Source organism: Centroberyx affinis, unplaced genomic scaffold (assembly GCF_046629955.1).
Source record: "Centroberyx affinis isolate AG114_WGS23_722 - 3 ecotype Tasmania unplaced genomic scaffold, CSIRO-AGI_Caff_v1 ptg001347l_1, whole genome shotgun sequence".
NCBI lineage: Eukaryota > Metazoa > Chordata > Actinopteri > Beryciformes > Berycidae > Centroberyx > Centroberyx affinis.
In genome coordinates this window covers 1-72089 of record NW_027279840.1, presented here as the reverse complement: position 1 = coordinate 72089, position 72089 = coordinate 1, and the positions used below count along the sequence as shown (strand labels likewise).

The following is a 72089-nucleotide window of genomic DNA, read 5'->3' as shown; positions in this document are numbered from 1 at the left end:
CTCTTGCACTTCACAACATGTTGTTCACACCCATCTTTAAACTGGCAGATCTGTGAAAGGGGAGGGAACAGGAAATATCTGGACAGAATGGAACTGGCTGTTTGAGACCAGGAAGAAGAGGGAGGGGTTATCAGGTTTGCTTCATTCCAGGAAGAGGAGCGGTTTGAAAGAGGCAGTGTGTGTTTAGCCCTTTTTACAATGTGAAGTGAAGATTGTGACAAATAAAAATTGGATAGTTAAACATGGGCTCAGTGACCTCACTGGGATAATAAAAAAAACACTGTTTGCTCTCTCTCTCTCTCTCTCTCTCTCTCTCTCTCTCTCTCTCTCTCTCTCTCTCTCTCTCTCTGTGTGAATCACACAGACTGATCGTGGAACAGAAACAAAGTCCGCCTCCTCTTCTGAGTTCAATGAAAGAAACCAGTCCAGTTATATTTAGTTAGTGTGTTTTCTCTGCAATTATTTTTGCCTACTATGAATAATCAGGTGAAGTCGGGTAGATATGGACAGTTTAACTGTGCAGCGTTAATTTTCTGGTCTGAGATGTGAAAATGAAAACTTGTCCCTGAGTCCAAGCAATGCCACCACATGATTAAATTTGCATGACTTCATTGTTAAAGGTTCAAGGTAAACTTTACTATACCCAAAGGTAAATTGGTCTTGCAGTTAGGTAAACTCAGCCAGCTTTAGAGTTAAAGATGAAATACATAATACGCAACACACAATACACAATACGTGACACTCCACACACATTTCAATAACCTATGGACAGGTGTTTACAAAAATTAAAATAACCCTAAAAGTGCAATTACATATCTAAAAACATCTCAATCAGTTATTCAGTTCTTCACATACTGTATAGTTCAACTTTGTTCAATAAATAATTTATTCACAATGTTTTCTTGAATTCTTGTATCAAATGATGACCTATGTTAACTATATTAACGACGTTATGGGCATAGATTGTGCTGGATATAGACCCATAATTAAGGCCTTTGTATCCGTCAACCATTGACATCCTCATTGGCAGCAGGCACTATCTGATGCCCACTTCAGCCTCCACTAGGACTGTTTCTTCCACTGGGAGAGGCACTCTCTTCTCAAAGCAAATGTTGTGCAGCACAGTTGCAGAGCCTTTCAGGATCCATCCTCATTCCCCCGTGCAAACAGTGAGACCTTGAAGAACAGAGAGAGCAGAGCACAACTCAGAATTTAACCTAAACATTAAGGTCTGTGTTAATTTCAATAGTCTGTCAGATTAGCAGATTCTATAGGAACACAGCCTATGAAACGAGTAACCTCTATACTAGCCAATACAAGGTTTGTGAGCCACACACCTGCGCTTGAGGACTCCAATGCAGTGTTCAATAATGCATCTAGTTCAGTGGTAACTCATACAGTGGTAAACCATACAGGTTTAATCAGTGCAACATAGTGAAACGTTTGTATCAAAGCAACATGGTAGTTTGATAGAACTTTTGACTGAATATGACTTTGGTGTCAATATAAATCCATATACAAGCACTCACACTCACCTGTGGCTCCTGGGCAACTGTGGAGAGCATCAGGTTTGACAATTCCTCCCCCCTCTCCATTAGTTTCCATTGCTTGGTGCTTCGTTTCAAAAACATACTTTGGAAAAAAATATCAAGTAGTTGAAACCCTGTCATTGATTGGTGTTAGAAAGGGAATCGTCTATCATACTTTTTTGTAGGTATGCTAATGGTAACATTATCAATAAGGGTACTATTTTTTTTCTTCCCCCATATAGCTAGTATATATATTATATGCTCATGAGATACTGATTTGCGATGACGCATATCTCAAAAGTACGACAGACGATTCCTGTTCTAACATAATTGAATGACGGAGTTTCAACTACTTGATTTTTTTTTTCTTAAGTATAAAAAGGAGAAGCTAAATGACTAAGCAAATCGAATAGCTAATAGGAAAAGGAAAAGCAGCAGGGAAATGCAAATGGGAAAGGAAATTGCCCTTTTAAATGCCTGATTAAAATCTGTATTCTTAATTCAATTTGTGGATCCAGTTATTTATTTCTCTTTTTAAACTGCATTTTCAAATAGATTTTTAAATTCCATTATTTATTTATGAATTCATGTATTTTTAAAGTGGATACAGACAACTTTTCAACTTTACCCCGTTGTCCCCCCTAGCGTTTCCAAGTGGTATTGTTGTTTGCGCCGCTGTCGCAAAGACAACCAGATCACTTTCTGTTAGAGCCTAGCTCTGTGCAACAGAACAAACCATCTGTCTGCTTATCAACTCCTTGATCATAACACAATATAGTAACTTTCACCACTGCTCATTTTAGAAAGGCCACTGCAAGAAAACGTGTTCTTCGTTTAGATTATCAAACGGACAATGGATCATTTGTTTGTTTCTGGCTGCTAGCGGTAGCGTTAGCTAGTGTTAGCAACATGGCTAACGTTGCTAACGCTAGCTACGATAGCTAACACTAGCAGCCAGAAACAAACATAGTTAGATGTTTTTTTCTTTTGTTCCACAAACAAACATAGATGTTTGTTTTTGGCTGGTCCTGGTTTCCTTGTAGCTCCTGGTTCGTTTTCTGGCTGCTAGCGGTAGCGTTAGCAACATGGCTAACGCTACTGCTAGCAGCCAGAAATGTTAGCAACATGGCTAACGCTACCACCAGCCTGGCTACTGTCCAAGCTACTGCTGTCCAAAGCAAGAAACAATCCCAATTTGAACTAGAAACCCCGATCTCAGTGCTATGATAGAGGGTAGTGTTTCCACTGTCACTGCAGTTGTTCCACCGTCCGCCATTTCTGCTACTGGGGATAGCTACCTTTTTTTTTTTTTTAACTGGGGATAGCTACCGGACCTCTTTTGGTTGCGCAATGGATGACGCACTTCCTTTGTGCCGTAAATCGAGCCTTCATTCTCCCGGGAGATCGTACCTGGTGACAGGCAGAATTGCATAGTGAAAGCGAGGCTTATAGGGAACCAAGAAGGAGGTTCTATATTAAAGTCGAGATTAAATTAAAAATGCATTTTTAACCCTTTTAGATCACATCCCCGGTCATATTGTGCACCTATTTAACAATATATGCCAAATAAAATACAAAAAATCAATTTCTTTGTATTCTTACTGTATGTCAAAATCCAATCATGTTTTCTTCCTGTAAAACAAAATATGCCGTGTGCTTACGTAAGCATGAACCAACCAATTTCAACCAATAATATCATGACATCCACCCATCAATCATTCTTCAACCTCTAGCTAGCCACACTGGTCATATAAAACCGCACTTCACCTGGGTGGTAGTAGCTGACAGAGCAATATGGAGAGAGATAGGAAGAGATGTGTGTTTGGATATCAGTGGGCAAAAACTTTGTTTTCATTCCCAAAACAATGTGGCTGAGGTCTAATTCATTCATCTCTCCCTTGTCCTCCTCCTGATCTAACAGGTGAGGGAGGTGTGTGTGGAGCCAGCAGTCCTCTGTAGCTCCGTTTCTCTCTGTATCGCGCTAAACTCTAAGCCCCGCCCACTGTTTAGCGGTCCAATCAAATGCGAAGGATTTGATTTAAATCCCTCTTGTAACTGTACACCGCTCAAATATTCTGTTTCACTGGGAAATACGTCACAGTACAGAAGCTTTTTTTTATTTTTATTTTTTATTGAACAAATCCATGTACAAACCTCATGGCTTTGAAACCATCACAATAAATCAATAGGATCAGGTGCTTACCAAAGACAGAAAAAAGACAAATCAAAACAGAAAAGAGATTACAATAATAGTACATATAACAAAAAGAAAAAAAAAAAATAATAATAATAATAACAATAATAACTTAAAGGGCTAGGGCTTTTTTTTTTAAATCATATTCTTCTATTAAACTAAAAAGTTCCAATGCATTTTTACTTTTCATGACTTTAAGGGCTTTCATGTAAGAAAGAAACTCATTGTGGAAGACAGTAAACTTAGGTCTCACTTTCATATACTTGGATTTGTGTATATAAAATTTTCCAAGAATAAGAATGTTATTAACCAGAAAGTCATCTTTTCTATTGTCCATGACAAGTCCATAAACAATGTCCTTTTGAGAAAAGTTTTCAAGTTGAAAAACCTTTGGGCAAAGCCAGTCGTGTACATCAAGCCATAAAGCTTCAGAATACATACACTGGAAAAATAAATGATCAGTAGTTTCAATATCATCACAAAATACACAATTATTGGTTTCAATTCCAAAACGCTGTCGTATCAAAAAACTGGATGGATACACTCCATTTAAAATTTTAAAATGGATTTCTTTGGCTTTGGGAGTTATGGGGAATTTTAAATATTTCGTTCGTAACGTGTTAACAGTACTTTTCGAATAGATTTGTAAAATCGAGTTTCTATAAGATACTATAGGGTATGAGATGTTATCAAACATATTTCTAATTGTTTTGTTTGGGATTTTGACTTTAAAGTCACAGCCTCCAACTAAAAGCTGTGGGAGACAAGTGATGATAGGAGTAGAATTGGTTAAAATTCCTTTAATTAAACATAGGATAGAGTGAGGGAGGGCTTTAGTTATGGATTTAAATATGTTACGATTGCCAATTAAATCATATCTAAGGCAGAAATTCTCATATGACATGATACAGCCACTACTATCAACTAAGTGAATCACTGACCAAATACCTTTGTCCATCCAGCCCTTGTTGAACAACGATTTGTTTTTAACCGTAATATATCTGTTATTCCATATCGGTGTATTGTGTGGGGTAAAATTATGATTGTATAAGAGTTTCCAATATAAAAGGACCTGCTGGTGAAAAAGGGATAATTTAATTGGGAGTCTTTGAATAGTGAAATCACATTTAAGTAAAAATTCTATACCCCCTAATTTCTTGAATATTTCTCTGGGGATATGGTACCAAAAGTTATTATTGTTCAGAAAAGATTTTAACCAATTAATTTTCAAGGTTCCATTCATAAAATCAAAATCAATAGCTTGTAGGCCTCCATCTTTGAATTCTTTGGTCATCTCTGCTCTCTTAACATAGTGGATTTTCCTTTTCCAAATATAATCAAAATTAACCTGATTGATTTTTTTAATAGCTCTATTAGGAATAGCAATTGAGTATGCCGGGTAGATACACCTTGAGATGCTTTCCATTTTAGTCAAAAAGATTCGACCCAATAAACTAATGTCTCTCAATAACCATGAGTTAAGTCTAGTTTGGCATTCATCTATTACCTTCCACACATTCATATTTTCACTTTCAGTTGAATCTTTAGATATATGTATGCCCAAGTACTTAACAGTGGATTTTATGGGAATGTTGTATGCCTCTGTTAAATGACTTTGATGAATTGGCATTAACTCACACTTGTTCAAATTTAGCTTTAGACCAGAGGCTTTTGAGAAAGTGTGAATCAATTGTAGTATCTTTGGGACTTCAGTTAGCTGCTTCATAAAGATGGTTGTATCATCTGCTAACTGGCTAATGATTACTGGTTTCCCAAGCACCTCTAACGGAGCGATGGTAGAATTTTTTATAAAGATAGAGAGCATTTCTGTAGCTATTATAAAGAGAAATGGAGAAATAGGACAGCCTTGTTTAACCCCGCGTTTGATTGTAAATCGGGGTGATGTACCTCCTGGCAAAGAAATAGAACTATTTGTGTTATCATAAATAGATTCTATAATGTTTCGAAATTTATCCCCAAAACCCAATAACCTTAAACAGTGGAAAATAAACGGGTGCTCAATTGAATCAAATGCTTTATAAAAGTCAAGAAACAAAATAAAACCGTCATCTTCTATTAAATGACTGTAATCTAAAAGGTCAAGCACTAAGCGAATATTGTTGTGAATGGATCTACCCTTCATAAAGCCAGATTGGGAATCACTTATAATTTTATGTAGATTCTTTTTTAATCTATTAGCATAAATAAGAGTTACAATTTTGTAGTCGTTGTTCAATAATGTGATTGGTCTAAGATTATCTAATATTTTGGGGTCCTTACCAGGCTTGGGAATTAAAGTTATTATACCTTGTTTCATAGTAGAAGGAAATGTCATACTCTCAGTTGCTTCTTTTAACATATGAAAGAATGGATCCTTTAATAAGTCCCAAAAATGTCTATAGAAATTTGCTGTGAGACCATCACTACCTGGAGATTTGTCTAAGGACAAACTCTCTACTGCTTTATCCAGCTCATCAGAAGTAATATCAGCATCACACAACTCTGCGAACTCATCGTCTATGCGGGGAATAAGATTTTTGATATGGTTGAAGAAAGAGTTAGCATCATCAATAGAAAAGGCTGAGGAATATAATTTACTATAGAAAGGAACTACTTCCTTAGCAATCAAGGCTGGATCTGTATTTACTTGATCATGAATCAATAAAGCTTTGATTGAGTTTCTCTCCTGCCTTCTCTTTTCTAATCGACAGAAATATGATGTGCTTCTTTCACCTTCCTCTATCCATTTTGCCCTGGATCCTATGTAGGCCCCTTCAGCTTTTCTAAGATAGATTTCATCAAGTTTAGTTTGCAGAGTTTGTAATTTATGTTTATCGTCATCAGTAGGTGACGTCTTATTGCTGCAGGTGTTTATTTCTTTAATGATGTCAACTTCTGACAATTTGTTACTCCTGTTGAGCAATTTTCCAAAATTTATAGAATATTCCAGAATTTTAAATTTTAAGAATTCCCATTTAGAAATATAGGATGTCACAGATTCATCAGTCATCACATTAGAGATTATGGTTTTAATGCCATCATAAAATGATTGGCATTTTAGTAAACTGGAGTTGAATTTCCAGTACCCTTTGTTTCTGCAGCAAACACCAGGGGGTTTAAAAATCAACAGAGTGATCTGTGAGAGGAGCTGCTGACATACAGCAGTCAGAGACAAAGTCCATCACAGAGAAAGAAATTAACCAGAAGTCTATTCTTGACTTTGCTGCATTATTTGGTTTGAACCAGGAATATTGCTTGGTGTCCGGATATTTAAGGCGCCAAGGATCTAACAAGTTGTGAGTGCTGCAAAAATCAGATAGGATAGGGTTATAAGAACTGTATTGACATTTGGGAGGATATCTATCAAGCCATTCGTCAGTAACCATGTTGAAATCACCCCCCATAATTACATGTGCAGTTGGATATGTGAGCTGAAGGTTTTCAATGGCGATAGAAACATCCGAAATTAACTGTCTATTTTGAGTTAGGTTATTAAATCCATAAACATTGACCAGAATACAGTATTGCTCATCAATGTTCAGGACGCAGATTAGCCAATGACCATTATTACTAATTTTAGATGTCATTAATTTACCCGGTGAGTTACAGAACAGAATAGCCAAGCCTGCTGATTTAGTGGAACCGTGATCAAAAATAATTTTATCTCCCCATTGGTTTACCCAGAATTTTTCATCCTCCGGTTTTGAGTGTGTTTCTTGCAAAAAAATAAAATTTGCTTTTTCGCCCTTACAAAATAAAAATATTGATTTTCTCTTTGTGTTATCTCTTAAGCCCCTAGCATTAAGCGAAATACAGGAAAAAAAAACATTCATTATGAACACAACCTAGCAACCGCTAGTGAATATTAATAAGTCCAAATGACAGTAATTGAAGAGAAGTGAAAAAGAAGCCCAAAAAATAGGCAATGTCCCTTCAATATCAAATATTATAACTAAACCATCCAACCTGTTTGTTACAATCAAAAAGTAGTTTTAGTGCTTATTCGTATAGACCATAGTCAGTATACCTTGTGTGTCCCTTCTAAGTGATTCTCTGTCCATCAATGTATCCAGCACCACCTCTGTAGTAAGCCCGTTTTCCAGCTGCTCTTGCTTGTTGTATCTTTGGCCACAGCGCTGCTCGCGACTCCCTGTCAGCCTTGCAGAGATCTTCGATGAAGCCGATCCCGATCTCCCTGCAGACCACAGAATCCTTGGTCATCCTCCACAGCGCGTCTCGGTGTATTCTCTGAGTGAACTGGACGATGACATGCCTTATTTTGTTTTCTTCACGTCTGCCTAGTCGGTGAACCGAGTCCACGATGTGGTTGATGTTCGGAGCCCATGATGGGGAAACCTTCACCAGCAACTTAGCAACCACTTCCCGTGTGTCTTCTCCTTCTTTTTCCTTTATCCCCCGGATCCTGAGATTCCAGCGACGCTTATACCGTTCAAGTTCTAGGACTCGTTCCATTAGCTCTATGTTGTCTTTCTTTATTGCCGACACTTCTCCCTCTGTAGATTTTAGCTGAGTTTTGCAATCTTTGATCTCTGCCGCATTGAAGTCGACTGCCTTAGCTATGCTAGTTAGCATGACGGTGTTCTGCTGTAGCTGGGTACCGAGTGTGTCCACCTTGTCAGTTAGTTGTTTTATTGCTTCCAAGACAGCATTCATTCCTTCCATACCTTCTGTCCCTGTTTCTTTCTTTTTAGTTGCTGGTGGGTTCGTTGCCGGCGAGAATGGGTCTTTTCTTTTGGAGTTTGCGGTGGAAGTGTCCATCTTAGCAGCATAATCATGGCAGGCGGTTACCTCGTTGCAGCGGGCTAAGATAGGAGTTTTTTTCGTCGACATGGTGCGGTTCTTTTTTTTCTTGGTATTGTAGTTTAAATACTAGCGGACATATAAGCAGTTCAAAAGGTCCAAATAATTAGGACTGGATAGTAAAGTGTGTATAAAACTGGGACAAACAGACAGAGCTCAAAGCATAGGCTGCACCCGGTCCGCCATCTTGCCGGAACTCCAGTACAGAAGCTAAAGACGCTCTAACTTCCGTTTCAGTGGGACTTTAACTGGAGGATGAACGGAAAAATGGCCGCCCATTCATTTGAATGTAAGCTGCTCACCCAGCGCATACGCCAAAAAAGCTTTTTTCTTCCTGGTTTACTTCCGTGATGTGCGGCCCCCGGAACTGCTTACGTATTCCCGCCAGGAGTAGCGGGCCCACGAGCAGCTGCAGGTGGGAGCGTGGGAACGGACAGTTTGGTGGGGGAGGGGCGGCTGAGAGAGCAGAGCAGAGAGAGAAGGAATCTCCTAAAGTTCATATTCGTCTGCCCCTCAATACTTAATGTTCATTCAGCGTTAACATGTAGATCTAATTTAGTTTTTTATTTGTAAATAACCTATTCAACTTTTGTAAGAAGATTTAGAAAGCTTGGAACCGTTATCTTCGACTCAACAGGCGTACTCTGAATTAATCCAATTGAAAATACATTACATTCTGACATTTAAATGCAGCTTCAGTTCCTTGCTATTTTAATTGAGTTACTTATCAGAACTAGGTAAATAAAATCATGAGTTGGCCCTCCTTGTACAAGCATTTACAGCACTTTGCCATGGTAGTTTGACAAGATGTCATCATACAGTCAGTTTATCTGTCAAAACTAAATGTGGACCTGGTTCACTTCCCTACACAGCAGCCACACATGCTTCTGTTTAGAAACGCAGTGTAACTCTGACTGGCAGCTAGACTCCCAGTCACTACCATGCAGCAGGTTCACCACACAGCACCATACAATACTGGCATGAAACTGAATTAGAAATCGCGTACAGAGCAAGTTATTTAAAATTGTTTATTTAAAGAAGTTAAAAGAACATAACGTTAATTCACAACGAAATACAAAAGTGATGAATAGCATGTAATGTCAGACTAGCTGGGTTCGCCAGACAGACCTGTGGAGTACATGTCAAGTAGGCTAAAAACAAGGCCAATAGTTAGCTTGCTGTCTACATCTCCATGTCACGAACAAGCACAGAAAACACACCTAATCCCAAACCTCCGTTTTCAGTGATCAGTTGTTATCTGTACATATGAAATACCGGTGGGCTACTCTAGTAAAATACTTTATATCTTAATAAAAGCGAAGCCGGACTGTAGGAACACAGCTGACAGACGGAGCAGCAGAGGAAGCAGGACGCTCGTCCCCGATGCAGAGCTCAGAGGCGCGTGCTTGGCTCGTACCCTGGGGTGACGTCACACACAAAAAACAGCCTTTTATACGGCTCTGAGTGATTTAAAAAAAAAATCGGCCTTCATGATTTAAAAAAACATAATTGAAAGAGTGTTTTAAGGTATTGTGTGGTGTTGTAGGTATCTTCTTAACAGTTTTAGAGGACTGTCTTTTACAATGGCCGTCTATGGGAAAAACGCTTTTTGGGCTGCAGGTGAATTTTAGGCTGCAGTACCACCGTTGGCCACCATGTCAAATTGGCAGCAAGGCTGAGACCTGACGCCTGGGGGCTGGGAACCAATCTAAACGTCGATGGTGTCATTATTCTATAGCCATTACACTGTGCAATCAACATTTACTTCATAATGATAAGTTAAAGCAAAAAAGTTGTCTATAGGGTCTTTAAATGATGTACTTATTGACTGTTTAATGGGTTTTTTTGTAAATCCCTTTTTGAGTTTGAGTTTATTAGTATTCATGCTCACAGTTAACAACTGAATAGAAGCAGAATTTACGTTAATAAAAATAGAAATATATCTATACATAACAATTTTTATTTGAAATATTTATTGATGGATTAATATTTCATTTGTAAACTCTTTTTATAATTCCTCTTTTTATTGCCCATTATAATATCAAATAATGAATTACTTTGTAATTTAGTCTATTTATTCATAGATTAATAAATTAATTTTTAAACAAATGTATGAATGCCTATTGTTATTGTAGAATTAGTTATTAATTAATGAATTGCTTTATTACTATTTCCGTGACACATGTGGTCCTCCATACTTTTGGTCCTGCTTCTTATGCACATAATGTGAGCATGTATAATTGTACTGTAAGACAGTCAAAGTAGAATGCTGGTTACAAATACAATTTACCCTGATATAAAGTGCTCTCTCGCCCCTTATTTCCCCTGCATATTTTTAAGTGCAACATTTTAAAGCTTCAAAACCTATAGTGGCTTGTGTAAAGTGCATTATAAATAAAACTAGATTGAACAGAAAACCTATTTAGTATGGTTCTCTCTCTCTCTCTCTCTCTCTCTCTTTGTCTCACCTCTGTGTGTGAAGCAGACTGACCGGGGAACAGAAACAAACTCTGCCTGTTTGTCTGCTGTGTAAGATTATACATGATTTTGCTCCAGCACCTCTCTAACTATTTATTACATCCAGTAATAAGAGCATCAGATGAACTACAACCTCCACTAGAGGGGACTGTTGTGCTCTACCAACAACCATTAGACAGTGTAGCAGCTACAGATCCTGTAAAACCCCATCAAAACACTGATTGAAGGGAAACCAATCTTGTAGTCATGAGCAGTAAAAAGGCCATGAAGCAACATGATGGTGTGACGTGATATCGCGTCATGGTGTGTTTCTTCCCCCGGATTTCAAACTGGGAAAACATGGCGGCTCGTTTGGAAACTTTCGTTTATATTACGAAAATGGTTCACCGAAATGTGTTTCTGAAAACAACCAGTCATGCAGTTGCTGAATCTGTCTTCATTCTACATCGACAGCCGTTAGTTTAAAAGTTTGTATACAAGTTTCGGGAGTTTCCAGAGACGGTGAGTCACGCCACTACAAGCCCCACTACAAATCCTTGAATGAACAGGTGAGATGACTACTTGCTTGCCTGGAAAATAGACGAGAGTAGCCGAGTGCAGTCAGGCGAGGAATCAACAAGCCGAACTCTCCCGACTGCACACTCACTGTTCTTTTTCTTCTTCTTCAGTTTTGTTTAACGGCAGTTGATAAACATCTTAAAAGGTACATTACTATGGACCGCCACCCACACTCACTGCTCTAACGACCCAGACCTTCACGTTACTTATTTTTATTTTGATGTAGGCATTACAGGTGGCATTTATGGAAAATATTCTACATGTCTGTAGCATTCTAATAACATGGTATACTGCTCATGGAGTGACACCTTGGAATAGATATAAAAACTGAAGTGTCTTCATTTCACTGTGGGTGTGTAATACAACTGTGATGAACCAATGAGCGCTCAGCTCGAGGCGTTTCCCATCATCCTCGGAGCTGTGCGGTCGGTGGAGAGCAGCTGCAGCGCCTCGCTCCAAAAACTGCAGCCGCCTCGGTCCCGCCAGATTCCCGTGGCTCGAGAAGGAGACAGTGCTATACCGGAAGTTAGGAGATTTTGTCTTCAAAAAATAAAAAGTATTTTAGGGTTTACAGAACAACGAAATCTCATCTTTGCACTCTGTCATCTTTCTTCATTATGTTTGTTATTTACTTTCACTTGATGGTGGAAGTGACATTTATTATTATTTTCACTCACTGTTGGGACACCCAGACATTTTTGTGCACACCTGTAAGTTATACAATAACTTTGGGCTAATAAATTAATTAATACAACAATTATACATGCCTAGTGTGCATTTTCTCCCTCCTTCTGCTGTTGCAGCTGAAGTGGCACTGTGCCACTTGATTACTAAAATAAAACTGCCAACAAAACACATTTTTCATTGCCTATGAGGTACATTTTTTTAAGTTGTATTTATTTTCACGCACCTTCAACCAGAGAGAAAAGTAATCTGGCTTTACTTTGTGCACTTTATTTTGTAGCCTAGTTAGACTCTTGTTATTGTTTATTTTCTATTTTATTTTTTGCTTGCATTCTATTTTTCTTTTTTCCCTACTGTAAGATGAAGAAGACGAAGAAGAAGATGAAGTCCAGCTGCTTCTCTGCACTGTGGAACCGGGCCCAGCGTTGTCCAGCACTCTCCATTTACAGATCATTCATCTCCTTAACGTTGTGTTAAACTTTGACTTGTTTATTTCCAAGCTTGTCTTTCAGGTGGAGTTCCAGCTCATCCAGACGATTATTGAATGGCTGCAGAGTGACCAGAGGATCAGGATCCAGGGACCAAGCTAGAGTCAGAGCTATACAGAGCTTTACATCTAGACATGTTAACATCTCAGAAAACATGTTTTAATGATTAATGCGTGTTCTATCAACTCTAAGCATTGTCTCATTCAGTTCCGGGTTATCCACAGACTCCACTATTCGAAATTAAAGCTTCACAAGCTGTTTCCAGACACCTCCTCACAGTGTGACAAATGCAATATAGCAGAGGCAAATCTCCTCCATAGCTTCGCGCTCTGTCCCAGGATAGAGAGATATTGGACAAAATTTTTTAAAACATTCTCTGATATTCTTAATATCCACATTGAACCGGATCCTGTCTTAATCGTTCTGGGAACCTCAGATTCCACATCAGTATTAAAAAGAGTACAGCAGCAACTTCTTTCCTATGGTCTGGTTACAGCTAAAAAAAATCATTTTGACATTCTGGAAGAAGAAGGAAGTTCCCACTTTTAAGCTGTGGCTCAATGAAATGACTGGTACCCTTCACCTTGAAAAAATAAGGTTTTCTCTGAAGAATAGAGAGTCATAATTCAATAAGATTTGGCTGCCCCTCGTCCGTTACCTAAGAAATAACCCATAGTGGACACTCCTTGTGTAGTCGACTGTCCATTATTACTTTTCACCTTTTGTTTTCTATTATTTTCCATTGCAACCTTTATTGTCATATACTACGTATTGAGCAGAAAGGGAGGGAGGGAGGGAGGGTGGGTGTGTCAAGAGTATTTATTTATTTATTTTTTTTGTTTAATTATGTTGGATATTATCTGTTGTATTCTTTTGCTTTGTTTTTCTCAAATGAAAATGTAGACTGCGTTCTCATGTCCTACATCTTGAAATCCTTCTTTAATAATACTTGACAAAAAAACAAAAAAAAACATGTTTTAGCGCTCACAACAGCTGCAGACACTACTGTTGTCGTTTACGTTGTCGTAAAAGATGACCCTTTCCAGTTCTAGTTAATTTCAAGTCAATTTATTAATATATGCACAACAAAATGATGTCATACATTGTGCATGACTGTGGAGTAGGTGCCGGGACAAATGGCCAGATGGACAGCAATGTGGACAATGGCAATGAGGCAGAGACGTCTACAGGCACTAGAGCAGCACCCAAATCCACCGGCAGGTAGAAACACAGCGTTGGTCTGAAAGAGAGGAGAGACCAGCAGTCAGACACACACACTCAGAGAGACATACTGAGCCTGATCTGCTGTCTAAGCTAAGGTAGGAGAAGACGCTGCTAGGGTCGGTCACATGACAGTGAGAATAAACCGTTTTCATTGAGGTCATTCAGCCTCAAATGAAAAGTAAATCTGCCATGTTTATTTTTGTTCTATCCTATCCAATGTGTTAGAGTAGACTTAAAGGAAAATAATTACGACTATCCCTTAATATGGTTTAAGCTTGAAGCCCAGTTGATGTAAATCAAGTCTCCACTTTGGAGTCAGGCTCTTAAAAAATACTATAATGTGGCTCCTGACCAGCAGTTTAAGAATCACTGCTCTAATGTAATAGCCATTACACCCTACAGTCAGAGATGGACTGGGATCAAAAATTGGCTCTGGACTTTTGTCGAGACCAGCCCACCGCAATCGGCCGGACACCAACCATCCATCCTGGTGATTAACGAGTCTCTGGCCTCTCTTTATTGCTCTATTGTAAGTCGTTAAGTAGAGATGTTTGAAATAAGTAGAGACGGTTGAATAGACAATGTACTCACAGACATAAAAGGCTGCCTGGCTGTGGATGAACTGGCCCGCTTCTTCCATGAAAACAAACATGTGAAGGCAACCTGTAGACGGAGACAGAGAGGACACACTTGATGATTCATAACTGAAACTTAGACACATCACATTATGTTCATTCTAGAGTAAGGTAGAGATGGTTGAATAGACAATATACTCACAGTAATAAAGTCACACAGTATAATTGTAGGAAGTACTAAGACATGTAAACCAAGAATGAAAAAATAAAATGACACCAAAATATAATGTACCTTATTATCGGAGCAGCTTTCTCAGCAGATCGGTCTTCTCTGCAACTCCATGAATCACAAAGTCTGTTTTCTTTCAGACTCCATCAGCATAAAAGCCTCCAGGTGGTCCTGTGAAAACTTGCTCCTGAGTCTGTTTTTGATCAACGTCAGCGTTGAAAATGTACGCTCACAGGCCACTTGGGTGATGGACAGCGTGAGTACAAAATTTGCATGCCAGGCCAAGAAGGTGGAACCCATCTGTGAGCAGGTTGAACCTCCTGAGAACTTGGTGGCAGCACAGTGGGCGATCTTTGCAGGGAGAGCAGCTTCTATTCTCTACTTCAATCTCCTCCTCTTCAGCTCCAGAGCCTTCGTCCACTGTTCTGTTCTTTTACTCCTCCAGTCATGACATTTTCTACAGCTAGGCTTTTCAGCTCATACTGTATGTTTTCAACTGTTGCACGTCAAACTTGAGTACACAATTGCTGAGCCCACTTTCGATTGGTCTTTGCACCGGAAAGTTTTCTTCACCACTGGGTGGAACGAGTGAAGCGATTAATATCAACAGGGGGGCTCTCCTCCTGTTGCTCTTTATTATCTTTATTATCCCCGTGGGGAAATTTGTCCTCTGTCCTTTGTCCTCCTGTCCCAACACAACACTAGGAGCAGTACATCGCCCCGGGGACCAACTCCAGTTCTTTTGCCAGTGCCTTGGTCAGGGTCACTGACAGGAGTATTAACCCTAACATACATGTCTTTGATGGTGGGAGGAAACCGGAGCACCCGGCGGAAACCCACACAAACACGGGGAGAACATGCAAACTCCACACAGAAAGGACCTGGGACGGACCCAGGACCTTCTTGCTGTGAGGCAACAGTGCTAACCACTGAGCCACCGTGCCGTCCATAATGATGAAGGACTGTCCTCCTGTCTGCCACTCACTGCTAGGCTGTGCTGCTCTGCAGATGCTGGACTTGGCTGACCCTGGACAAGAGATTAAGAATTTGTGAGGGTCAAACACAACAAATGTACAAAGTTAGGTTTTAGCCCCAACTACACTTGTATTTGCGAGCTAAAATTGGCTCCCACTCTATGTGTCTGAAAGCTGGCATCCAGTGTTGTAAAATAAAGCATGAAATCTAAGATATGTTGTATTATTGTGACTTAGTCTCCTGGTAATTACAGTGTCTCCAGCTAGAATACTGAATCAAATCAATGGTGAATCAATGCTGAATTATTAGCCAGCTACACTATGTGTGGGTCACACTCACCTAGGCTCTCTTTCTCCCTCTCTCCCTCTCTCTCTCTCTGTCTCTCTGTCTCTCTCTCCTCTCTCCCTTTCTCTCTCTGTCGCTCTCACAGGCCCACAGATAGAGCGGTCCATGGGGAATTCTCCTGGTAGTGCTGACTGTCTCTTCCTCAGGAACAGGACCCTTCCATGGACGTCTTCTTCCAGCATAATCTGGAAGCTAAATGTTACACATACACACACACACACACACACACATACACACATACACACACAGCGTACACCCCTCATCTCCCTCCCTCCTCCCCAGCAGGCAATACCCAACAAACGAACAATAACGCACCGGTGGCCAAACTTGTGTGTGTGTGTGTGTGTGTGTGTGTGTGTGTTGGGAATTGACCACCGGTGACAAGTTGACAAGCACTAAAAAATTCTTGCTGGCCATTATTGTTTGTTGGTTAATACTTACCTGAAACCTGGGATGGGGGGGGGAGTTGAAGAGGAGCGGGAAAAGATCATCTGCATTGCAAAAGAACAAAAATAATTAACTGTACATGTGAATGGATAATTATTTAGCATATTCGAATATTCTACATTTGTCTTATCATTATCCAGAATTTTCACAACATTTCCGATCAATCAGAGTGGGTGGGGAAGGTTGAAGTTTCGGTCCAAGACAGACATATCTTGACATGATTTGGACGTCCACAGGACTACGGACACAATATCAACTGACTGTGCACATACCTCCAGTGTTGCCTGTGTGTGTGGACAGGCGGAGAGTCTTTATATTTCCTCGCTGTCCTTTTTCGGGCAGAAGCAGCGGGTGAAGCAGCGCCTCATGGCCTTCATAGCTCTGCGGAAGGCACCTTTGATCCCCTTCTTCTTCTTCTTTTTCTTTTCCTCCACAGGCTCCACCTCATTTCCTGACCAAAGAAAAAAAAATACATAGATCAATATGTTCTACATGTGATTTTGTAAATGTGCACAGTAAGAATCCTTTCACTAAACTGTTGATATAAATCTATCAAACATCAGGAGTTCTCACCACTGTCGGCCAGAGGATCCGCAGGTTTCTCCACGGGCCGGTCAGTGGAGTCCAGAGCGCCATGCCTCGCTGATGACATCACCGCCGGATCTTCCTCGACCACGGGCGATGATGTCACGGCCGCTCCCTCTCCGCCGCTGGGCGCCGGTGGCACCGCCCCGCCTCTGTCTCTCTGCTCCTGGCACAGAAAGCCGTGCAGCTGCTGGGTCACGGCTGCGGCCATGTCCTTCCTGACGCTCAGGACTGCCTGGATGTTGCTGTCTCCAGGCTCCAGGCTCAGGACGGCTGACAGTGACAGCACGTTGGCCAAAGCGATGCACTTTTCCACCGTGGTGCCCGGTGCGTCGGGACCCCCGCCTTGTGCCATCTTGGCCAATTCCAGGAAGGTGCTGTCCACCATTTGTATCGCCAAAGCGGAGGGCGAGTTGGTCTCCACATCGGCCTGGTTGGTCACACACTCCTTCAATAAAAACAACAACAAAACAAGCAAGTTGAGTGATGAGATTTTGACAGATCTTCAGGGTTCCTGCACATTTTCAATTAAAAATTTCCATACTTTTTCCAGACCTTGATTTGTTTTGAAGATTTTGTCTGGACATCTTGCCCCTGCTAACTAGGTCATATCACTGTGTAGATGAAGATTGTTCTTCACAGTGACAAATATCAGAATATGTGAGATGATTGGCAGGGTTCCTGCACGCTTTCCATTTTAAACTTCCACATTTTTCCCAGAGCCTATGTTCTTGACCGGATTTGATTTTGGTGGGTATTTGATATAATGCATGCTGACAGCGGCTGGGTAATAAGAGCGTCCCTCTATCTGAACATTATTCTTCACATCAACAAAAACTGTGGACTCAAAGTGGCTCTACAACAACATAAAAGCTAGAATTATGTGTGTATCGGACCTGAACCACAACATTTTCCATACTTTTCCAGACATTTTTTCAAATTCCCAAACTATTCAAGACCTGGAAATGATCAAATGCATTGTTAATACTTTTCCAGACTTTCCAGACCTGCGTAGGAACCCTGGATCTTATAGGCCAGCCTCTTTATCATTTATTACAACAGCTGATTCTGGCGCCATGTTGAAAAGACCTTCTGAATATACAGTAAAAACCGTTGGGTCTAGCCCCATTGCTTCTACCTACCTTGCTCTCATCTGTGCTGAAGAAGGCAGACATGGCGTTGTGGATGAGGTCCAGCACAGGCTGGACGCAGGAAGGCACCATGGCGGAGGAGAAGTGCCGAGACGGCCTCTTCACCTGTGGATCCTGCTTCCTGACGCCGTCTTGTGCCGGCACAGGTGTATCCACTGAGAGCTGCTCCTGGTCGCTCAGCCCGGTGGCGTTCAGGTCGCCGTTCTCCGGGCCGGAGAATGACGATGAGGACGAGACCACCCAGCCAGAGGGGCTCCTCTTCGTCATGTGGTCGAAGATGACGTTGATAATCTGGTAGCCGCAAGCTTCCAGCTCTGACTGATGGGAGGAATCGGGGTCCTCGACCGTTTCGGATACCTGTCTGTCTCTTCTCTGCCGGGAAGAGGCTGTATCACTGACGGCATCCACTACTGCATCTTCTTTTTCAGATGCAGGAGTGGCTGAGGGAGAGGAAGAAGATGGTTTTTCTTCTCCGGACCCGTCAGGAGTCTCATGCAGTGACATCCTGCGGGCCTCGACGTCCTTTTGGACCATCTCCTGGAGCTCTGGGATGAATCTATACAGGAGACAGCAGAACAGAAAGTGGCTCATTTGTTCCAGTTTAAGAAAGGAGATGGTCTTCTCCTTCACTTTCTCTTTACCCCTGGTAACAGCAAGCAAACAGTACCGGACCAGAGCTGCATTACACTTTCAAATGACTCTGTTTATTTTTCTGGGATTGCCTGGAAAAAACATTGATGTACAAAGACGGCTGGCTTCTGGTTTGTCTCATAGTATAAAGTATACAAACGATGATATCCACCCTTAGCTGTGTGGAAATGATTGGAAACAATGTGTGCCCTTTGCATTGTGGGATTGGCCTGGAGGACCAAATGATGTCACTTCAGGAAGCAACCATCTTTATACACCTGGTCCACTGGATTTCCCCAAATATTATTTGTAGTGTCTTACATCTTGGCCAGACTGTTGTTTTGTTTTTGCTGAGTCTGGTTACTAGTTACAGCTGACCAGTGGTGGAAGAAGTACTGAGATCTTTTACTTCAGTAAAAGTAGCAATACAACAATGTAAAGATACTCCATTACAAGTAAAAGTCCTGCATTCAAAATCTTACTTAAGTAAAAGTACATAAGTATTGGCAGCAAAATGTACTTAGAGTATCAAAGGAAACGTACTCATTATGCACACTGTCCCAATTTAGAGATTTATATTTTTCATAAATTATTGGAATATTAATACTGATTTATTGACATACATGTACATGTAAGCAGCATTTTAAAGTTGTCAACGTGAAGCTAATCTTGATAATTTAGCTATACTTTTGGGTAGTCTAATATAACTACTACTATCTTTATAAAGATGATCAAATGTTTGAAATATAAAATATTGATCTGAAAAGTAACTAGTAACTATAGCTGTGAAATAAATGTAATGGAGTAAAAAGTACAATATTTCCCTCTAAAATGTAGTGGAGTATAAGTACAAAGTAGCATAAAATGGAAATACTCAAGTAAAGTATAAGTACCTCAAAATTGTACTTAAGTACAGTACTTGAGTAAATGTACTTAGTTACTTTCCACCACTGCAGCTGACACATCTGACTGACTAAAGGTTTAAAGGAAAGGATATGAAAGTCAAGATTGGTGCAAACGGTTGACCCACCAGTTAACTTGGTGTTTGCACCATGTCTTGTCTAGTATACTAAGACAACATGAAACAGCAGCATTGGTAGCGAAGCTCCATCAGCTGTGAGACAGTGATAACACAGTGATACATCCTTCAGTTCTGGATGTTTCTCCAAAAACTCATTAATTACACACCAACAGTAACTGTAACAGTAACTCTCTCCTCCCCCTCCGCCCCCACAGAGCCCCATGTCACGGCCTACTCACATTTCAGGGAACCCGTCTCCAGTGAAATACTCATGGTTCATCATCCCAGAGCAGCTTGGCCTGTTAGCAGGATCTATCTGGAGACTCGACTGAAAAACAACATGACTCATTTAACTTTTCACATTATTTCAAATGAGAAAGATACAACTCATAGAGACAGATGCATCACGCAGCACCAGAGAGAGTTAGTTTGCAACCCTACCACAAGATTCTGTAATGAAATAACTTAAATAATAACCTACGAGGAGAACCCGTGGTAAAAGACAGACATTAATAATCCTGAGGTTAGTCCATGTCCAGCAGTGTTTATTTCTCTGCATGGTAGAAAAGCCAATGAAAACAGCATGTAGACCATGTTCTACTGAAACTCAAATTAAACTTAACGATAAATGTAATAGTTATAGGAGCACACAGTGTCATCAGAGGCTGTCCAGGCCCAGTTGTGCAGAAGAGAGCACACTTACTTCCACCAGGTCGGCCAGCAGGGGGTCGTGCAGGCCGTACTTCCTCCTGAGGTCTTTGGGCAGCTCCACCTCAGGCAGGCTGAATGACGAATAGTTGGGGTTATCCGTAAAGATCTGCATCTGGCCTGGGGTCAGCGGTCCTGGCCGTGACAAGAAAGAAAACCCCAACAATGATCATATAAACTGAACACTTCTCTGACACATAATGTCATATTGAACGTGAACTACGACCCTTCACTCCAGGATAGTGGACTGTTTATTTGATTTGCACATCGTTGCAGCAGAAGAACAGAAAGTCAGAGAAAACACCTTTCCTCCTCATTAGTTGAGCACCATAGACGACTTATCAGTTGAGATATACAGTAGGTACATACAGTATATATAAGATTACATGGTGATGGGCGCGTTTGTCTCTTTGCCACCTACATTCTCACAATAACAAAATCCCAGCAGCATGTCGGCCTATTGATAGCAGTGTGACGAAGCTAGTGAACAGACCTATTTTTCAAATGATTTTGTGCTTCTTCTGCAGTTTAAAGGTATGATCACAGAGCGTAGTCTGCCGCTGTACTGGGGGAAGTCCATTTCCCACCACTGATGAACACACACACACCTACCCATACATCTGCACGTTTCCACGCACACACTCCTGAGGCGGAGGACCACTTACCCACTCTCTTGACGATCTGATGCAGCTGGTCGATCTCCGAGTCTCCAGCCAGGAACACGCCACGTCTGGCCATGATCAGGATGGTGCAGCCGATGGCCCACACATCCACAGCTCTGAAGGAGAGGGGAGAGAGCAGACAGAGAAACACCTTAAGAACCCAGACAGGAATACACTAAAGTGCGTACACTACATCCTGGTTGTCTATGAAACCAGCCAACAGGCTCTGAGAATATGAGAGCAAATAAATCAATTACATTTATAGGGATATTTGGAGTTACTACCATCTTTTTTTTTTCCAGTCTAATCTTTTCAGTCCAGTTTCTCTGTGTCAAAAACTAGAATGAATGGCTTGACATTGTTACTAATTATCCATAATCATACACTGACTGTGTGTTTTTTGATGTAAACTTATTTTTCAATGCAAACACTAGATTACATTGCAGACCAATCTGCAACACAAAGACTAAATCTAGCATCTAAGTTCACCATGTTGGAAAAGCGACAACAAAAGAAATAATGTTGCCAGGCCTCTGTACATCTCCTATGAGTTTGGATGTGAAGATACCCACTTGCTGTACATTCTGTCTCCCACCAGCAGCTCTGGAGCTTTGTACCACAGAGTGACCACATGGCTGCTGAGAGGAACTCGGGCCTCCGGCAGCGTGCGGGCGAAGCCGAAGTCACACAGCTTGACCACACCTGAGCCGGTGACCAGGATGTTGTCCGGCTTGATGTCTCTGTGAACGATCTGGAGGTGGAGAAAATAGTTTGAGAGAGAGGACCGACAAAACGACACCTTTAGCAGTTAACGAAAGCAAAGCGACGTCCAGCTCTTTTCAGTGATATTTACATTGTTGGTGTGCAGGTAGTGGACGGCTCTCAGGATCTGGAAGGTGTGCTTCCTGAGGTGCGTCTTCTGCAGGCCTTGAGGCTCGCTCTGCATCTCCTCCAGAAGGGAGCGGTCGATGAATTCGAAAACGGCGTGCAGGTGACCGCTGTGCTTGAACACGTCCTGCATCCGGACCAGGTTCTCATGGCTGCATTGCTGTTCAACAGTAAGACACTCAAGTTGAACCACCAACATACTGTTTCAACTTTTAGCAACAATTCACCGCGCTTCAAAACTCCTAGCTACAACAAAGGGGCTTCATGATGAACTAATGCTGAGTTTGGATAAATTTAGCTGTGTGGTTCAAAAGTGGACAACAAGGTGATGTCACCCTGGACTCTTTCCTAATCCTCCTCAAAACTGTCAGTGATGAACAGCAGTTCAGGTTTTCTCAGCTCAGGATACAAATAAAACATTTGGTCTCACTGTGACACTTGAAACCATATTTCTACACTAATATAGGACTCTATGTATACTCTACACTTACAAACAACAACATGATAAAACATGAAAGCAGATGAATCAAAAACAGGGTGACATAAGAATAAAGCAGAATAATAAATCAAATACACAAACCTATCTGTAAAAATGTGTTTTATCAGTATTAGAAACACTTTTGGGTCCTGAGCCATAGTTTAAGAAATCCTTACCACCAGCAGCTTGATTTCCCTCTCTAAAGTCCAGCTGACTACTTGTTCAGATGTATGTAAATATTTCTTTATGGCCACAATGTCTCCTGACTGCCTGTGTCGACACTTGTAGACCTCGCCATAGCTGCCTTCTCCGAGCACAGCTAGCTTCAAGTAATCATCCATCTTTTGTCTCTGGTTCTGGAAAACACACACACACACACACACACACACACACACACACACAAAGGCATAAACAGCTTGCAAGACATAGCAAGTACTTAGAGAAATCACTATATTTGAGAAAATGCAGTCAAATCAGAAAGGGTTTGATGTCAGTTTGTGATTCTTCCATCAGTCACAGGAACAAGTCCAGGTGTCAAACCAGACTTCATGCAGTTAACATACAGAAAGCATTAGCTAGAGACATTTTATTGACTCATAGCAGGCTATTTACTGCCGAGACTCCAATACAACAAGACTACATTTGAAGACGAATGTGTTCTACAGGTGAATATTATATTATATTCATCAAATAACCTATTTCAGTTTGAGTCGGGTCTAGGAGGCGATTACTAATCACACTGCATCCTTCTGTGCTGATATCCGTGCAGTTTACAGTAATCTTAACAGTTTAACACGTTGGTATCACAATATAATGTACAGTAAGTAAAACGGGGCAGTTTTTACCTGCTGACAGGTTTGTTCTTGAAAGTAAATCCTATCAAACTTACCTGTGAACATCGTGTAGAAACTGACGCATGAACAGCATGAAAGTGTACTTCAACTCCAAACTCGGGTTTGCGTCACAAATGCGCTTTGCGTCACAATTCAGCGGCGGCTCCACGAGCAGGTCCCTCTGTCACCATGGCAACGGAGCCGCCATTAATCCAATGTACGGTATTAAGATTTGATTTTAACACATTTATTCAACTTTATGACTTCATTAAAAATGTATATCAATGTAGCAGTCATGCCACTGAATGACTTATACCAGTTCAACTCGAAACCAACTTCCCTACCTGAAGTAATTTTTCTTTCGAGATTTTTCTTTCTTTTTTTCAGATTTTACATGTAATTGTGTGTTGTTCTTTATGGGGGTACTACTGTTTCAAAATTAAATAAATAAATAGTGTGAACACGTCACAAATAAATTCAAATCCACAAATAAATAATATGAATAATACACAAATAAAATAAGATCCACAAATATGTTTTGTGTTTTACAAACGAAATAACTGGTTCTGTTCAATAGTGTTCCGCTTCATATGGGTTGCATAATTCTCATTCTTTTAAATATTATCTATATATTGATTTTCAATTAGTATTCTACCTAAATGTACGTTCAGTGTTGACTGGCTTTGAATTGTATATGATTTGTTTTTATTTCATATCAATGTAAGCTTGCTTTTTTTTTTTTTAGTGTATATTAATGTAATTTAATGTTTATCATGTAATGTGTTAACTACAGTATGTGTGTGGACCCCAGGAAGATTAGCTGATTGCCATGGCATCAGCTGATGGGGATCCTTTAAATAAACAAATAAACAAAATAAAAATAAGTAACATGAAGGTCTGGGTCGTTTGAGCAGTGAATGTGGGTGGCGGTAATGTACCTTTTAAGATGTTTAAAAAAAAAAAAAAAAACAAGAATAAGAAGATCCGCTGGGTGGCAGTGTGACCCCTTTGGACCAGGCTTTAGATGGTGTTACGTCATTCCTTTGACAGAGTTCAAAGGTTACCAGGAAGTCACCCTCGTGTGCTAGACATTGCAGGAGCAGATTGCAGAAATTACAACAACAACATAGCTTGGAGGAGTCAGCTCGTTTAATAAGTAAGTGGATGTAAATGTGGGGCTTCAGTCGGCATGTAGTAACCTGCCGTTGCTGTTATTATGAACCAGAATATTCAGGTTGTTGTAACTGTCATTACTGTTGACACTAAATGCGTCAAAGTTTAGCTTGCTGGTTACTAGCTAACGTTAGCTAAGTACTCGCTGTGTTTTTCGCCTGTCTGTCTGTTGTAGCTAGTTTTTCTCAGACTAGTGTGGTAGCAAAAGTTGAGGTTTTCGTGGTTTCAGTTAGTTTTGTCAAATGAGAGTCGCTTTAAATCCGCTTCGGCACCCAGTGACTTGATTTATTAGCTAACTTGCTGTGATGTATGTAGCTGAGACTAGCCAACCAAAGATGATCAAATTTTAATTTAACCAACTCCACCATCACTATTACGTGTCTGCCAACTGAGCATTGATATGAACTGCATGACACACGTGGACGAAACCTTCCATATAAAAAAGAAATGGTCAAAACTAGTTGCATGTCAGTCAAAACATGGAGAAAAGCCTTTTCGTGTGTCATTTAAATGAACATGTTACTGTAGCAGGGGTGGATTAATCCCTCCCATTTATCCTCTCTCCTATCTAAAATATCTTCCGTTATTTGTAACGTCTTGTTTGGGTTTGCCCAGTTCTCTTGTGTTGAGAGAAGTCGCACTAAAATCTGGCACTGTAATCTTAACTTGTTTTTCGACCAACGTGCATAACCTGGTAGAATATGACTTAAGACATTCAAGAAATTGTTGGGATCCACTCTTCAAGTCGGCATACATCGAATATACCACGCAGCATTTATTTCAGTAAAATTTAATTTCTTCTACTTCCGATAAAATTTGTGAATGGGGCTGGTAGTGAGCACGTGAGCCAATTCTAAAAAGTTCTAATTTACCAGAGGACTACAACAATTTGTAAAATGTCTTAAGTTATGTTCTACCAGGTATATACGTTTGCCGATGAGCAATGTAACATAAAATTACTTGAGTTTTGAATGGAGTTTGGCATTACGTTCTCTCCCTGTAAGGGGGGCTAGGTTCAAGGTACTATCAGTAATAATTGTGTGTATTATATTACCAACACTAGGGCTGGGCGATATGGTTGAAATCAATATCATGATAATCATAAGGATTTTTCTCGATAGTATGTATCACGATATGGTTCATGTATGCAAAATCACGTTAAATAATCAAATTAATGTTCATCTCATTGAACCGAATGGTGATGTTAGGTGTGATGTCAAACAAAACTGAAATATTAAAATAATATTCCTACCATACCTGATTTTATCAGAGTTTTTAAGTAAAATTTGCTTGTCTTCATCAATTCAGACAGCAGAAATGTGTGTCACGATATCAAAATATCTTCATATCATCACAATATGATTCCACTGAAAGACGATAAACAATAATATTGAATTATCGCCCAGCCCTAACCAACACTAACTGTAGCGGCCAAATCAGACTACTGAGCAGCATGATTTTTTTTTCTGCCCCTGTTTTTGAGCTCTATAAAGTGGTTTACTTTGGTGCATCCAACCGCAGCTAGAATAATGTTGGTTTTCCTCTCAGCTCCAGGCCGCCATGTCCTCCTACACCTGCATCAGCTGCCGAGTGGCTTTCGCAGACGGCGAGGTGCAGCGCGCGCACTACAAAACCGACTGGCACCGCTACAACCTGAAGCGCAAGGTGGCCGACATGCCGCCCGTCACTGCCGAAAACTTCCAGGAGCGCGTCCTCGCCCAGCGGGCCGCCGCCGAGCAGCAGCTCAGCGACGCGGCGGTCACCGAGGGCTGCGCCACCTGCAACAAGAAGTTCTCCAGCGCCAACGCCTACCAGAACCACCTGCAGTCCCACAAGCACCAGCAGGCCGAGAAACAGGCCCTGCTCGCCGCCCAGAGGAAAGTGGAGAAGATGAACGAGAAGAACCTGGAGAAGGGGCTCGGCGAGGAGAAGGCGGACCGCGACGCCAGGAACGAGGCCCTGCAGCAAGCCCTGAGAGAGCAGCTGAGGTCCGGCCCGGCCCGGCCAGAGAAGGCCCAGGCTTCGGGGGGAGCGGCTAGGCCGAGGCCGGAGAAACCCCCCAGGATGCTGTGGCTGGAGGAGCAGGCCAAGAGGATGGGGGAGAGAGAGGAGGGGGAGGGGGCCACAGCGGAGGAAGGTAAGGAGGTGAAATAATCTGCTGTCGACTTGACTAAACATACTTCTTACAGGGCTACTCAATTCTTAACCACTAAATGTTTAAGTCCTGGGTAAGGCCTCCCCCAGTTTTCTCACAATATCATCTGCTTGGAATTTAGACAAAAAAATTGAGGTCTCTGTCTAAATATGTGAATTTTTGTTCCAGAATGCCATTTGAGAAAGTGAAAGTGACATCTACCATTACAAAATGTTAGATAGCCCAAAGTCAAAACAAATTATGGTAGGGTAAGAAAAAACAAAATCCAAGGTAGGGCTGAACGATTTTGAAAAAATATCTAATTGTGATTATTTTGACTGATATTACAATTGCGATATGATTTGCGATATTAGAGGGAATGATCATTTTTACATCATTATTCTCATTTTCATTGAAAAACGTATTAAAATGATTATGGTGTGATTTTTGCGGAGATCTATACCAAACAAAGATGTTTTCTTAAGTCTGTAGAATATGATGTGTAGGCCAGGACATCTCTGCAGCACCACAATATTTAATTTAAAATGGTATTTTGACACACATTTCGCCTTTTAACAAATATTGCGCCTCCTGCGATTTGAAAATTGCAGTAGGCTATATTGTGATTTCGATAAAATTTTGATTAATTGTTCAGCCCTAATCCAAGGTGACGCTCTCTTCTGAAAGTATTACGAAGCCTTTATTTACTCGGCTGTTGCATCTTGCCAGTTGGCTTGGCAGCCTTAGTCACACCAATGAATAAATTATATATTTGAATTGAATGATGAACTTCAAATCATGGATTTTTTTTCTCCCAAAATTGGATATGTAGCATTTTGGAACAAAACTTGTCATATAGCTTTATTTTGTTAGATTTACAGACCCCCATCAGTTTGCGCAGTCCAAAAACTGAAAAAAAAAATCTTCCATCTTGCAGAAGACTGGGAGGACGTCGACGGGGAAGACGACGAGGACGAGATGGAGGATGAGGATGATGATGATGAGGAGGCAGAGGAGGCGATGGATCAGGAGGAAGGAGACGCCGCAGCTTCACCCGCCCCCCACCCCGCCGCTCTGCCGGGCTCCATCCCCGCCACCGACTGCCTGTTCTGCTCCCACCACTCGCGCTCGCTCATGAAGAACGTCGCCCACATGACGAAAGCCCACAGCTTCTTCATCCCCGACGTGGAGTTCCTGGTCGACTTCAGTGGGCTCATTCGTTACCTGGGTGAGCGGGGAGTGTAAAGCTGGGGTCACACTACACAACTTTTTAGGTAGATTATAGCCACGATCTGGCATCATGACTGTTATTCTGTCGGTGCTGGTTTGTGTCCCATAGTGATGGTGAACCCACCATATACCATGATATATATATTGTTTGTATTATATATTAAAAAAAAATATTGTGATATAAAATTCAGGCCATATCGCATTCCACTAGTCGCACAAATGATCTTGTAGTGTGTGAGGGTTCAGGACTTTAACCTCTTGCTGCCCAGTCCAGACCAGAATTTCAAATCTGGTCAACCACTAAAATCTGAATGGAGACTGGCAATAGCTGAAGAGAGTTAAGAGTGAGAAGGAAAAAAAAAAGATACACAAAGTGAGGAAAGAAAGCTCCATGTTTGTTATGGTTATGTATTATTGTCTCCTACAGGGAGACAAAAAGTTGACGCAACCCCCCAGTTCTCCCCTGTGTGTTCCAGTAGTGACCTGAACAAAACCAAAACTTAAGATACAGCACAATAATTATTGATTATGTATAATTGCATATTGTGACTTATCCCAATATCTGCAACACTAAACCACTTCCTTTTAATCCAGAACGTTCACAGTAGTTGGGAATAGTCAAGATGTTGATATAAGCTGCCAAAAGTGAGGTAAAATGATTTTACTCCTCAAATCATTGAGACTAATAATCGTGAGCACAATATGTAGTAAAAATGATCAGGATTATCGTTTTGGCAATAATTGTGCCGCCCTGTTTAGTGGACAATAAGTTGCAATGATTAAAAATTGAATCCTAAAAAAAATGCAACAAGCCACCCACTGGCTTCTGTTGCCAAAGAAATGATCGAGGATTTTCCTAACTTTCTAACCAAATCCAATTTTATTTTCTTGTTTGGCAGGAGAGAAGGTCGGTGCCGGGAACGTGTGCTTATGGTGCAACGAGAAGGGGCGTTCGTTTTACTCAACAGAAGCAGTCCAGGGTCACATGATCGACAAAAGCCACTGTAAACTCTTCACAGACGGAGACGCCGCCCTGGAGTTCGCAGACTTCTACGACTTCAGGTAGAGAGTCATGTTGCCTTAAATCCTTCGGTTTTTGAATTTATCACTCTCACCTCTGCTATAATTTATTTTCCTGCATTATGGTTATTTATGTATATTTCCCAAGTTATATTATAGAATTTAGTGGTTTAACATTTTCTATCACGTTGTTTGTGTTTGCATTTGGAATCTGTTTAATCAAGTTGTGTCTTAGCTTATCTTTTTTTGTTGCATGATTTTTTTGTTTTTTTTTTACCTCACCTGCATAGATTAATGATTTCTATATTTGTATAAATGCATTTTATATATTATTCATGAATCTCTCTGTTTCTATGTTTAATCGCTGTGCAAATTGACCTCTATTGGAATTGCAACAACATTGATAGAACTTACCTCCTCCTTTACAAGTCTGTACCGAAGCCAACAGGAGCCGATGCAACAGGTAGCCATTCGTGCAGCAGCATCTTCACTGTCACCTTTTTGTTTCTTTGCCAACAGGAGCAGCTACCCCGACAGGAAGGAGGGAGAGGATGCTGAGATGGACGATGAAGAGCTACCTGACGACAAGAACCTGGAGTACGACGACGAAACGCTGGAGCTGACCCTCCCCTCAGGTGACGGGACTTTATTAGTTATCATAATCAAGTTAATAGTGTAACATGATCCAAGGCACAGAATACAGGGTTCCTACACGGGTCAGGGAAGTTTGAAAATGTATGGACAAAGAGTTTGGCAATTTCCAGGTCTAAGTTTGGATATTGCACAAAAAAGTATGGAAAAATATTGTACTGTCCCGATGTACATATGATTATACAGTGATGTGTAATGTGAGTGTTACAGGGTAGTTAGTAGGGGTGGTCGGCATAAATCATATTATTATCATATTGAACACCAAAATCTTCAAAGCAAATCAAGGTCTGGAAAAAGTATGAAACTTTGAAATTGAAACTGTGAAGGAAGCCTGATGATAGTAAACCAGTAAGCTTAAAGTTGATGTTCAACTTTCCTTTTATTGCCCCAGCCAAGCTGGTGGAATTCATTCCAGTAAGGATGGACAATTTCTCTTGACATTTACAACACATAACAAACTTTATAACAACAAAGTTCATAATAAACACAGAGGGGCAAAGTGTAATTACAAAGTGCAACAGTGCCAGGAAAGTTTTAATGGTACCAGCCTTATACATCTTAGACATCAGTCTGGAACTGTCAACAGCTTTAAGGGATGTCTGTGTGTGTTGCACATTATGTACTATTTAGTATGTGTTTCCAAATGGTACACATTGCATAGTTGCTGCACAAATTTGCTTTTGACGTCATCTTTTTATCTTCTTCACCTCTATATAAGCCGCACATTAAATGCTCTGACACGGGGATTGTTAAACTTTTCAAACTGAGGCCCAAATGAGAAATTGGCTGACTTATCCTGTGATCCAGACTCATTCGAGCATACTGTCACATTTTACATTTCAGTGATTCAGAGCAACCTTCTGAGAAGATGAAAGATTAATTTACATAAAATTATACTAAATGAGCCAAAAGAGCATTTATACATATCGCATCCCTTTGTGTAAACTCCTAACAACTCACAGACTGACTGGTGTGCCAGGGCATTTCCTAGTCTTATTATACTTTTCTCATCCTTCTTGAACTTCCCACTACTGTAAGGCACATAGTCCAGCACCAGCCTTAGGTTTGAAATGTGAACCAGCGTCACTCTACCCACAGTTCCCCAGCTCATCACACATTTGGCACCCACGTTCTTAGAAAGGAAATGTAGGTAGCACCAATGACTTTATTTAGTTTATTCTGCACCATTCTGACCTTCCCTGTTGTAGTTTGTTACTGCATTGAATCTACTACCATTGTCCTTTGGTTTTGCCCCACCACACGTAAGCCTGCAACCCATTTGGGGTCCTGGCCTATAATTTTACGGTTTTTACTGCCCCATAATAGGGCTGGGCGATATGGACAAAATCAAATATCACAATATTTTTGACCAAACATCTCGATATCGATAGTGCGACAATATTGTAGGGATGAATATTGGTGCTTTCACAAAATATTTACACCATGAGATTTTTGATAAATAATCATCAGTCATGTGGATATAATGACTAAGTGGGTAAAGGCAAATAATAGAACAGCTAGAACAGTCTGGTAAGTTCAGAAAATGACATCACTTTACTGTAATGCAGCCTTTAAAAGCAGGAAAAGACACTTATGCCATATCACGATATTACGATATCCAAAATCTAAGACGATATCTAGTCTCATATCACGATATCGATATAATACCGATATATTGCCCAGCCCTACCCCATAATATAAAATTACGATAATATATTGGCAAGGGTTGATAGGGTTGATCAATACCAATGACGAAGGCTAAAAAGCCTCATTCTCAAGCCAAAAAAGCAAATGACATGACAGTATTATTCCAATATTTAACATGGTGATAATAAAAAACCTTTTCACTAGACGTTTCTGTCGGATCTCTTGACTCATTGGCTCACTTACTCATGAGGAAATGCGTTAGGAACATGTGACTTTATGTGCACACACCATAACAGGATGCCTCCGTCCTTCCTGCATGTTCTCCCCCAGGTGCTAAGATCGGCCACCGCTCCTTGATGCGGTACTACAAGCAGCGGTTTGGAACCCAGCGGACGGTGGCGCTGGCCCACAACAGGAACGCCGTGGGCCGGGTCCTCCGGCAGTACAAAGCCCTGGGCTGGGGAGGGGACATCGGTAAGGCTCAACTATCGTGTTTTTCTGATATTTTTGGGGGGCGGTTTGTTTTTAATATGATGTCTAGAGAGAGGGAGTTAAGCATGGCATAGGTTAGCATGTCTTTCCTTATTGGAGAGAGAGATTTGGTGGGGGTGTAAGTGCATTGTATAAGGATTTGAACTAGGGCTGAACAATTAATCGAAATTTTATCGAAATCGCAATATGGCCTACTGCAATTTTCAAATCACAGGAGGTGCAATATTTGTTAATGGGGAAATGTGTGTCAGAATACCATTTTAAATTAAATATTGTGGTGCTGCAGAGATGTCCTGGCCTACACATCATATTCTACAGACTTAAGAAAACATCTTTGTTTGGTACAGATCTCCGCAAAAATCACACCATAATCATTTTAATATGTTTTTCAATGAAAATGGGAATAATGATGTAAAAATGATCATTCCCTCTAATATCGCAAATCATATTGCAATTGCAATATCAGTCAAAATAATCCCAATTAGATATTTTTTCAAAATCGTTCAGCCCTAGCTGCAACTAATGATTATTTTCATTGTCGATTATTTTCTCAATTAATCGATTAGTTGTTTGGTCTATAAAATGTCAGTAAATGGTGAAAAATGTCTGTCAGTGTTTCCCAAAGCCCAAGATGACGTCCTCAAATGTCTTGTTTTGTCCACAACCCAAAGATATTCAGTTTACTGTCATAGAGGAGTAAAGAAACCAGAACATATTCACATTTAAGACGCTGGAATCAGAGAATTTTGACTTATTTTTCTTAAAAAATTACTCGAACCGATTAAGCCATTATCAAAATAGTTGGTGATTAATTTAATAGTTGACAACTAATCGATTAATCGTTTAATCGTTGCAGCTCTAAGCCAGACCTCTGTGTCAAACAAACGGAGGTCTTGAGAAGTTAAAGCAGAACAGTTGGATAGAAAAGGGCGGAGACGCTGTGGGCTGTTCTCATTCTTCAAACCGCAGTTCAAACCAATAACATTGCTTTAGGGCAGAGCCTGGCTTCTACCCGGACAGGAAGACAAACCAGAGGTGCCGTTTCGTGGGTGGGTGTGTGTGTTTTCAAACTGTGAGCCAGAGCAGCTGTTCCGAGTTTGAAAGGTCTTGTTATCCCACGTTTTCTGATAAGAAGTTCCCCAGATTGTGTTGCGTTGTGCTCCCGAGGAAGACGAGGCAGCAGAAACTTTTTCCACATGGAACTGGAGTTCAGTAGTTTCAGTGCAAAGCTGAATTTCCTCGGTTCATCTGATTCTGACCCTGCGATATTGCATTACCCCCAGTTTGATTTATTGTGTTTACTTTAAGGAATACAAGGAATGAAAAATCTCTTATCGCTTCACAGGAAGTCTGACTCTTACAGGCTTTGTCAGCTTTTGACCCCAGGACCTCAATTTTTCTATTATGCATTGTTTTCTCTGTTGTGTTTTGAAGATGTGAGTACAAGCTCAGATTCAGTCCCGTACTCTGGAGATTGCACGGTGTTGGCAGTTTTGTTTGATTATTAATAATGCTGCTTTGGCGTTTGTTTATCCATTCCACCATCTTCCTCCTTCTCTCCCCCTTACCCATTGGGTTTTCTTCCGTGGCTCAATGGGTAGAGCAAGGCACTAACACCGCCAGGGTTAGCGGTTCCATTCCCATTAGAGTCACCCGTGCTTTAAATGTATACACTCATGAAAAGCATACATAACAAAACATGCATGTTATTCTCTCGTTCTCTCTCTCGTTCTCTCTCTCGTTCTCTCTCCCTCCCTCCCTCCCTCCCTCCCTCCCCTAGGCAAGAACTCCTTCCATCAGAACCAGAGAGACATGCAGTACGTTCAGAAGATGAAGTCAAAATGGATGCTGAAGATGGGCATGAACCACAACGCCACCAAGCAGAACCACTTCAGAGTCCAAGTTATGTTCTAGCCTCGGACTGGAAGGGAACCGAACAGGGCGGGAAATGCAACGGGGGGGGGGGGCTGCTGGATCACAAAGTCCAGCAGTCACCTTCACCGTTTTCCAGCCAACAAGACTGACAGAATCGACTGCGATCTCCAAATGATGGTTGGTTACCTGGCAAAGTGGCGGGTAGAGGAGGCAAACTAACAGTCACAGCCAAAATTGACCGGTGTCTGGTGTCTGGTGTTAGTTTCCTACCCTCTGAGTGAGGATGTGATATCAGTGGACTTGTCAAAAGCACCTTGGACCTCAGATCTTGGCTTATGCTGCGTTCCATTCAGAGTCGGAAGTTGGGAAAACTCCAGGTGGAAGGTCGTAAGTCCGACCTCGGTGCGTTCCAGTGGTCCAGTTCAGGAAAAACCTGGAGAAAAAACAAAGGATGAGATTTTCCTGACCCAACATAAAATACTATTCCCCATGCAAAAGCTGATGTTATGTCAATGATATTTGACAATGTTAGCCAGCTATTTAGCATAGAAAATCTTGAAATTAAATTTATATTATTACATGTTTCCCACACAGTTGTTTTTTTAGATTTGAGGTCATTCAGTGCTGGAAATCCAACTTAAGTGTATTTTAAGGATTATAAACCTGATAAAAGTAATGCTGTGTAGTGTTTACAGTGTTTGTCGCCATGTTGACGAGACGTCAGGTAACTCAGCTCGAGGATAAGAAATTGTGCCGGAGTTTCCTGCTTGGACTTCCGACTTGAAAGGCAGTTCCATTACATTTTTCCCAGTAGGAAGTCACAATTTCCGCCTTTCCGACATCTATTGAACGCGGCGTCAAAACACGGTGTATTAAACTTTAGGACAACCGGCTCTCTCCATGAAATTGACTTGATCGATCAGGTGAATCCAGGTGGAAGCTATGATGCCTCATTTATTTCACCAGTGTCATGAAGGGTAGGTGGAGATGAAGGGGACTACAGGTTAAAAAACAATTTTAAAACCTTGACAACTGAGATATGGATTGTGTAAAAGCTCAATATTTGGGAGGTGATCTAACTCTTTTGGACTCTGTTTAATTAAAACACTGTTTCTGCTAAAATAATGACAGGATTACATCAGTACGATTCAACCTGCTGTTAATAATAAGAAAATAAAGATGTATTTTATATGCTATTGGATACGTGTCAACCTGTAACACTTCATAGTTGCTATATATTTTGAAAAATTTATTTCACTCTTAACCTTTTCAGATGGAAACCTCCTCATTCAGTGTTGAAATTCTCCAGAAAAAAATGTTGTTCATGACTTTCTGACAGGCAATTGCAATGGACTTTTTTTTTTTTTCCTCATTTTTGATGGAATACACTGCAGATGGAACACATTAAAAACATTTTACCACTCAAATGACTTTGCAAAATCCTTAGTTGTTGTGAAGCCTTCAGATTGAGAACCATTCAAGTCCATTTTAAGTTTTTAAGTTCTCAAGTTATCTAAAAGACTACATTTAAGTGCTCTTTATGTCTATAGCTAGAGGTCATGTTCAGCAGTCACACTCTACAGTGATTTAGATTGACTTTACAACCGCAATTATTAGCTCTGCAAAAATGTACATGGCTCTTTGGCTGATTTGGTAGAACTTAGAAATGCTCATCCATTGGAAAAGTATGAAGCCATCAGTAACTGTGATTGAAGTTTCCTGGCAGCACACATGCGCTTAGCGAGTGATGCATTTAATTTTGTTTTCGAGGAAACTAAACATTGCAACGTCAATCACAAGTAGGCTAGTTATAAATAGCTGTGTACATAGCTGTGTCTGCAGCCCGACTGCAGATATTTCATTGTTGGTGACTTCAGAATATACTAATGCCATGTTCATGTCATATCAGAAGAAGCCAAAGAAGGAGATGACCTCATTGCTGCAACTTCGAATGTGTTAAACTCACTGGAATGCCCACATTTAAAATCATTTTCATGAATTAATTTATAATCAACCATAAACAAACTGCAGCAGATATTACTGGCTACTGTGATCATTATGATTTTTCTTATCTTGGGCTGCCATAATCGGCGGATTCGCTGCAGTGCTTGCCAGTGATGCGAACAGTATTTTCAAATGGTATTGTCAAAGTAAACTAAGTCAAGTATCTAGTTTTATCATTTATTCATTATGTTCTGATTTACCTTTCACCTATATTGTGGACAAAGAGACCCTAGTAGAGACATTTAAGTGAAACCAGATGTTGAGGTTCTGTTTTGAAGGTGTCCTGTGACATGACTGCATGTATGACAAACACATGTGGTAGACGCATGATCAGGGGATGCCCTCTCTCATGGCTTTGTGCCAATTGGTTGAAAGTATTTAAGAAAATATGTATTGACCAACCACAGATCATTTCTTTGTCTCTTAGAAAACTATATGAGATCAAGTATTCTGTTTTTTAGTTGAGACATACTGATGTAAGCTTTGTGTGTGATCTTATGTCTCCTTATTATTGACTCAATAATAATCTCATTAATCTTCAAAATCAGTAAGTGGCTTGTGTCTTTACTTTGTGTATGAGTCCAGTGCTTTTGACAGATTTCCACGACAGTATTCACCACCTAAAAGCTGACCTGCACAGTATTTTCAAGGAGGAAGCTCATATCTACTGTCGTTCTAGTTTGACCTGAATGCAGAAAAAGTTTAAAGACATTGAGCTTGCAACACCTAAAGGGTAAAGAAACAGTTTGCTGGTTTGACTTTCCATATTTATGGGGAAAGTGAATGAATGCTCTCCCCTCCCTTAGTACCTACCGACGAGGAGCCGTTGAGCAAGGCACCGAACTCCCCCAGTCGTTCCAGTGCAGCTGCTCTGTGGCCCACAGTAGAAGACAGTGGGTGTACTGGGCAGCTCCCAGTTAATATGTAGAACTGTATGAATGTGAAGCAGAGCGGAGCTGGAAAGGAGTATGAAGCTCAGTAAACCTTCTCTGGATAAACTAGGTAAAAAAAAAAAACAGGAAACTTGTCCCATGGTGCCTCTACATAATGCATTATCTTGTACCTCTGCATTCACAGAATACATTATGCCCTTCCTGTCATCTACATTGCAATACCTAATAGTATTGATCAAGGGCAAGTGAGGTTTCAGTCCCCCCAATTAATTTTGCTGACAAAAAAGTCAATGCAGCGTTTAAAGGGCCAGCCAAGCCGCAAAGTAACTCACCGGATTTTCACCCTTGACCTTTTCACCATGAGTCAGTTACCAAGAGTGCTGCCCTGCATACCGATTTCCTCAATTTATCTTTGTGTTAGGAACTCCTTAAACCTGACCCAGCCATTGCCTGCCAAAGCAGAGAAACACTGACAAGAACACCCGAGTTTATGAAACATTAGGAGCAACTGCACCGAATAGACGGATTCCCGATGAAAGCGATGGCCGCTTATTCATTTTACTTGTTACAGAGATGAAGAGGAGAACAGTTAAAGAAGGATTTTGAAGCCTTGAAAGCTGCATGAGGCAAATTTGCGCGTTGGCAATACCCAGAAATCCTGTAAGGTGACGCCAGTAAACATCACACAGCTCGCTCACGTTTACCAACCCGGCCGGTCTGTAATGCTTTATACCGAAGGAGATTTCCTTCATGAATAGGGACGATACACTTATCTCACAATACGATTTGATATGCGGTATGTGGTTCGCGATTTGATACAACCACATATGATACAACCAGATACAATGAAATAAATAAAAGTTGAATGACAATAAAGTCTGACTGTGCAGAATTATGTTTATTTCTGAGCCACAAATCTTTCTAGCGATGCCATTGGCTCGCTAGAATGTAAACAACAATTTAAAAATGTAATTATAAAGTGACAATAATATAATTTGGATGGAGAGCTTGTGAAACTGTGATGGTCAAGCGTCTCATTAGTGATTACTACAGCAGAATAACATGGAGCTGATATCATGATTCATTTTTCTGACCCGCGATACGTTTTGTCACCTTTTTCTATTGCGATATATTGAAATTCTTTATATCATCCCATCACTATTCATTAAGATACTTGTAGAAGAAGAAGATCTCTGACACTAAAGCTGCAACAATAACCACATTTCTGCCATACCAGGTATTAAGAGGCTTACCACAGGGCTGGGATAAGTTACGGCCATAGCTGATGTGTTGTTTTTTGGATTTAATTGCTAGTTTTCTCTTTTTTTGTTGGGTAATGTCACATGACGCAGATAGTGTGTAACCTTTCCTAAACTCATCTTAATACATTTACTGGGGTGGCAGGGTGGTCTAGTGGTTAGAGAGACCGTCTCTCAACGGTGTCCTTGAGCAAGACACTGAGTCCTTACAACAGTGATCCAATCTATATCCAGTTCATGAAATCTTCTCCACTGTCTGTTCTAAACAGCTGGTGTCTGGTAGCTCTTTCCTGGGAAAAATCCTCTGCCGCACAGGAAGTGATGCGTTTTACGTTTCTGCTTTGTTTGGAATAAACAGAAGAAGAAGAACTGGGTAGTTAGCATGAGCAGCGATAGCCACCATGGCTGAACAGACAAAGAAAAGAGAAACTCAAACTGCATCAACAGAAAGTTAAGGTAAAAGAAAGAGATGAATCTCTCAGAGGAAGGTGAGCTGCTGAAAAGGAAAGCGATTAAAGAAATTAAAGGAAACCTCTTCAAGCCAAAACTAGAGTGAACATGGCCGTCGCCTTTCCAAGATCAAAAGCACTGAAAGATGAGAAGGGAGGGTGAGGAGCGATGAAGACATACTAGTGGACTAGTAGGTCTCGCTATCGTTTATCAGCTGCAGTCTATATTTAGTCTTTATTATTATGTTGGTCAGTGCCGACACTGAGAAAGCACCAAAGCAATGGCCGCTGATCAGCAGAGGTTTCGCCAAAATCAAGAAAAACAAAACTCGCAGATTATCACTTTAAATAAAGTATCACATAAAAACAAAATAAATGTTGGTAGGAGCTGCTCCATGTAGCTCCACAGCTCGTCAAGAACCGTGACGCTTCTTCTTTCCCTGTATGTCAGATTCATCAATGACTTTGAGCCTCGTACAGATGATGTCACCGCAAGCCAATCGGGCTCTGACAGGATGCTGAGCCGCCCCTTTAATGAGCTCAGTCACTCCATTTGTTTTGCGGTCCTCCACTTTATCTTTGGCAGGCTCTCACTTCCTTTTGTAGGCCGGGAGAGTGTTTGTGGCTGGATGGTTTTAGGGGTTTAGGGCACTCTGCCCGTAGCACGCTGCTGTTTGACAGCGCCGATAGGAACAACAGAGCAGGGGGAGGGGAAAGGAGGAGGGGTGTGTGTGTGTGTGTGTGTGTGTGTGTGTGTGTGTGTGTGTGTGCAGACAGGCCGACGGCGAGAAGGAGACTAATTGATCAGGACGAAGTGGGGAGAGAGGCAGGGCAGATGGCTGAGAGGCATTAGCACTGTGGAAGTCATGGGAGGAGGTGATTCTTGTAACTCGCACTGGGGTTCCACTGATTTGGGTTTCTGACGGCCAATACTGACATTTTGTCAGTGTGGAAGAAGTACTCAGATCTTTTACTTAAGTAAAAGTAGAAATACCGCAGTATAAAAATACTCTGTTACAACTAAAAGTCCTGCATTCAAAATATTACTTAAGTAAAAGTACAAAAGTATTAGCATCAAAATGTACTTAAAGCAACAAAAGTAAAAGTAGTCATTATGCAGAATGGCCCATTTCAGAATAATACAGTATATATTATATTATTGAATTATAACTATTGATGCATTAATGTGTAAGCATCACTTTAATGTTGCAGCTGGAAAAGGTGGGGCTGATTTCCACTACTTTATATACTGCTGGGTAGCTTACAGTAATCTATAATAATACATCACAATTTATTAGTTGATTATTTTTTCTATTAATAATCTGAATCTGCAAAGTAACTAGTAATTTAAGTTATCAAATAAAGGTAGTGGAGTAAAAAGTACAATATTTCCCTCTGAAATGTAGTGGAGTAGAAGTATAAAGTAGCATATAATGGTAATACTCAAGTAAAGTACAAGTACCTCAAAATTGTACTTAAGTGCAGTATTCGAGTAATTGTACTTAGTTACTTTCCATCTCAGCATTTTGTGGAGTTAAAGGTCCCATATTATTCATGATTTTGTTTTCAAATATACTATGAGTTAGGGTATGAATAATGTATTTCATGATGTTTTGCAAACAAATTTAATTTAGTTAAAAGTTGAATTGACTAAAATTAAATTGAATAAATGTGAAGTCCAAGTCGTCGCAATACTGGGCACTGATTGGCCGACAGCAGCATCTCCTCTAATTGAAATGAGGTAAACCTGCTGAGTGGAGGCTTTCCAGTTCAAGTGCTGCAAACTGGACCCTGACTGGATGGATTTCAGTCATTCTGAACAAGGAATATTAGAGAAAGACTGAACAGAAGGCAGCTGGATAACTCGGCTATACCAGAGATACCAGCAGAGAAACAAAAGGACAAAACAAAAACACTATATATGAAATACACAAAGCATGAAAAAGCATTGTGTTCCACCAGAGAAGCAAAGGGGAAATAAAGATTTGACCATTTTCATGCCATTCAAAAAAAAAATGACAAGGATTCAGTGTTTCCCCACAGAAATGAACACAAGTCAGGGTGGAAAAGCCTCTGAAACAGCATTCAGTCCATCATGGGACACTAAAACTCTCCACTGAAACCCATAATAAGGCAGGGAGGCAGGTTTCATTGCAGGTTTTACAGACTGACACTCCATCATATCGGTGATGGACGACACTGACTGGCCAATATCTGATTTTTATTGAAAGGCCAATATCGGCCCGATATATGTCAACAAACTGATATATCGATCTAATCCTAACCAGCACGTTCCTAACCAATCAGGATGCAGCAATGTCATCAGTCATCAAACCATGAGGACCACATTGGAAACAAGTGTTAAAGTATGATTTTAAGTGTTATCCTCTGGGTTGTACTGCTGTTTGTACTTTTTTATACCCGATAAATTAATCAGTTAATCAATCAATCAATCAATCAAACACAAATATTTCTGTGAAACATGTCAATATGGGAATTAGTCACTGCCCCAGAGTTTTTGTTGTGCTTTTTTGTAGTTTTTGTATTATCTCTTTTTTCCTGTATGTATTGCTGTTCATAAACCATCCATCCATCAATCCATCATCCATCCATCCATCCATCCATCCATCCATCCATCTTTCTGTCTACCTCTTGAATTATATTGTATTATTATTAATTATATTGTACAAATACTGAATGACAAACGTCAGGTTCTCGTTTATTTTTTTCCCCAAAATGGATACCAACAATCTTCATTCTTAACTTCCCTCTCCATCCGGGGGCCGTTTAAAATTCCTCCATTTTGTTCCTATTAATTCGGACACAGTACATCTCAACCGCCCCCCCCCCCCCCCAAAAAAAAAAAACTTGTTGAGAAGCAGTTTACCCTGCCCTCCCTGCTCTAAGCATGATCCCGATCTCCCTCCGAGCCCTGGGGGCCTGGTATTGATCGGTGCCTCATAGGTAGTGATTGGACATGAGTGGGTAATTTCCTTTGCTGCATTAGAGTCCATTACTGGCCCGCTCCCCGGAAAGCGATAGACATCCTCAAAAAAAAAAAAAAAAGAGGCAGATTCTTCTTGGAAAAGCAGTCTCCTTCCACAAATGATTCGCTGAGGCTCCTTGAACTTTATTATCTGACGGTCCATTTGGAGGTTGATAATGAGATCTTAGGCTACGGCAAAGTAGTTCAGGGCATCAATTTCGATTTTTTTTTTAGCCCTTTCTGAAGCCTAGAATATGGTCTAGTTGTAGAGATAATGCTTATGTTTATTTGGCTAAACAAATCTGTTCAATGGAAATCTTCACTGAAAGAAATTTACTATTTTTATCTTAATTCATCCAGGGAAGATTCCCACCTTGGATTTAACCAGGACAACCACAGACTTCTACTGTTGGCTGTATCTGAGGGTTGAATGCCTTGCTCACAGGCTCCTCAGCAGTATTTATAAGGCAGGGCAGATCATTACTCATTCACTTCTCCTGGCTCAGATTGTTCCGCTCTGGGGATCCAAACTGGAAACCTTCCCGTCATAAACTCACTCCTCTCATGTTCTCCTGATTCCTCTTACTGCACTCTGATTCTTCTTCATGGCACCCGGGTCGTTATATAACTTAGTGTGGATATCATGTATATATTATAACAGGGCTCTCATCTTGTCTGATATTTTGGTCAAAATGACATTTATGCCTTCATATAAGTAGCTGTGCAACCAGACCTTAACATGTGGGTGATGTTAGATGCTTGAACATGTTTTCAAATGGGTAAAAACATGCAAATTTGAAATGGTTACGTTAAATTTGATCTATTGGATGTGAAACAGCATCTCAAATCTTCTCTGACTGCAAATGGAAACACATAATCCAAATCTTAGTGTGGGTTCAGGCTCTAATCTACACTACAGTGAGGTGATGTTGCCCCAGTTAACGCCCCATAGTCAAATATGCTTTTGATTACAACTGTTTTGGGGCTGTAACCATATTTTGCACTCCTATACTGGACCATCAGTATAGCAAAATATCAACCTGTAACAAACTGCACCTTATATTGTGTAAATTAGTTGAAGCCAGGGGTTATTAAATTAGTGTCTACACTGTACATGGGAGACAGTAGTGGTTAGAGTGACTAAAATAGTCATTCGTACACACTCTCTAATTGGGATAATCTCTAACAAATTAAATTATAGTGAAACTAATCCTCATTTTGTTAGGGACACTCTGGAACCCCTTCAAGGACCCCTGGAACCCCCTCAAGGACCCCTGTGGGACCCTCAACCACATTTTGCCCACCACTGGTTTAAGCCACCTGTGAGAGCTATTAGCCTTAACTAAATTATAGTGAAATTTAACTAATCCTCATTTTGCTAGGGACCCTCTGGAACCCCCTCAGAGACCCCCGGAACCCTTCAAGGAACCCTGGAAACCCCCCAAAGACCCCTGGGGGGGACCTTTTACCACATTTTGAGAACTTCTGTTTAAGCCACTTATGAGAGCTATTAGCCCAAATTAAATTATGGTGAAATTAAATTTATTATTTGGCTAAGGACCCTCTGAACCCCCCCCCCCCCCCAAAGACCCCTAGAACCCTCTCAAGCACCCCTGGAACCCCATCAAGTACCTCTGTGGGTCCCTCCACCACATTTAGAGAACCACAGGCTGAAGCCACCTATAAGAGCTCTATCATTTACAAGCTGAATTGCCTCTTTAAATTCCGAGAGGTTTACGCCAGCACCCCTGATAATGACAGCATTTGTAACCCAGCAGGTGACCCCTTTAATCCAGAGAGGGAGCTGTGGGTCGCCACATCACACCACATAAATATTCTCACTGGCTGGCAGGCGGACTCCCTTCACATCGCCCCGGGCTGCTGTTGCTGTGAACCTGATGCAGCTCATCGCTTCCTCTTCTCCTTGGTTTTCTCATTGCCTTCCTTGAGGCGGATGTGCAGGGGCAACATCAGTAGCCGGTCTTCTCTGGTGCGTGCACAGATCTGGAAAGTTATCTCCTCCATCATATTAATGGGATAATGATGTGATGCTTTATTGATCTCCGCGGGGAAATTGTCTTTTCTACTTCCTCAGAGTGCTCGGAGCTCCTCAGAAAACCTGCAGCTGGTTTCGGGATTCAGCGTCTTGCTCAAGGGCACTTCAGCAGGGCGGATGCTCGGCGACACCAGGAGCTTGCACCCGGGTCTCCCTAAACAGTAGCCCACCCCTGCTGCGTGACTGTCAGCTTCCTCGGTGAGAAGGAGGAAGAGGAAGAGGAGGAGGAGGAGGAGGAGGAGGAGGAGGACGGGGGGAATCCGGCGGTTCAGGACGGCTGGGAGTCCCGTTGCGATGCATGGAGGCTGTTTGGAAACGTTCCCCGGGTCTCTGGAGCGCATGAGGCGGTTCCAGCCGACCGACGGCCCGCAGCACCGGGGAGATCCGGCCGCTGATCCACAACTCTGTCAACCTGCCACACCGTAACGTCACTCCTGGGATCCGGCCCCGGTTTATAGGAGCGCGGCTCGGTTCGGTTCGACATCCACGGAGCGGAGGCACATTCGCCGAGAGCGCCGTGATTTGGGAACCGCCACACACACATCCCTGCGTCGCGGCTGGTGGATACAGTGTAAATTGTCGGGCGGCATCTATGCAATTTTATTTCGACTTTTCATTTTATCATGAGCGCAGAGGAGGGAGAGGCGGGTCCAGCTTGTGGGGAGGCGAGGAGGGGAGAGCCACAGGGAGGCGCTGCCATAACCCACCACACCTGGGAGGAAGGCGAACCGCACGGCTCGCAAGGACATCCGCACCCCGATGATGAGGAGGAGGAGGATGAGGAGGATGAGGCGGAGGAGGAGGATGAGGAGGAGGGAGGAGGAGGCAGGGAGCGACTGGATGCATCTGGGGGAGCCGCACGGAAATTCAATGTGGAGAACAACGGGGGGGATTTCTCCAGCGAGGAGGGGGTGGCCGGGGGGAGATGCTGCAAGGCGCAGGCGATGCATTCAAACTGCAGCAGCGAAACCTGCATCCCCACTCCGAGCTGTCGGATATGCTTCCAAGGCGCAGAGCAGGTAACCAGACTGACATGCGGGTCAAACCGTTTAAAGCTCCAATAATATTCAGTTTTCATATCTCCTCTCTCTCAGGATAAGAGTAATGTCCTTCATGGTGTTCTGCAATTAAACGCAGTTCAGCTAAAAGTTTAATTGGAGTAGTTAAACTGAATGAAATTACTGGACTCTGACTGGCCGCCAGCAGCAGCTCCACTAATTCAAATGAGGTAAACCTGCTGAGTGGAGGCTTTCCAGTTCAAATGCTGCAAACTGGCCTGATTGGACGGATTTCTTCTAATTCTTTAGTGAGGGAGCCAATCAGGACCGAGTCCAATTGTATGCGTTCCAAGTTCCAAGTCTGAAACTGCCTTGAAAAAGGCATCTGGGATTTTGAAAATGCAATAACTTTAAATGTAACCACTCAAACGAAATCAAATTTTTACAGTGTCCCCTTTAAACATCTTTGATCATATATTTATAGAGGAAAATTTGAATTCCTATAATATGGGACCTTTAGCTGTGCTGGGCGGTGAGTTCAGCACCACGGACAGCACCCGACAACTGGAGCCTGCATTAAAAAGGGTCCACAAATTAGATCCAGGGACCTCCAGGGGTCCATGAGATGGTCCCACATGGTCCCCAGCAACATTAGGGATAGTTTGGTTTCACTATTATTTCACTCCATAGAAGCTGGGTTATGTAATTCTTTATTAAGTCTAATATAGTCTCACAGCTCACAGCTAAAATCTTCTCTAATGGGGTTCCTTAGACAAAGTCTTATCAAAGTCATGACATTAAATGGTTTGGAAGCCCCTGGTCTACATGGCAAAGCTCAGTCTGTTGAGTGGGCCTCATTACTGTAGGCAGGAGTGTTAAAATGAGCTGCTCATCTAAACATAAGTATCCTAACAGGCGGCTGTTTCAACTGGAGTTACTCTTTCAAGGCAGCTAACATGAAGCTCACAAAGAGAATGTTAAAGCAGCTTAAACTATCGGTCTAGCATGGTGTACTATCAATAATACAACACAGAAAAAGCCAAAACCACACCGGGCCAGAGGGAGAACGACTTGTAACCACATGAAACATCCAACATGGCTGGAGTGCCTTGTCATACAAATGACCAGTTTAGATTAATGTGCTTAGTAAACTCTAAAACGTTTTAACTGAGGTCAGCCTTTTCATGTTAAGGACCCGCAAATATATGTTCACACTGGACCAGCCCACCAATTGAAAAGATTTTGTCCAAAGAAACCCCATCTGAGAAGCAAAATAATAGTGAAATGAAAGTATTTTGCTAGGGGCCTCCTGAAACCCACTCAAGGAACCGTGGAGGTCCCTGGGCCCCACTTTGGGAACCACTGACCTAGGTAAACCATGTGAACAATACAACCTGGTTGCATAGCGATCCACAGCTAAACCCCATTTCTGCCTGTCTGCACTCTTCAGCACCATGGACAGCACTTTATTACTAAACACTCCTACTAGCTACTAACTTCATTTCAGTGAAGAAGAAACTGCTTCAGTGATAAAACTTTACACACACACATAGGCTGCATCTACTGTCCACATCAGTGTTTCATTACAACTGCATTTACATTATAGACATTTAGTTGAAGTTCTTATACAGAGCAAAATGTAGTTACAAACTGTGATTCAATAACTTTAAATGTGGCCATTTTAATGTCCCGAAAGTAACAAAAAACAAGTATTCATTGTTTGCGCCAGAATTAAATTTTTGTCAGGATGGAAAACCCTCTGAAACAGCATTTAGTCCACCATGGGACACTAAAACTCTCCACTGAAAACCAGTATAATCATAATAATGCAACAGCCAGTGTAATATTGGTCAATTCTTCAATAAATACATAATCAATCTGTATCATATCCATCATATCAGAGGTGGGCAACACTGAATGGACCAGATCCCGTTTTTGATAAAAGGCCAATATTGGTCCCATATACCGGCCAATCAATACATCGGCCTAACATTAGCCCTACAGCCTGTCTGTCTGCCTGCCTGCCTGCCTGTCTGTCTGCCTGTCTGCCTGCCTGCCTGTCTGCCTGGAGGTGGACAGACAGATGCGGACTTCCGGGGATGGATGACCGCTCCGTCCCGACTCCACTGAAACCTGACACTCTGCAGGCCTGTCCGGCTCGTGACAGCGAGTCTCGATGAGGGACGAGTCATCCAGGCCGGAGCTGAGGGAAAGAGAGGAGTCAGGGCAGTAAATGCCTAAGTGAATATCCTGTCTTCTGAACGTGGGCTATAGCCTATTAGCAGGGCTAATCTAATAGTTGTGCCTCCGGGTCCAGACAGATATTTGATTTCGATACAGGGCCACAGGCTGGGCCAGCTGTGAGGCGGTACAGGTTATCAGGGAGATTGGGAAACAGAAATGTGACACTATAAATATTCTTGACCTACCAGGTGGGGTGAGAGTGAGAGGTTATTTAACACCAGAAGTGAAATATCTCAGGTTTCAAAATGTCCCTGCATGACTTTTTCTAGACTCCTACAACTTTTTGTGGAAACCGGTGTCGTTAGATTTACGAAATCAGGCAAGGAAATAGTTTAGAATTACATTTACACCTTTCAACTGAAGGCTTGTCGGTTTCTCTTAGACCCTCAACTTGCATTGGCCCTTCTAGTGTTAAAACCAGCGGAGTGTTTTCTTCAAACATCCCCCTAGGCATTCATGATGTTATTAAAATCGTCCTTGACATTGGTTTTATCAATCACTTCAAGACGGCCTGCCCTAATTCATTTGGAGCGGAGGCCTCTGAGGTCCTCTCAAACCCACAAGGTTAATATGACAAGATGAAAAATGAGCTCGCTGACCACTGACCTTAATATACTATTAATATGCCACTCACAGCGCAGCCTGCAGGTCCAAACAACAGTAATGGCCGCTCGAGGAATACCTCAAGAAAAAAAAAAAAGAAAAAAAACACATACCAAACAGAAACGGCTGTATGATTAATGTCAGGCGTTTCATGCAGGATCCCACCATTAATATCCGTAAGTGCTCTAGCTTTGAGAAATGATCATTGATCTGAGCGATGCTGGTAAAGCCCTCTGGTGAACAAGTCCTGCATTTTCTCTGATGTATGACCTGATGGGAGGAAATGGCCAAACAGAAGCCTGAAAACGAGGCTTTCTAAACCTTGGCAAAATGACACATGGATTGTGCAAAGGGCTGCAAACTTAATATCGGGGAGGTGGCTCTAATATTGGCGTAAAAGCAAAATTGTTTTTCTTAAGAGTCAGCGGTTTCATCTGTCGCTAGTACCACAGGGGGTGATCAGAATAGCAGAAACACCTAATTATATATGAATATCAGCTAATACGGAGCAGGGCCACCCTTTGCCTTCAGACCAGCTTCAGTTCTCCTGGTGCTGCATGCTGAACAGTGTCTAGTGGGATACTGGAGCTTTCTTCAAGAAGGAAAGCCTCTCCTGATCTTTGAGGGATGAAGGAGGTGGAAATCTGCTTCACATAAAGGATCTGGGTCTGAGTGGCGAGATGGAAGCAGTGTGACTCCATCCTGCTGTTCAAGAAACCACTCTTGAGTTTCTCAGGCAGTGTGCATGAGCGCATCGTTGTCACACTAATTGGTATGACTCACCTGTGTGATTCAGCCGTATTTAAAGGGGCATTCAGTAATCTATGACCGTTATCAACCCCGACCAATGACCAGTAGGAATTGCACCAACATCAAAGCCAGCTAATTAGAGCAGAGATTCAATAGAAATGTCAAGTGAATGCTAAATACTGGAATAATAAAACCGCTTCGGCCTTTGTGGTTTTAACTTGGAAAAGCCAGTTTTCAAGATGTCATTTTGTTCCAAAACAGAGAACGGGCCAGAAAGTGAGAGAGAGTTTTGAAAGCCAGAAACCTCAGCAGCTGGCAAAGTAATCATTGAGTCATTAGTATTGATCAACAACCCTATTAAGCCCCAGATTTATTGAGGTCATTTTGTGCTATTGGGCAGTAAAACTCTTGCTGCCCATGGAAATTAATTTTTCATGTGGGGTTTTCATTATTTTGTCACCTCCTGTAGATTCCCTCTGTTTTTGCAAGTAGCTGAATGTTTCGATTTGATTTATTTGTTTATATCAAATCAGCTTTTAGCCCAAATCTCTGCTGTCGCCACGCTCTCCTCGTCTTTGCTCAGACTTGACCTTTGCCCTCTTGCCGGTCTCCAGGGCGACCTGCTGAACCCGTGTCGCTGTGACGGCTCGGTCCGCTACACCCACCAGCACTGCCTCCTGAAGTGGATCAGCGAGCGAGGCTGCTGGACCTGCGAGCTCTGCTGCTACCGCTTCCACGTCATCGCCATCAACATGAAGAGACCGTGGCAGGTAACAGACCGCAGATCTGACTGAGTGAGGGTGACTGAGAGCGATGATGCATGAACACGAGAAATTTTGACCACTGTCAAATATTTACAAAGGTGGAAAGACTGCTGAAATATTTTTCTGAAGTAAAAGCACTGTTACTTCATTTAAATTGCACAAACATTTTACTCTACTACTTTTTTTATCATATTAACAAAGCTAGAATAAACGATGAGACATAAAGTCCAGAATGATCCTGTTTTACAGTAAATGACTCATTGTACTCTTTGAAATTGAAAGTAAAAGAAGGCGTAAGTACAGCCTTTTTTAGAACTCAAAAGTGTTGATCAAAAATCTATCCTAGTAGAGTGGTTAGAGTTGTAAGCAGTAGTTTCAGCAGCTGATTTCACCGATTGGTTCCTCCCTGTCTGGTTGTAGGTGTGTTATAAGTGAAATAAGCTGCTGTGGTAGACAGGAGTAACACTTGGTGCTCTTGTGGATTAAGAAGCAGTTGTGAAGTCCTTTGGTTTATAGGTGCTCATTGGGAACAGGAATCAAATCTATAGAAAACCCAGATACTAGCTCTAAGATTGAAAATCTCCAGAGAGAAAAAGTAAACTACTGTATACACAAAGTCCAAGGCACTGTAAATCCAGTAAGGAGGGAAGAGACTTAAAGCTTGAAATATAAATAAACAGCCTTCATGGTCATGGCTTAGAGCCAATGAGATTCAACCATAAGGTCTTCATCAGGGCAAGAAAACCTGCTGTGGTGTTTGGAATGAAAACCTGCAGACTCTCGGGTCACGATGGCACATGATAGAGAACCACTGGTTTACCATACTGACCCTGAGCTGATAGATACACTGTACCTCAGGAAAGTCACAAAGAAGCTGCATTTTGAGAGCGTCTTGCTTCCTTAATGTGATGTATTTCCTGTTGAAACAGGATGTTGGGGCGGGACATAATGCAGGGAGGAAACATTCAAAAGTATAAACCAATGGGAGATCAGTTAGGGAGAGAAATAATAAGAGTAATACGATTTTAATATAGAAGTACAAGAAAAATTTGTGTCATTTTTTTGTCAGAAACTGTCAGATAGGTGTATGGTATGACAGTTTCAATGAGCTGGAAAGGTGAAAAAGTTTTTTTTCACTTCAGTGTGACTAACCTGGATTATTACTTGACTTTGTTGAATACCCAGTTCTGATTGGCCAATGAAGGCATTCTGCAGTCTGTTATTTCTGAATAACAGCCCGCTGTTTCACATCTAATCATACTGTATCACTTTGCAATGAAGAAGTCCGCTCCATTTTGTTGATTTCCAATCACATTAAGAGGCGACATCTTGTGCCAAAAAGACTGACTGCTTGCTTACAGAGAGTCCGGCTGGACTAGTTTTTTACGGTGTTAGCAGGTAAATTTCTTTAGCCTGTAATAAAATCATTTTAAATCAGTATTTCCTGTCAAATAATTGTCTTTGGTAAGTAGCTGTGTAATACACAGGATAGAGTAAAATAAGCCCCTTCAGGGTGATTCAACACCCCAATTAAAGGCAGCGTCCGCTGTACATTAACCCTTACACAAATCTTGCCAGGTTCTTCTCTGCTGTTTATTGTCTAGTTATTTTCAAGTGTTTTCAAGTGTGACTGGCTGGGAAAACATGAATGGAGAAATTTAATAAGTAACACACTCCCCTCTCGCAACAACTACTGTTGAATTATTGCTTAGTAATTTATGAAAGTGTGCTAACTTTTTCTGTTAATCAGTGTCTATGAATGTCTTTTAATCTGTCACTACTGTCATGGAAAAAACACACACCTGCAGCGTTGCCGTTTTTCTTTTTCTTACTTGAATGTTTTCATGGTCATTTGTGTGTTAAGTGAGTTTCACGAGCTGTGGGCCCTTGACACCTGTTAAAACCTCAGTGTATAAAGTCAAACATACTGTACATGGACGTCAGTGAGAAGGCAAACATTAGTCAGATTCTTTCAATTCTTGAAAAACATACTTTTTGCAGGTTTGTGGATTTTGCCTGACAAGCGGTGCGGCACCAGAACGCAGCCTGAGAGGCAGGCGGCTGTGTCCATTACATTTTCTCTGGCTTTTTTAACTGCTGCATACATTCTTGAGGTTACATCACTCCCCCATGGAGCGTGCTCTCCATGTTATTATGGAGGCATTAACAAGAGGTTGTCTTTACAACCTCCGGTGTATCGACCCGCTGGTTAAAATTATGCCCAGAAATATCCACAGCCAAAAGCTTCTCTGGTGGAGGAAAACAGCCATCTTCACTGGCAAACTGACAACAAATCTAACTGGCAAATAAAGCCATCTGCTTATCAAAGCATTTGCTTCAATCAAACTGTTTGCTTAAACTGCTCCAGACATGCTATCACCTCAAAACTCTACCACAAAAATGCACCTATTCCATAATTGTCTTTTTCAAAATTTTTCCATCTCAAAATTACACTTTTCCTCCATTTGCTGGATACTAAATGAAAGACATCAGACTGTACTATCCCATCCTATTAAAATAACAGAAAAAAGCCCTGTCTTCTGTGGAAACATTTTTATTTTCATTATTTAGAAGTTGTTAAAAAACATTATTAGAGGATTTTTTCCAACACAAAACCAGCCGTGAGGCAGTAGCTTGTTTTCCCTCAGTTTGGTAGCTTGAGGCAAACTGATGTTCACTGAGGTTCAGTCTGTGGCTCGGACGCTCATCGCTCTCGGGGTTTTATCCCCAACGGCAAACCTGCAGAGTCCAGAGGCTCGACACGTCTCTGCTCTCTGCTGTATCTCGCTGTAAGCTACAATATAAGCCTTTAAAGCCTGGACTCTCCTGATGGGACGCCAGTCAGTCCCAACTGCACATATATACAGACTCCTTGGCAGTCCTCGGGTTTAAAAGGAGCAGTTTACCCAAAAATGAAAATTCAGTCATTGTCTACTCACCCTCATTTCAGTCGAAACTCCATAGAAGTTCATTGGATCACCGCAGACAGTGAGTTAGCCCCTGTAACAGCGAGGAGATAATGATGAGAACATTGCATTTTTGGACCCACAATGCAATTGTTTGGCCAGGAAACACTCGGATTCTCCTGCGTGAGCTGGTTGGAGAAAATTCATGGAAATTTTATACAGTTTTTGGAGCTGTAAAAAGCAGGCTCTGTTAATTTCAATAGTTTGAGAGAAGGCTGATATTGATCTACAGGGGGGCAAACGGGGGTCCTACGAACTTCAAGTGGAGTTTCGACTGACATGGGAGTGAGAAGATAATGACTAGATGCTCATTTTGGGGGTGAACTGTTCCTTTAAAGTCTATACTGTCTGTATGGCGTGACAGGATTTCAGCAGCCATTCCCTTTCCTCCAAACTCTACAAAAAGAGACTCCTGTGGCTTGAAATATCTGCATTCTGGAGCATCGTATTGAAGAACACAGACCTTTAAGATCTGTAGTGTCCAGATGGGACTCCAGTTATTGGCAGGAGTTCAGTCCCAACCCCACAAACACACTCTCCTAAGGCTTAGCAGTCCTCTGCTTTCTGTCGTATCTCAGTGTAGATTATAGACGGTTAAACTCACTGCCTGTTCCTCTGAGACGTGCGTTGTGCAAAAGGAGTTACAGCTCATTATCAGGATGCAGGGGCTATTATATTGTATTATATGCTCAGTATAGGATGCAGTGCAGGGCTCCAGTGGTGTCAGTCCTACACTGTGCTGTGCTGCACTTCCTGGTTGTCCTGTTCATCCCATTTCTTTCTCTCAGCGTCAACATTTTTCTGTTTTCTGTCTGTTTTTATGATGATGCGGTTCGTTCTGTGCTTCCTGTCTGTGACAAGACACTTTTCTTCCCTCCTCTCCCTCCCATTTTTCCTCATTATTGACTTCTGTTCCGACACACGGTTTGGTTTGTCCCGGTCGATACCCTGTGTGACTTTCTCTTTTTTCACTGATGAAACGTTCTTTAAACGCTTAAATTTCTGTTTCTTTTATCCTGCCTTTAAGCCTTCTCACTGAAGCTTGTGTTCCACCTCAGTTTTCATGCTTTGGAGCATCACTGGCTTGGCATATTTGCATTTGTTAGCCTCTTGGTTCAGTGGTTTTACACTTCAAACCTCCATGACTTGACTAGACACAAGGAAAGTTTTCACTACTTGAACCAGACCCTGAACCCCTACCTGCTCACTATAAGCAAGTCACTCTGGAGAAGAGCCTCATGTAAATGAATAAATAGTGAAATGTGTTGTACCTCCATGCAGAAAGTCGGCCTTCATGTTCACCTTCCAGTCAGTCTTGGTTGTCCAGGCTTCCCCTCTTCTTTCATCATTATTCTCACTGTTTGCTCAGCTGTTAACTGCTGTGTTGTCCATCAGGGTTTCAGCTTCTTGGAAGATGATTCTCTTTTTTCTTTTATCCTGCACTGCTGTCCATAGTCTTTCCCCATCATTTGAGCTCTGCTTCCCTGTTTTGCACTTCCTTAATTCTCTTCCTTTCTCTACCACCCTTACCGTTATAGTGGTGTTGAATACAGGCATTAGGGTATCAGAGCGCCCCCTTTAGGAGGGGAGGACAAGAATCAAAGCTCCAGGCAGTGGGAGCCGTCATTGGGGAGATCGCTCTCAGAGTACCACAGCCTTTACAGCCTTTACAGCATATTTTTCTCACTCTCTAGAAACCCAATGCCTTCGGCCAATGACATCACAAGCTCACCGTCAGTCACTTCAGTCATTGTGAGCCACTCTGGATGAGAGCTGCAGCTAAATGTCTATTGTCAGCCTTGTACCGCTCCATTCGTTTGCCTAATCCAGTGGTTCTCAACATGGGGTCCGGGGACCACCAGGGGTCCTGGATAAAGTGTTGAACTTCACCATTACTTCATTTACAAGAAGTTAATACACTTATTGAATATAGAAGAATGACCATTTTGATCCTAGTTTACCTGTTATCTCTCTACCTACAATACAGATAGTCATGGAATCATATCTAACAGTAAAAATATTCTCAGATTTGGGTCCGAGAGACAAAATCTCATCAAATGGGGGTCTGTGGCCCTAATGTGGACTAACTTTGGGGTCCTTGATATGAAAAAGTTTGAGAATCGCTAGCCTAATCGATGCTACCATCAAGACTTTTGAGGGGTTTTGAGGAATTTTGCAGCCAACTTCTGCCGTGCCTCTGGGGCCTCTGGGGCCTCTGGGGCCTCTGGGGTCTCTGTCCTGCTCAAGCTGCAGGTTGACTTAGTGGCTAGAGAGACCGTCCCGTAGCCAGAATGTCACAGGTTCAGTTCCCACAGCAGCCAGTGCTGTGTCCATCAACAGCCATGTGGAAATGCTCCCAACCTGCTTTGGATAAGGGTCCTGGATAAATGCCTAAATTGGAGTTTTGAGATTATCCTTGAAATGTTGCCCCCCCTTGTGTCCTTCCCATCCAGCTCCAGTAAGAAATGGAAAAGTACCTATAATAAGCAACATTCCTACATGCTCACTTAATATGTAACCTTTGACCCATATTTACACCTTCAGTGCCTAAAACTCCAGAATACTGAATCTGCTTCACCATTATCAGATTAAACTCTAAAGGAACATCTTGTGTGTTTCTCACAGAACTGTGAGCCTGGAATGTGCAAACGCCCAAATCTCATAGAAACACTGACAAAATAATAACTTGTCTTGAAGAAGCTGCTCACCTCTTATTAAGCATCTCCTTAAAGTGCTACAACTATAATATCATTGGTTGTTCAGTCTTGTTGACCTCATACTTTTAGCTTTATTATATTCTATCTGTAGTAATATAATCATAAATATTCAGCAGCTTCCCCAGGGCTCATTCCTCCTCTTGTCCTCCTGTTTTACTTTCTTCATCTCCCTCTTCCACTTCCTCTTTGCCTCTTTCACTTCCTGTTTGGAGATGTTGCCGTGCTTGTAGCAGGCGTTCAGCGCAGCGTGGAACTGCCCGCTCGCCGCCTCGTATTCCCGCCCCCGGACTTCAGCCGCTCTGTTGTTGTTCATGAGGTTTTCCATCCAGGCCTGGGTGGTGACCTGCAGGCTCGCGGCGGCCTGTAGCACCGAGAGAAGACTCTTTAAAACACACGTGTCATTTTCTAACACACATGTCAGTATCCGTTGCTGTTGACATGTGTAGCTCATCCTCTCTGTGGCTCTTACAGTACTTGCTCACCTGGTGAATCCTGCCGGTGGCGTTGGTCAAACGGCTTTTCCAGTTGGACTCCTGTGTTTCCATCAGGTTTTGTGTCTTCATAACCAGACAGGGAGGATCGGGTAAAGCCTACAGAGATCTTTGTAATCACACAGACAAGCCATTTACAATAAATATTACAATCATATTACTGTTGGACTAGGATTAAAATGAAATAACTCTTGTGGACTGTGATTATTCTCGGCACATGTGATGATAAACTTTGAGGCTGAATGAAAATATCTGTCTGGGTTTTAGCATCCTGCCACAGTAAGATACTCACTGAGCTCTGCCGCCCACACTCTCTCCCCAACTGAAACAGATCTGTGAATTCACTCAGTATTTGCCCTGTGACAGGTGTTGTTTGAGTGAAACGGTTTGGTGAAGAATGGAAACTTGTCTGACATCGGGCGCAAAGAGAATTCAGTTCCATTGTTGCGCAACAAACCAACAATGTTCTAAATGTCACCAAGACAGGCTGCAGAAATGAACTTCATCCAATACACAACTAACCGTATATTTGAGCCCCAATCGGGCGAGCTGAACCCTAAACTATGAGCAAAAACAACAACACAACAACACAAATGTTTTTATCCATACACACATATATGCAGAATATGTGGAGAAAATGTATACCAATATTACAAAAATGCCCAATTTCATATACTGTGTTCTACATACATGTATATATATACTGTATATTAATATACATGATACAGAAATAGGCTATAATTGGCATGGAATGTATGAAGTTATGTATCTTATCCCAGGATATATTATCGAAGAAAAGTATTTTGATGAGCTTATCTCACCATACAGTATTCATCAGTAAATTCACTGATTTTTAAAATAGCTTGCCAGGATATATGATTCATAAATATATACTGTATGTATACATGTCAGGCTATATGTCAGGTATTTATGGTCTCATTTGGCCAGATATTTCTTTACATATGGAACTCTGGCACTACATTTTGCCAACTATATAAAACAAGTGGAAAAAGTAATGGTACAGTACATTTTCCATTTCAAGTGAACTGATTTAAAAGTACAATTGATAAAAACAAAAAAGTGATTATTCTTATTCGTATTAATAGGCAAAACCTTTAACTACCTGCATATTTTCAGCTAGAGACCTTTTTGAGAACTCTAAGACAGTGTTTCTCAACGTGGGGTCCGGGGACCACCATGGGTCCTTGAGGGGGTTCCAGGGGGTCCCCAGCAAATTGATGAATTGTTAAACTTCACTATTATTTAATTTACAAGTTAACACAATTAGAGAATGCAGAAGAATGACTGTTTTGATCATAGTTTCTCTGTGATCTCTCTACCTACAATACAGATAGTCATGGAATAAAAATATTCTCATTTGGGTCAGAGAGACAAAATCTCATCAAATGGGGGTCCGTGGCCCTAATGTGTAGTAAATTAGGGGTCCTTGATATGAAAAAGGTTGAGAATCACTGCTCTAAGATATTTAACGTTTATGCTTATTCTTCCCCATAGAAATGAATGAGGAGAGTGCATAGTGACGTCTGGTAGTCCAATTTAAAACAGCTTAACTCTTGGCAGTTACTCAGAACAGCACAAAGTCTACTTCAGACACAAATGGGCGCTTTTTAAATAGAACTATACAGTTTTACAATCATGAAATGTGTTTTATTTGGTGCTCATTGTGCTGATGTGGAGCTAAACACACAGCTAGTCCTCACATTATCTCCAGGAAATGTTTTCTTTTCTGGTTGTGACACCATGCTGCTGTGCTGTTTTGTCAGTGGCAGTCCATCACCATCACGCTGGTGGAGAAGGTGCAGATCATCGCCGTGTTCCTGGGCTCGCTCTTCCTGGTGGCCAGCATCTCCTGGCTGCTGTGGTCGGCCCTCAGCCCGCAGGCCGTCTGGCAGCGGCGGGACGTCCTCTTCCAGATCTGCTACGGCATGTACGGCTTCATGGACCTCGTCTGCGTAGGTGAGCCTGGACCGCTGTGAGACGACTGTTGCTCAGCTGAATGTAAAGCAAAGTCCTTTCTCGTGCTACACTTCTTCTCAGTAACCTCGTATGCACATAATACTTCCTAAAATTTCATTCTGCTGATCTTTTTAATCTTTATGTTTTTGTACTTTGTCTTGTTTCACGTGTACAAATGTTCTCTTTTTATGTTTATGATTTATGATTTTAGGGCTTTTCATGTAAAATTCTGCGCTGTTTTCAGTACACCTTACTGCAAGCATGAATTAATAAAGCAAAGTCATCTTCTAGGGTCAAATACATGAGATCTTTTTTTAATTATGTATTTTTCTATTTATCAAATCAAATCAGACTTTGGTTGGAATTAAAACCTGCAGACTTTCGGGTGATGATGGCACATGATTGAGAACCACTGATCTAAGACATGACTACCTTGAAGGAAGAGGCCAGTTTTAAAGGAAAAATCCACCCTAAAACATTTTAACACTGTTAAAAAACAGCTATTGGAGATGCACTTTGCATTTTGGAGTTTGATATGAGAAAATGTTTCAGGATGTAAAACCTCAGCGGTAAACGTCAGGTTTTGGTGTCAGTCCCTCAGAATCAAAGAGCGAGGGCTTCTTTCTAGAGCCGCCATTTTGCACCGAGAGACGTTCAACAATCATACAGGGAGAAATCCATCGTAGAAGAAGAAGAGAGACCAATTTCTCCACCCACAGGAGCAGGCGAGAGACCAGAATGCACTGCAGCAGAGAGACAGGTCGCAGTTTGAGTAAGGGATGTGGCTGCGTATCACAGACACAGCCCAACATTCATGAACCAGTTGGCCAGCTAGTTGTACTTACAGTATATGCCCATGTGGCTGCCTTTACTTGAAAGCCACAAGTTCATGCAACTTCTCTGGGGATTTTCACAAGGCATTCTGGGAAATGTAGGAAATCACTGACTCAAGCAGAAGTAGCAAAGCAGGTTGAGGCAAAGTGGGTTCACCAAAAAATATAAATTACAACTCTTCATCACCGAATAACTCCTGGAATGCATTGACTATCACAGACTGATGGTATATAACAGTGTAAGAGGGTCCGATGGGGGAATTTTCCTTTAACACCGCCACTTTTCCCCTGTAACAGGCTTGATTGTCCATGAGGGGGCGGCGGTGCACAACGTCTTCATGCGCTGGCGGGCCGTCAACCTCCACTGGGACGTCCAGAGCTACGACAAGGCCACGGACATGGAGGAGACGAGCACCGGCCACTCCTCCCTGGCCCCCAGGACGCTTTGGTTGCCCCTGGCCACCTTGGGGCCCGACGGCCCCTTACACCCCACCCGGCTCAGGCCCCGGCCCTGGACCTGCCTCTGTTTCCCCCACTTCTGCCCCGGCCTGGTGCCCCGAAACCCCCTCGGCCAGGACAGTGACTCAGGAGAAGTCGTCATTCGTGTAACATCGGTGTAACACCAGGCGGTTTTTACACAGGAACAGAAAATCTGATGATTAACACTCTGTGGTAAAGATCTGAGCTTCTCCAGGCAGCCTGTAGAAACAACATGGAATCTGATTTTTTCTGTCTACACAGCTAATCTTCCTGTTAAAGTGTTGAATTTTCAGGTGACAGTGTTGATTGGAGAGTTGTTTGTCCACTTATAGAGCTTATCTGAAGTCTTAAAGTAACTCTGAATGTGTGGACTGATAGAAACAGAGTTGATTTTTACTTTATGAGTTAAATTCAGACTGACTGATTTAGCTGTGTAGACAGACATGAGCCACACTCACCTCCATGGTGGAGGCTCTTTTCCTTCCATTTATTTGTATTATTTATTTCTCATTTTATTGATCTTTTTGATTGTTGTTCTACTATTTTCCACCATGTTGGATCTGCTGATATTTACATTCTGTTATCCAAGCTTGCCATCTTGCTTTTGTTTTCACCCCTGTTGTCTGCCAGCAGAAAACTTAAGAACAGATTTCCATGAAATGTGGTCTGATTGGCTTTGGGCTTGTCCAATTTGATCCAGATCTGGGATTTCCACTGTTGGACGATTCTTGTTTTTGTTTTTTTAGCAACTATGGAAGTTTTGACTATGAAACTAACAGAGAGAGACTTCATTCCAAATCGTAAGAATATGCAAGGTCAAGTGATAGGAATGATGTGTTTGGGTGAATTGTTCAGTGTTGGTGGAGATTTGCGCTCTTTGTTGTTTGTTTTGATGTGAGGTGTTTTATCAGCCTCTCAGGTTTTTCTCTCACCTGCACAGGTTATCACTTTGCTTTTTTTTTAATAAATCTGCCTCTATGTTTTTATCATCGCACAAGTAAACATAAACTCTGAGAAGACCAGATCTTTCCCGGCAAGCATTTGATGGATGGTGATATGCGTGATGCGGCCAAAGTTCAGCATCAACTCAACATCTCTGGAAACTGTTTTGAACATTTTTAGGTCCAGATTTCACCAAACGATGCAGGCAGCAGCTCTAGACGAGACGACCACTGGAATCGTCTCCACTTTTGGCGCTATATTTACGCAGGTTTTCTACATTGGTGCAGGCCGTCATCCCAACATCTATCCAACGTCAAAGTGTTTGCTGGGCTGCCACGAAGGGTTAAAGGTCAGATGATTTGTGCCAGTATAAATACAGCCATTGAAAACATTGTGGTTTTGATCTGTCTGTATGCCATTCTGTTGAGCTTCCAGGAGCCCAGTGGTGGGGTGGGGGGGGGGGGTTAGTGGTGGGATGGGGGTTGGTTGGGTGGGGGGGTGGGGGGGTATGGGGTGATGCTCCTTTCTGGACCCAGGTTTTGGGTCATTTGATTTTTTGGTGCCTTAGGAGGCTGGTGAGCGGTGAGCGGTGACGGTGTCACAGTGTGCAGCACAGAAATGACTTGAATGTGACTTTTGCTGTTGGCTGTATTTCTATTTCTTTTGAATGTAACATGGATGTAATGTATAAAAAATATTTATATTCAGAGAGCGGGTGTGTGCGTTATTTGCCCCTCGTCGGGTAGAGGTTTTGTACGTTTGGCTTCAAAGCTGCAGGAGGCAAATTTGCACGTTGGCGACTCCAAAGGGCAGCGAGAGGTAACTGTTTGAAAACTTAAAAAAATTCAATAGCTACAATTCCTGTAAGGTGACGTCAGTAAACGTCACACAGCTCACTCATGTTCACCAACCCAGCCGGTCTGTGATGCTTTACACCAAAGGAAACCTAAGAGACGAGAGAGGTAAAGATCTAATGCTGGTCAGTCCAGCTCGCAGTGTCTCATTTGGGCAGATGGGACGCTCTTCTGATTTGAGATGTTGTGTCACACTCCATGTAACAAAACTTGAACAACCATTTTCCAACATATTTCCAAAAACCTAATTTCAGCCACAGAAAGTCCTGAACACAGCTGCATTATCTGAATATCTTTTACCTTTTTGACCAAAACGTCAGAGAACCTTGTAATTCCACAGGCACAAAACAACAAATTGAATAAGTGTGACAAGAGACTGTCAGATACAGATATACTGGACATACTGGCTATTCTTTAACTGCAAGAGTTAACATGGTAACTCTGGATATCAGTAACAATTCAGATGGTTTCAGGTAAGCTGTTAATCCAAAAAATAAAAATAAATTGACTTTCAAATACTTATTGAAACTTTCTGGTACCTATGTGGCAAATATCTCCCATCAGGCAGCAAAGTAATCTAAAACAAATATATTAAAAACTACATAAAACACAACATTATAAGTCCTATTTGATCTACAGTATGTCTGTTTTAAACTAGTGTTAAAGAAAAATGAGTGAAAAAGACAATAACAGCCACAGCGGACCCCAGACCAAATATGTATCCATTTATTGTTAGAATCATCCTTTCAATACATAACACAGCTAATACAGATGAAAAACAAGATACCAGTATTGTGTATGTCAAAGGTTCACTGTATGTTTGGTGGCTGCGTTGAGAAAAATATAACAAGATTATCTTGGGAATATCGCTGTGTGGTCATCATTCAGAAAAAACAGAAGGCAAAGACTTACAGTATAAAATGTACAGCCACATGATTATATAATATATATAACATTGCACATTATAACAAAAAAGAAACCAAACAGATGAAAAAAAAAAAGAAGTGTACACAATATACAACAAGGCACTGAGGGAGAAACCTGCACACACGTCTTTGGATGGATCTGCCGCCCGCGGAGCTCCAGTGAAATGTTGTGAGCCGTCGCTGAGAAGCGAGCTGGCAGGAATGTTACGCTGCAAAAAGTCCAACTTCACAAGTCGTTTAATCTAAAATCTGATTGTTCTCGTCGAAATCTGCCAGAGAGTTGAGACAGTTTCTTGTTCAATGCAGTCTGATTTGCTTAAAGGAGCAATAACTCGAAGTTTTTACTGTCCCATAGCACATAATACCCAAAATACTGTATATCTGTTGGGGATTGATAGAGTTGCTGATCAATACCGATGACTTGCTGTGCCAGCTGCTGACATTTCTGCCTTTCAGAACTCACTTTCTGGCCTGTTCTCTGTTTTGGAACTAAAAAGCCTCGTTCTCAAGCCAAAAAAGCAAATGACAAAGCAGTTTTATTATTCCAGTATTTGGCATGATGACATATTGCCTCTTCACTAGATTTATTTTCTGATGGATCTCAGCTCTAATTAGCTAGCTTACTCCTCTTTTTTTGAAAATGTGAGTTTATTGTTTGTGTCAGTTACAGGCCACCGTAGCTCAACGGGAGAGGAGGGGTGAGGAAAAGTTGATGCAATTCCTACTAGTTGCCAATAATCTATAGGGGTCAAAGATTACTGTCTTGAAAGTGGCAATACCTTTAAATTCAGCAGATCACTCCACTAGTATCAAGATTATGCCGCTTGATTCAAGAAATTTCTCGAAACAAGTTGATTTGCATTAGAGACAAGTGAAATGATCTCACTACTGGCAACTGGAAAATAGGCTTTCAATACCCGGCGTTAGCTTAAATGACTTGCAGAGCTGGATGGTTTTTGCGGTGTACAAGTACATTGGTAGTTAAAGGGAACATGGGAGCACCTTTCAGAATAAAGAGTGGCATTTACAGCAAAACTGGACTCGAGAGCGGAGCGCGTCCTGCTTTAGTTTGTCTGATCCAGGCACTTAAGTGACCTCCATATCGCGAGCGAAGTCCTTCTGAAACAATCACAATAAAACTTGAAATGCTCAAGACGACTACAGTTGCATATTATTTACATTTAACAGACAATCCTGGAGATAGTTCTTATAGAATGTCAAGTCCCAGAGTTTTCCGAAGCAGAGGAAAAGCGTTGTAGCCTTTAAGTATTTTTTTCTCTCCATCTTCTCTGCCTTTTTTTTTTTTTTTTTTTTTACATTCTGACAGCCTATAGACACACCCCTCTTTAAAACACACCCTCTCTCTCACACACACACACACACACACACACACACACACACACACTCATACAAAAAGGTACAGCCTCAGCAACAAATACCCCATACCTGCAACAACAGCCCTTGTAGTGCCACAGCACATTAGCATCAGGAAGAAATGAACAGTTTCATTCCAAAACAAGACATCCACAGCTGAAACTACTCTGACAAAATGATGATTGGTGAGAAAACGAGTGAGTGATCACACCTGCAGTCTGTTTTCTTTGGTCCAAACCACACTGGAGAAGTTGACTTTGTTGCAGTTTTGCATTTGGTTCGTTTAGGTTCTCACTGTACGCTAACAAGCAAACCAGGGCTTGTAAACAAAAGTCACATGACTCATAAGTAGCTTGTTTATTGGACAGAGTTTGGGTCGCCTGTCATCCTGCCAGATTAGAGATTTTGGTCGCGGGAGAGTCAAAGCAAATCAGATTCTAGTCCCTGTAACTGTATCTCATCATGATGGGGCCAGCTGCATAAAGATAGACCTGGTCTTAGACTTAAATGTGACTTTAAGTCAAACTTGCTACAGACATTTCTATTTACCTGTTCCTACAACTTCTTGGTTGTTGTAGATCTCTAATGTGTTGTTTCTGTCTCTAAAGACTCGCTCTCTTTTTCACACTCTTCCCAAAAACCAAAGATTTGGCATCTTGTATGAAACAGCTTCAGTATTTAAACGTCCCACTCTGACAGTTAGGCCGACTCGTTGCCATAACAACAAAGTTCTTAACTCACGATTAGCCGGGGGGGGGGGAGGTGGCTATCTTTCCTACCTCAAAATAAGTCAGTTGTAATATTTAAGTAACAGACAGTCTTAATTAGACTATTCAAACCTGAGAATCTAAGACCAGTCTAAGGCTTAGACTGGTCTTAAACTAGCTTTATGCAACTGGCCCCTGGACTTGTCTGTCTCTTCTTCTGTGGTGTTCATACCACTTAAGAACACATGAAGAAACAGCTGAATATAAGCATCAGTCCAGACTTCATTTTGTTCTGCTAGGCTTTCCAAGCATGAGGAATCTGCTGGCTGTCAGATGTCAACATCACCATGTCTCCTTCTACCCATAAACCCTTGCGTAGTTGGTTCAGATTACGCTCTAACCAAAGGCAGGCAACCGCACCGCAGTTCTCTTGTTAGAGGACTGAGACTCTCGGTGCCGATTTTTTGGCGCCACCCAGAGTTTGAACGCCATTGTTCTGACCTGGACAAACGAACCGAACTAAAGGATGTGATTCTCTATTGAGTCCAGCAGGGAAATTCTCTTTCTGCTCTAGGGAGGTCAGAGGTCAGGGGCAGTGGATGTTTGTCAGATTTATCCCGGGCCCTCTGGTTGAAAGACTGTCTCTCTAACCCCTAGGTGATCCTACCGCTCCTTTTCAACAGCATCATTTGAAATAATCCTCTGTATTTTTTCTGAGTAAGGAGCTACAGTATGTGCAGTATACCAGGTGTGGATCTACAGCGTTTTGGAATGAAACCCTTCACAGAACTAGCTGGTTAACATTAAGAGCAACGTGGTTTGTCATCTGTGGTCTCCAGCATTCATAAAGTCAGTTGGACACAAAATGTAAGAGCTGCTTTCTCCAGTGCGCTGAGGGTTGGCGTCCCTGCATGGCCCACAGCGGGCCACGCTCAACCTCCACAGCACCTCTGGTTTTGTGGCCAAAGGTCAAAAGTCAAAGGTCAAACACTGAAGGTCGGAGTTCACCAGGCGCTGCACTGGCTGCCGTGGCTGCTGACGGACTGACAGTTGCTGTAGCGTTTCTTGACGATCATGCTGATGTATCATCAGCTTCGCGATGTCCATTACCTGCAGAGGAGCAGAAGAAGAGAGTCGGGGTGTTTAGGGTTTTTCTAGGTAAAACAAAAACTCTTAAACTCTTACAAAATGATTGATAACACATAATTAGAACAAACGGTGGACATCACACTCGGAACAAAACTCAGTTCAGTTAGTATTCTTAAGAAGTACGTACCAGACTGGTTTCAAAGACCAACTCGCGGCCCTCTACGGCTATTTTGTAGGAATTGGGCAGCGGAGCACCGAAGGAGAGAATCTGTTCATATGGGAAAACCTCCAGAGGCCAAGGCTCCCCTCGCTTGTACACCGATATCGCCTCCCTGCTCACCCCCAACCATAACTCAACAGGGAAAGCTCCGTCACGGCTCTGAAACAAGAAACAGGAACCAGATGCATGTGAGTACTGTGGTTAGACTGATATCTTGGTTTGCTGATTGGTGGAGGAAAGGGATTCACATCATATGGTAAAGATGAGACAAGCTTCCACCTTAGCAATTCTGTTCACTTTCTGTTAGCAGGGGCGGACTTACCATTAGGCAAAGGCAGGCAACTGCCTTGGGCCCCAGCAGAAGAAGGCCCCACAAAAGACAAGAATACAACTAATGTAAACCTATTTTTAATCAATTTAAAAGAAATGTACTTTTTGAAAAACACCCCTCTTTTTGTTACAATAAATTACTTCAATCGTGAGTCATGGTCACCCCCCTACTCAGTCAAGCTATAGTGGGCTATTCCACTTCTAGTGAGATTTTGCCAGTTGACTTTAAGCTCATTTTCCTTGCCACTGCATCAGTAGCTGAGAGAGAAGTTAAAAAATTTAAATAAGCAAAGCTACCCAAGTTTACATATGGAAAGGATGGATTAATAAGCGAGAGAGTTGGAATTCAAGGGGGCCCCATGCTTGCCTTTGTCTAGGCAAGCAAACTTCAGTCAATGCATTTTGACGGCTTCAAACAAGTTGAATCACTTCCAAGTCGTTGCTTGTAACAGTCAAGTCGTTGTGATGGTTTTTCCCATATGACGTGAATGCAGCATCAGCACTAATCTATCATTACCAGACAAAATTATTGGAACCAACAGACAAGGTAGAAGAAAACATCAGATATCATCAAACCAGCTGTTTGTTGTGTTCTCACCTCAACGTTGAACAGCGTGGAGCCGTATCCTGGCCATTCCTTGACCAAAGCCATGTATTTGACCATGGCCTGTTCCTGGTTCATCCCCTGCAGTTTCTTCCACTTGTCCAACAGGCTGGCCCGAACCGCCGCCGCCTCCTCCCTCATCCAGACCTCCAGGTTGTTCTCCTCCTCCAGCTTCTGCCGACTCAGCGAGCCGCTCCTGAAGCTCCGCCTCAGCGTTCCCTCCAGGAAGCTCGAGCGTTTCCTCTCCGACGTTCCCGAGCGCTCGGCCACGGAGCCGGTGCCGTTGCCGGTGCCGGTGCTGGGCGCGAACGTCTTGGCCGAGTTCTGGACCCGGGCCCGCAATCGCGCCATGGGGAACACCTGAGACATTTCGGGCAGGGTGGCCTGGGAGCTGTGGTCACCCAGCAGGTACTGGAGCCTCAAGGCAGCCAGGAACTGGAGAGTCTCCTCAGGGGCGGGGTACTGGCCACGAATTACTGCTTCATGAGCCTTAAGAGGGGAGGAAGACAGAGAGAAATAAAGACAGAGAAAGACTTATTTTTTTGAAAATAAACACACTGAAATACATCTAGCATTGTAACCACAAGGTACAGTATATGTCATTCTAAGCTGATAAGAAGTACTTGGCATGTTTGGATTTGAGAGATCTGAAATATGTTTGCTACTCATTGAAAAATGCTATGAAACCAGATAAGGTGAAGAAGAAAGGTTTGAAGATGAGATGAAATTGGTGTTAGCTTTGCTTCTCTTTTGCAGTTTACGTTTGTAGAGATTTGATGTGAAAGCCCCACCCATCTGGCACCAAAGCAGACTAAAACAAGCCGTAAAAAGATTTTAAAATATGATTTGACCCAGGTTTCTAAAAGAAAGAGGCTATGAGCAACAGAATGAATGTCCTGACTCACGCTTGGATGGATCAGCTGTTGATCTGATAGCATTCAGTAAACTAACTCAGTAGATGTACTGTATGTTTCAGCTGCATCTTACCTGTTCGAACATGAAGGCGAACTCGACGCTGTCCTTGGGAACGTTGTCTGTGTCCAAGAAGCAGTACAGCTTGAAATAAAACTTCCAGCCGGTGTTGTGTTCATCCTGGCTGGCCGAAAGCCTGGCGAACAGGGAGTGTGTTACTGACGCACTGAAGAGAAAACATTTCCCTCCCTCCCACACACACGCAAACATACACACACACACACACACACACACACACACACACTTACTTTTCAAACTTGGCGAGCACGTCGGCCACCACGGTGCGGCTCTCGATGGCTTTGTCCGCGGTGTCGTTGTGTTCAAACAGAGCAAACATGTTCCTGCTGTCTTCCATGGCCAGGCCGCGGATCAGCTTCTCCACCACCTGACACACACACACACACACACACACACACACACACACACACACACACACACACACACACACACACACACAGCCAACAATATGTTTAGTGGTGCCGTCAAGTAAGAAAATTAATCATAGCAGATTGTAGCATAATTTCAATCAGTTTCATTTAAATCATACTATTTAAATTTCTTTTTGGATAGTATATGAAGAGTTTTGCTCCAAAATGAGATATCCACTATTTAGAAAAAGAGATATCGAGATATCGATAGCCACCATGCCTGATCAGAAAAGAAACCCATAACTTATAACTTATATCTAACTGTGCAATACCAATTTTTTTGTGCAATAATTCAACTGCAATAATTCAACTGTGCAATACTTATTAATTATTTAATTATTTACACTGGTGTATGTATATATTGGAGTATGATGCATATTGTACAGAATTCTTATTTCTCTTATTTCTATATTATTATTATTATTTTTATTCTCATTGTTATATATTGTAGTATAATGCACATATTTTACATATTTCTTACTTTCGTATTTCTATTTTTCTTATAATTTCTTATAATTTCTCTACGCTTGTATATATTCACTTCTACTATGTGAGCAGCTGCAATGTAACCCAATTTCCCCTCGGGGATCAATAAAGTATTTCTGATTCTGATTCTGATTCTGATTCTGAAAAGAGCACCACCTACAGAAACTCAACCTCCACTAACAGAAAATCCAAGCTCCGCCCACACTGTGACATCAAACAACAGCATCAAAAACAGGAGGATTTACGGATTACCACTTTAAAGCACGTAAATCACGCCAGCTCATTACACCACCAGCTAAACCCGTGAGCCCGGTTCCCAGCAGCCCCCCCCCACCCCCCCACCCCCCCCCCCCCACCCACCTCTCCAGCGGTGGTGTGGGAGTTGATGGTGATCTTGCAGGAGCCTCCTCCGTGGCAGTGCACGGTGGTGGTCATGTCCTGTCGCGCCACGATGGACCGGATCTCCTCCTGCGACGGGACGTACTCCCTGGCCCGGGTCTTCCTCAGGGAGTCGAGGGCGAGGGCGGCGTAGCGCTCCGTCTCCGAGCCGGGGAACAGCTCCCGAGCCCTGGGGAGAGAAAGCCGGGAGAGTCCTTCATGTTCCGGACATGGCTGTTGACGTTTGTGTCAGTGGAATATGATTCTGTTTTACATGAGAGGATCAGGGTGTTCCTGCTATAGGAACAGTAGAACTATGGTTAGGCTGATATATCAGGCCGATACTGGCCTTTTGTTAAAAATCTATTCTGGTCCACTCAAAGTCATCCATCTCTGATATGATGGATATGATGCAGTTTGATTGATTTCATATTTATTGTAAAACTGATCAATACTACACTAGTTGTCTGTGGGAAGCCTGAATTGATTCTAATGGGAAATTTTGATCAGACTTAACACAAGTATGCATGAATATGTATTATTATCATTCTTAGTGTTATTTTCCTGTGTTTCTATGGAGTTTTAGTGTCCCATGGTCTAAATGCTGTAAAATAAATAAATAAATAAATACAATGTAATTTTGCACTAGAATAAGTGTACTTGTTGCACTAGAATAAATGTAATTATTCATACTAGTGCAATAATTGCATTTATTCCAGTGCAACAAGTACACTTATTCTAGTGCAAAATTACATTGTATTTATTTATTTATTTTTACTTGAACCTTTTTTTTTTTTACAGAATTTTTACAGAACCTGTGTTGTTGGCTGTGGATGTTTGTTGTTTTTGTTTCTGTTTTGTTCCCTGTGTCTTTTAATTGCACTGATCAGGAGTAGCGCTCCTAATTTAGTTGTATTCTGTGCAATGATAATAAAGGCTTTCTATTCTATTCTATTCTAAAATGGTAAAATATAAAGATATTAAATATCGGCTATTGGCAGCTTCAATCCAAAAATATTGGTACAAGTATTGGCCTTCAAAAACCCATATCAATGCTTTTCTTTGACAGGATGCGAGAAATCATATTTCACTATTTAAGTCACTTTTAATTAATAATGAATATTGAAATTTGTCAGTAAGTCTCAAAAATCAATATTGAGATTGAATATTTTCCTTATGAAGTGTGATCCCATTTCCTCAAACAGACATTGTGGATAAGGATAACACACTGCCCAGTCTGCCCAGGGCCGGGCGATAATTCAATATTATCATTTATCGTCTTTCAGTGGAATCATATCATGATGATATGAAGATATTTTAATATCGTGACACACATTTCTGCTGTCTGAATTGATGATGACAAGCAAATTTTACTTAAAAACTCTCATAAAATGAGGTATGGTAGGAATATTATTTGAATATTTCTGTTTTGTTTGACACCACACCTAACATCACCATTCGGTTCAATGACATGAACATTAATTCAATTATTTAACGTGATTTTGCATACATGAACCATATCGTGATATATATTGATATGGAGAAAAATCCTTATGATTATCATGATATTGATTTCAACCATATCGCCCAGCCCTAAACACAACATCCCGTTTCCCCTGATGAGAGCCTGAGCACCGGCCTGTCGCTCACCTCTTCAGGTGGAACTTGAGGTATCTGAGGATGCTCCTGGACGGGACGAAGGTGCAGGACATGCAGACCAGGATCTTCCAGCTGCAGAGGTTCCCGGGGCTGCCGGGCTGCGGCGGCCGGGTCGTCTGCTTGATCAGCTGGCAGTAGAGCTCGTCCCGGAGGGGCTTGAGCTCCTGGCCGGTCTGCAGGACGCCCTGGATGATGGGCACCGGGTCGGCCACGCCCTCCAGGTGCTGCAGCGAGTTGAAGACCTTGAGGGCTTCGTCCTGCAGGGTGGTGTAGCCTCTGCTCCGCAACGCTGGAGGGGGAGTCAGAGATGTGATTAATCATTAATACCAGATAAAAAAATTGAAAGGAGCATCTAGTCACGCTTAAAAAGATTTATAGTATATAGTAGGGTTAGACTGATATATCAGTTTGCTGATATTGGCCTTTTATTCAATTAAATCGGATATTGGTTAGTTAGTGTTGTCCACCTCTGATATGATGGAGGTTCCTGACCACAGATAAACAAAAATCTGGAAAACATGTTTATTTTCTTAATTTTTCTCTTTATTCATTCCTTTTATTTATTCTTTTAATTGTTCAATATATTTTTTTTTGGCAAAGTATTCATTTAGAGGTAGTAATGTATCCCTGACTTCCCCTGCAATCACTAAAAAAAACATTCCTTAGTCATAAAAAACGAGCGTTTATCACTAAACTATGAACATGGGTGAAATATCTGTAGACACAAATAAAGGGGAAATTGATTGATCAGTAAGATAACAGGTGAGAGAGACAGAGAGAGAGAGAGAGATGTTTGTTTAATTGGATTTAGTGATAACAATTTCTAAGCTAAAAATGTTCAAAATTTTGTGAATCAGTGTGAGTGATGACACACTGACTGATTATTTCAACAATTGACTGACTCATCTATTTATTCATTTACTGACTGGCTGATTGATTGATTGATTGATTGATTGACTGACTGACTGACTGACTGACTGTCACTTACCGGAGGGGTGGATGTCTCCGTAGGGCAGCGGCAGCAGGGGGGAGTGCAGCGGATGGTGGCTGTAGCGAAGGATGGGGTTCCTCTTGTAGATCTGCTCCACAACTTCAGAGTTCAGACAGTTCTCCTGCAGAGAGAAGAGGAACAGAGCGTCACAACCAAACTCTACACAGAGCCAGACAGCTGATCTGTAGTTACAGTACGGCGCCCCCTGCTGACACACTGTGCTCCCACCGCTCGCTTCATTTCCTTAGTAGTTTACTGGGCTGAAGACAGTTTTGAAATGAGGGAACTGACAGTATGGGATGGCTTAACATGAGTTTTATTTGCAGTCTATCTTGAGGCTGTAGCAGGATTCTTTACAGTTGTAAAGTTTGTTAAAACATGACTCAAAGAGACCTGAATTTAGAATTCTGATTGGTTAAAGGTGCATTCATTAATTTACTAGTCTATACCCGGGGATGCGCGCGCCACAACTCTGCGCAGACTTGCCAAAAATGTGCATAAACAGCATAAATTTGGGAAAATGGAAAAATCTGCTTCGTCAGTCCCTGCCTATGCCAACGCTCAATGCTCATGTGCAGTTTCAGATTGATTGGCCAACCCATCGAGGAGCAAAATGGATGCAGACAGACAGACAAACAAGAGTTTTCCTCATTTTATAGTAGGATAGTAGGATGACCGTTATCGACCTCTGTTGGTGACCAGTAGGAATTGCAACAACATTGATACACACACATTTTGTGCAACAATCTTACTTATTACCTCTTCCGAAAAGCATCAATCCACAAGTTAAACTGTCCAAAAAAAATTGCCAGAGTTAGGGGTTCAATGACGACTCGGTTCCCCATTCTCCTAATGTACGCACACATTACACTACAGCTGAACAATTAATCAAAAAACGAAATTGCAATATGAACTTCTGCAATTTCCAAATCTCAGAGGCTGCAGTTAATTTCTTCAGAGAGAGTTTGGTCCAAACTGGATTTGTGAACAAGGGGTTTTAGAGCTGCAGGTAATCTTTGGTCTATGAATCAAAACCTTTCATCAGACTCAGAGTCAGCAAATCCTGCACACTGACATCTATTATTTTTTAACAAAATCACTTTTCTTTAAACAATTTTTAAAAAATTTATGACAAGAAAAACTGATGATGATATGAATCAGCAGTTTACATCGCAATTGCAATATTCTGTCAAATAATCACAACTAGATTTTGTGTTGATATCTTTCAGGCCTGCGTGACCCTGCATCCTACCTTGATGTCCTGGATGAGCTGCTGGGTGGGCGTGTCGATGGGAGCTTTGGTGTCGATGACGTTCTGGACGGCGCTGGCCCAGCGCGTCGCCTCGGTCAGCAGCTTGCTGTAGAGGCGGTACGAGTGTTTTCGGCCGTAAACGATCACGTTCCAGTAGCCTGTCAGGGGGGAGAGAAGCAGGGGAATGAGTCGGTGCTCATTTCCTCAAACGACACACAAAGCAAACGCCATCATGATCTCATCTAAATTGATTTCCTTTTGAAAGGAAGAATTGAGGGAGTTCACTCTCTGAAAAGTTATAGCGCTATACATATTTTTGTCCGGTGAGGCCGACAAAAGGTCTTTTAAGTTGTGATTATCTTTGGAGAGGTAAGGCACACTTACCTCTTCAATCATATACTGGTTGACAGTGTCACCAGTGTGAGAGTGACAAGAAGTAACACCAATACCAAGAAGTAACACCGTTTGATTCTGTGTTTCCTTTAGGGGGTAAAAATATCTTTCTATTTTACTTGATTTGATTCTTTTAATGCAATGCTTTTTCCTTGTTCTTTTATATGAATTTTATCTTTTTATCTGTCTTTTATCTAAAGCACTTTGAGCTGCATGTTGTGTAAGAAAGGTGCTATACAAATAAAGGTTATTATTATTATTATCATCCCTTATGTTCTGTGTTTGAGGT

The 72089-nt window shown here is 41.7% G+C and overlaps 3 protein-coding genes and 2 pseudogenes across 4 annotated transcripts; 2 read left to right on the top strand and 3 right to left on the bottom strand.

Moving 5' to 3' along the window:
* Window positions 1-17106: 17106 nt before the first annotated feature.
* On the bottom strand, window positions 17107-23011 carry LOC139649463 (cyclin-dependent kinase-like 1). The gene is made up of 8 exons (XM_071525874.1): window positions 22847-23011; window positions 22158-22352; window positions 21877-22055; window positions 21308-21420; window positions 20638-20777; window positions 20174-20262; window positions 18275-18839; window positions 17107-17580 (listed from the first exon to the last, which is right to left on the bottom strand). The coding sequence occupies exons 1-8, from the start codon at window positions 23009-23011 to the stop codon at window positions 17107-17109; spliced, it is 1920 nt and encodes a 639-aa protein (XP_071381975.1).
* A 1556-nt stretch (window positions 23012-24567) lies between these two features.
* On the top strand, window positions 24568-36276 carry znf622 (zinc finger protein 622). Of its 2 annotated transcripts, none has more exons than XM_071525873.1 (7): window positions 24568-24659; window positions 26231-26813; window positions 27748-28038; window positions 28940-29102; window positions 29580-29695; window positions 31689-31832; window positions 33631-36276. In XM_071525873.1, the coding sequence occupies exons 2-7, from the start codon at window positions 26237-26239 to the stop codon at window positions 33762-33764; spliced, it is 1425 nt and encodes a 474-aa protein (XP_071381974.1). In that variant the 5' UTR covers window positions 24568-24659; window positions 26231-26236; the 3' UTR covers window positions 33765-36276. The 2 variants fall into 2 exon arrangements, with proteins under 2 accessions (XP_071381974.1, XP_071381972.1); XM_071525871.1 differs by having other exon boundaries at window positions 24576-24659; window positions 26225-26813.
* LOC139649459 (cytochrome b-c1 complex subunit 10 pseudogene) lies at window positions 30559-30899 on the bottom strand (annotated as a pseudogene).
* Window positions 36277-43995: 7719 nt separating the features above from the next.
* Window positions 43996-58335, top strand: marchf11 (membrane-associated ring finger (C3HC4) 11). The gene is made up of 4 exons (XM_071525870.1): window positions 43996-44391; window positions 48582-48737; window positions 56690-56882; window positions 58013-58335. The coding sequence occupies exons 1-4, from the start codon at window positions 43996-43998 to the stop codon at window positions 58333-58335; spliced, it is 1068 nt and encodes a 355-aa protein (XP_071381971.1).
* Window positions 58336-63683: 5348 nt separating this feature from the next.
* On the bottom strand, window positions 63684-71565 carry LOC139649462 (unconventional myosin-X-like; annotated as a pseudogene).
* Window positions 71566-72089: the final 524 nt, after the last annotated feature.

Coding starts and splice junctions, on each gene's coding strand:
- marchf11 (XM_071525870.1), top strand. CDS start 43,996: ATGAGCGCAGAGGAGGGAGAGGCGGGTCCAGCTTGTGGGGAGGCGAGG. Junction 48,738..56,689: donor ACATGAAGAGACCGTGGCAG/GTAACAGACCGC, acceptor CTGTTTTGTCAG/TGGCAGTCCATCACCATCAC. Junction 56,883..58,012: donor CATGGACCTCGTCTGCGTAG/GTGAGCCTGGAC, acceptor CCCCTGTAACAG/GCTTGATTGTCCATGAGGGG.
- znf622 (XM_071525873.1), top strand. CDS start 26,237: ATGTCCTCCTACACCTGCATCAGCTGCCGAGTGGCTTTCGCAGACGGC. Junction 26,814..27,747: donor GGGGGCCACAGCGGAGGAAG/GTAAGGAGGTGA, acceptor TCCATCTTGCAG/AAGACTGGGAGGACGTCGAC. Junction 29,696..31,688: donor GGAGCTGACCCTCCCCTCAG/GTGACGGGACTT, acceptor GTTCTCCCCCAG/GTGCTAAGATCGGCCACCGC.
- LOC139649463 (XM_071525874.1), bottom strand. CDS start 23,011: ATGGATGATTACTTGAAGCTAGCTGTGCTCGGAGAAGGCAGCTATGGC. Junction 18,840..20,173: donor GGAGACGGGTTCCCTGAAAT/GTGAGTAGGCCG, acceptor TCTCCTGTATAG/ATTCATCCCAGAGCTCCAGG. Junction 17,581..18,274: donor TCAGCACAGATGAGAGCAAG/GTAGGTAGAAGC, acceptor TTTTTATTGAAG/GAGTGTGTGACCAACCAGGC.